Source organism: Lepisma saccharinum, chromosome 1, assembly GCF_977018435.1.
Source record: "Lepisma saccharinum chromosome 1, izLepSacc3.1, whole genome shotgun sequence".
NCBI lineage: Eukaryota > Metazoa > Arthropoda > Insecta > Zygentoma > Lepismatidae > Lepisma > Lepisma saccharinum.
Window position 1 is genome coordinate 80159340 of NC_139229.1, and position 72089 is coordinate 80231428.

A 72089-nucleotide genomic window follows, 5' to 3' on the forward strand; every position below is an offset into this window, starting at 1 on the left:
TAATGCAAAATCTCTTTATATACCCTAAGCATGGATTAAAACATCTGAAACAACAAAGCAATCAGAATATAACACATCATCACATTATGTCATAATTAACCAATCAGAAAACAACACATGCATAATATTGGATAATAATTTGTTGCACAGCATGATGCAATAGAAATAAACCAGAAGCAAGCATGTGTGTGGGTGGGTGGGTGTGTGTGTGTATGTGTGTGTGTGTGGGTGTGTGTTTTATGAGGATTTTGGCTTAATTTCAAGTGTATCCAAAACAATATCAAGAAGGGGCTTATTTTTAACAAGCTTATGGACAACAATCAATCTGAGGGGGCTCATCATTTGTACACTGTAGTTTCGGGAAATTCCCGAGGGCATTTTTACAAAAATCTTGGATTAGACAGGGTGCTACACTTGAGCAAAAAGCTCATATGGGCATGTTGAGCTTGTTTTAAGTGTAGCCAAATCTGCCTGAGGGGGGTTCATCATTTGTTGAGTTTATAATACCACAAATCATACTACTATAAATATATATATATATATATATATATTTAAACAATTCACAACGAAAAAAGATAAGGGCGGTCGATTCCCCCTTTACTACATCTCCCCCCCTTTGCCAGAACTCAACTTAGCGCCTAATGCCATATGCCAAACAAAAAAAATTAAAATGCCTAACGCCTTAAGTAGCTGCTCTACTACCTTAACAAAATAAACGCCTAATATCTCAATTACCACCTCACGTCAAAAATAAAACAATAAAATCTCACAATGAAACACAGTTACATGACACCAAAATACGCCTGACGTAGCCCTTACAAAAACGACATATGCACCTGGACTGAGGGTGCTTTCGACTTAAAATATACCGGTCCCTGTGTTCGCGGCGCCAAAAATGTGAAACGCCCTCCCTTGCCCGGGAAAACAAATGCTACCACTACCTAAATAGAGGCGGCAAAATCTCCCTCGAACAAGCAAAATAGCGTTACGGTCCAGGTTAAGTTCGTGTGTAGGAACCGGTGACCAACAGTGCATAGTAATTAGCCGTATCGAATAAAAAAAACATATATACTTTCAAATTACCACCTCTTTACCTGTAGCCGGGAAGCGGCTAGCTGCATACCTGAAAATCACGGGTAGCGACATGCGTACGAAATGATATAGCTCAAAAATTAACATGAAAATAAAAAGTATATTCTATTCATAACAAAACAAGAATCAATTTACTACATCTCCCCCTCTTTCACGCACTCACATTCATTCACACATTCAGTTCTCATGGGGTCATCGACACAAAGAATGATACATGACATGTACAGGTTTTATGACGATAAGCCCTAATGATTGCATTCATATTTAAATTTACCTCAATTTTTGTCTTTCATTTTAATTTAATTTAATTTTAAACCGTAATTTTGCCTGTAGTATTATATGGATGTGAAACTTGGTCCCTTACATTGAAAGAGGAACATAAATTGAGAGTATTTGAAAATAAGATCCTTAGGAAAATCTTTGGACCTAAAAGGGATGAGGAGGCAGGTGAGTGGAGAAGGTTACATAATTTAGAACTACATAATTTGTATTCATGTCCAGATATTATTAGAATAATTAAATCAAGAAGACTTAGGTGGGCTGGCCATGTGGCACGAATGGGAGAGGAAAGAGGAGTTTACAGGATTCTTGTTGGGAAACCTGATGGTAAGAGACCTGTAGGAAGGCCAAGACGAAGATGGAGGGACAACGTTGAGATGGACCTAAGGGAAATCGGTAGGGATGGAAAAGAGTATATAGATCTTGCTCAAGATAGGGAAAGATGGAAGGCCTGTGTTGCTGCAGCCATGAACCTTCGGGTTTAAGAAGGCTAGGGAGTTAGTTAGTTAGATAGTTAATTTTTGTCTAACCAGGTCATTTGTGATTTTGCTCCAGTGCTACTCAAATCCTAGCCAGCCCTTACTTAAGTTCACCCTTTTTTAAAAAGAAACTAGGTCGGCGCGGTGACCATACATTATGTGTCCAGCATAAACAAAGGCGTCTCAACTGCAATTACATTCACGTGGGCGGACGTTTTCCTTTTTACAAGACCTCGCGTGGTTCCAAACATAACAAATAACTTCCGTTGAGTGACGCAAACATATACTCTCTAGCAGGCGGGACTTAAACACTTCGCCGCGACGAGCAGTTCATATTACCAGGCAAATACTTTAACAAATAATCACACATGCGACCTGACGTAGCTAGCAGCGACACAGCACTGACACATAAAAATGAACAAACCTCAAGTAGATTAAACAACTAAGTGGGCGGCGCTTCACTCTAATAGTAAGCACTTTAAACAAATACAAAGGAGCACAAACAACAATGAATTTAAGATCATAAAAAAAAATATCACAAGGAATAAGAAAAGTTGACCTGAGACAGATAAATTACAAATGACAAGCGCGACGGGAGTTTGGTATGAAGTTTCGAGTTGAGTGGGCGTTTTCAAAATGTTGACGAATTTCAAGGGCGTTTTCTAAATCAAACGGGCCGTCACGTGCTGACAATCACACAGATGAATACATTACCATCTCTCAGCTTTCGAGGTGCATCCTGGCGTCTTTACGGGCGATTGAAAACACATAGTATTCACACGAAAGGTTTCCTTGGTCGCGACGATGAAGATGCGAAGGGCGTTCATACGTCTGGTTCCTCGGCTTCTCTCCCTCTCGGGATCGGTGAACATCTCCGTGGTCTGGGCGTCGGGACGTCTAAGTGGCGGCTGGTAGGCGTCGTCGGAGCATCAACAGGGCGGCGTTCGTCGTCTCTCTCTCTCTCTCTCTCTGTGGCGGCTGGTAGGCGTCGTCGGAGCGTCGACAGGGCGGCGTTCGACGTCTCTCTCTCTCTCTCTCCGTGGCGGCTGGTAGGCATCATCGGCGTAGTCTCGTCTGACATCGGGCGAATCGACGGTAACACCCTCATCTCTCTTCTTCCTCTAGCCCGCCATAGTTTCCGGTGTTCCTCGTTGCTCAAAAATTATAAACGGCGTAAGGTAATCACGGAAACACGGTCTCGCTTCAACTTCCCCCAGCGGTTGAGGTAGGCGCACTCGTGTAGACTTACTGCCTATCACACACTGGTGTTCGCAAAACACAACAAAGTCCACTGTATACGAAGAGGTAGCACGAAGGTGCTCTCGTTACAAGAATCGCGGCAAAACTTTATACGGAGAGGTAGCACGGAGGTGCTCTCGCTACAGGGATCGCGGTAAGACTGTGTATCGAAAAACCATGTCCTTCGTTTTATTTGGATTTTGAAAAAGGACGCTAGGCGATCGTTGAAGTGACGCTTCCGGAGAGGTCATTCCACTTCGCTCTATTGTCTCCCAACTTGGACGGGCCGTGCTCGAAGTTCGGTATGTGCGGATTAAGCTTCCGCCTGGCCGTCGCCCATAGCTCAATTGCAACCGGTGTCCACAAACTGATCAATTAGAACCGATTTGATCTGGCGTCCGTAATTGTTGCTTGATCGCGACGAAACTCCACACATCCGTCCTTGCACACATGCTGCTGCGCTGGTATAAGTTTCACATGAATCTGACCGCTGGAAAACTAGATATTTAAATGTTTGTCATTACGGTCGAATTTCCTAAGCTTTAGACGCATAACGTGACCCTTCAGGTAATCACCCTTAAGACACGCGAACGTCTCGTTCCTCCCGTCGGCTTGGCAAAAATCAAATATGTATTCTTACAAATTAAAACACTCAACACTTTGAATCAACACATCTTTTTACCGCTACAGACATGAATAATAATAATAATAATAATAATAATAATAATAATAATGACGGTAAATCTGACTGTCACAAATTTAAATACGGTACAGAAACCTTTTATCGCGATCAGTTTAAATAGGGTCCAAGCTCTGTATTGGAAAGAAACAATAGGCAAATTGGACCGAATTTAAATTGTGCGAGAAAAACAGTTCCGATCCTGTTACGGAACCCAATAGAATACATTAGAATGTATTGTATAGGTTCCTCGATCTTGAACAATCCCAGGGTTGTTAAAGGTCCAAGAGTTGTAAATCTATTCAATTCCCGTCCGGGAGAGAAAAATCAGCAAGTGTAAATGGGTTGTAGGCCGTAAAGAACCTTTTTATGTTTAAAGTATTTCAATTCGGTCCAGGATTTTTTTTCTGGCCGAATTTAAATACGGTCCAGGCAGGCACGTGTCTAGAAATACATTTCGGGGGGTGGGGTCCGACGAAGAGTCTCAATAATAATAATAATAATATAATTAGAATAATTATATTAAATTAATCTTATTTAAAAATGTAAAATAAATAATATTGGATTATTATTATTATTATTACATGAATGGGATAATAAAAGTAAATAGCTATGTAACAGCATGTACTCATTATCTAGCTTACGTCTAGTTAACATCGACAAAATTTGTACAAAAATAATTGCCCTGGCAAGGAAATTAGTGTCAAATAGAGAAAGAATTGAATATTTATTGAATACCAAAAAAGGAGTTAGAACCATTTGTGATAGGCAAAAATAATTGTACAGTCATCACTTTTAATTGGCTATTACAATTGACGAAAAGTAAATATTACTGATTAATATTTTATGCATATTAGGCGTATCATATGTAGTAGTGTGCATAAATCGTTGGAACTGTCCTTGAAAGCTGTATGATCCCAATTTCTTGCCTTCCAATGAGATCGGTGGAAATAAATATTCATTGATTATGTAACAAATGGTAAACAATTATATTTTGTTTATTTAATTTTAGTACTTGATACTTTCGGGGTGGGTCTGGACCCCCTCCCACCCCTAAATACGTCCTTGGGTCCAGGAACCTTTTTTTTTCGGATGAATTTAAATACGGTCCAGGAACAAAACCACGTGACTTCTGATAAATAGTCCCTTTCCTATATGTTAGTTCTTGTGATATTTTGCTCATGAATATTCGTCGTACAGCTCATAATAGAAGGTCCCACCAGTGTTGCTGTTGAATCCAGCCATTTTCATCCGGGGAGGGGGTATCAAACTTCACGGAGGGGGAATTTAATATGCATCAAATTATAATACGAATAAAAACAATACTAATATTTTTAAATTGCCCCTTACTTACCTCTAATACATAGTCAAATTAAGTGTAAATTTCGATAAGACTACCAGCAAACTGTTGACTGACTAACCGTTAAAACAAGCTGTAAGAAGTTGAAATTTGTTACAACAATAGAAGCGCTGAGTTTCAATTAAATGGAATTTTGTTATATATTACTAGTTAGCAATTGTCAAAAAGGGGCGATAAATTAAATTAATTCATTATTTTGATTTTTAAAGCTGAATGAAACAGTGCTTATTATTACGTAAAAGCCATAAAAAGTAGGTTCTACGTTAAATGAAAGTCAATGAAAGAGAATCAAACTGAACATGGTTGCCAAATTTATTAGTTATTTTCCCAAAGCTCTGCCAGGTTATTGAAATTTTCGGGGAACGTTTCTATTTCCGGGGGTATCCCCCCCGTCCACCCCTTGAATTCATCCCTGCGTCCCACAATTTCAACATAGCAGTTACGTTGCAAAGGCGCAACCACGTTTTTTTGTCGGGGGGAAGGAAGTACCATGATAAATGTGCCAATAATAATAATATTAATAATAATAATAATAATAATAGACCTAATAATAATAATAATAATGACAATAGTATTATTAGTAGTAGTAGTAGTGGTACTGGTGGTGGAGTTGGTGGTAGGTAGTAGTAGTAGTATCAAAGACGTTATTATTCTCGTAAATCACGCAAAGAAGGGGTAGTAGTCGGTTACATAATTCATGTTTTTTTTTCAAATTTGTTTAAAACACATTTTATACTTGATGTTTGATAGTTTGTGGTTATTTGCGTGTTTTGTAACTTTGTATTTTCATTCATTCCTTGTCATTTTGTTTATTATGCACAAAAATCTGTTGAGTGGCTGAAAATATATAATCTGTTAACAAAGAAACATATCGTGATGAGTACCCGTGGGCCACTTAGAACGTCTGGGTATGTTTTTTTTACAATTGTTTAAAAAAAATGGAATACTGTATATATGAAACAGTTTTGTTCCTCACTTAATACACGGCACACAGTTGTTAATGTTAATATTTTGTTGCATTCACGAAAAAATGTATTCCGAAAAACAGAGTAGCTACCACGTGGATAGAGTGGGGCCTGGCAACAGTGCATTACTTGAAGGTTGAAGCTTCTTGAACAGCCTACCCTTTAAGATTAACAAGAATAAGTATTTTAAGAAGTTAGTCAAGCGATTACTTTATAACTAGGAACATGTAGTCCTTCCTTGGATTATTAACAGATTCCTTATTAATCATTATTCTTAGAAAATAAGTGTTCTGGAATCCGCGGTCTATCAAACAAATTAATAGAATCTCATTTATCGAATAGAAAACAGAGCGTTGCAATAACTAGCTTATCCAATAATGGGACACAAACAACATATTAGAGTCAGATTATTTTCGGAACAGCTCTGGCCGACTGCGCGAGTCTAGCTAGTGAGCCTACCGACAGCGAGGAGCGTGAGGAAGAGGGTCCGCGATTGGTGCCGGGTTGGAATGACTTCAGTAGCTCGCTTGTTAATTGGCTCCTTCGGAAGTTGTGACTCGCTCCCAAGCTACAAATGCAGAACAGTCAGGGATGTTATGAAAATAATCTTGCTCTACTCCGAATTGAAAGATATGGTTATTGGAATCCCACAAGGATCGATACTAGGACCCCTATTGTTTTTATTGTTCATAAATGACCTTCCTGCAAATGTTAACGATGCAACTTTAATTCAAGAAACGGAAAAATCTCTTACTGAACTACAAAGCTGGTTTTCAGCAAACAAACTTTCTATGAACAACGAAAAAACTAATATAATAACATTTGGTGTATCTAGAGCCAAAAACTCTTACATTTAGCAAGATAATTTCACAGTAGGTCATGACGTTATAACAGCTACTTGCAATACAAATATAAAATTTCTTGGAATATTTACAGACCAGTGTCTAAACTGGAAAGTTCACATAGATCATTTATGCAAGAGGCTAAACACCGTATGTTATCAATTAAGAACTCTAGAAAATAGTTTCAATACGGTATGTATGATGAATATCTACTTCTCAAACTTTGAAAGTACTTTGAGGTATGGTATCCAATTTTGGGGGAACTCGGCTCAATCGCAAAGGATTTTTAAAATTAAAAAAAGAGCATTGCGTATTTTGGCAAATGCATACAAAACTGATACATGTAAGCCTCTTTTTAAAAGAATTCGTATATTAACACTTCCAAGTTTGTACATACTCGAAACCATTACTTTTATACATGAAACAAAATCGAACTAATCAAAGAACATAGACATTCACAATTACAATATCAGACAAAAAATAACTTCCACATTCCCAAAGTTCCGCTAACTGCATACCAAACAGCACCTTTTTACATAGGCATCCAGTTATACAATATGTTTCTAAAAAGTTACAAAAATTTTGAAAGAACCACGATCTTTAAAAATGAAGTCAAAAAATTGTTATTGGAATATATATTCAGTTAAAGAATTTCAGGAATTGAATAACTTTATAAAATAAATTTAGATTGTATACACTACATAATATTGTACTTTTACAGCACTAGTTCACTTAAAGTAATAATTTTATTTGTCATTGTATGATTTTACTATTATATTATGTTATACTATTATAAATAAATACTGCCCAATTGATGTATAGATATATATTATGTGCGATGTCAACATGTATTTTGTAATGTACATGCATCAATGCCCCTCAGGGGTACTTTCGGTGTGAACATTTCTCAATAACGATTTGCTCTGTCCCGACTGTCCCACTCAGAGAGAAAGCAACAGTATTTCGTGTAACCTTGTTGCATGCATCGTATCCTCTCATACCAATGTACAATTTTAGAGCATTAATTCTTTGTAACACAGGAGAAATACACTTTCGGATATTGTACCATACGTGTACTGTGTAACTTTCAAACTGTTGTGTTTTTGACTAAATGACACGTGATGCTCGGAAACAAATTGCAGATTGGTTTTTGTCATGTACAAATACATTAGAAACACACATTTTCATCTAAAGGACAAATTTCGTGTTGCTACAGTGTTATTTACGTTCCATAGAATAAAATTGGAAACTTAAATGTTTAAAGGGTAATTTTAATATAGTTGATTCCAGCGCCATTATCGGGAAATGGCTGAACTACAGATTATTTAAGTTCCATAGAAGAAGTTTGGAAAATTCCATGTTTAAAGGGTAATTTTAATATAGTTGATTCCAGCGCCATCATCGGGAAATGGCTGAACTACAGATTATTTACGTCCGATATAATAAAATTGGAAATCTACGTGTTTAAAGGGTAATTTTAATATAGTTGATTCCAGCGCCATCATCGGGAAATAGCTTAACTACAGATTATTTACGTCCCATATAATAAGATTGGAAACCTACGTGTTTAAAGGGTAACTTTAATGTAGTTGTTTCGAGCGCCATCATCGGGAAATGGCTGAACTACACATTATTTTAATATAGTTGATTCCAGCGCAATCATCAGGAAATGGTTGAACTACAGATTAGATTATTTACGCCCCATAGAATAACATTGAAAATCTCCATGTTAAAAGGGTAATTTTAATATAGTTGATTTCAGCGCCGTCATCTGGAAGTAGCAGAACTACAAATCTCTTACCTCCCAATGATGGCGCTGAAATCAAATATATTAAAATTACGCTTTAAACTTGTAGATTTCCAATTTTATTCTATGGAACGTAAATATTCTGTAGTTCAGACATTTCCCGATGATGGCGCTGGAATCAACTATATTAAAATTACCCTTTAAACATGGAGGTTTCCAATCTTATTCTATGGGACGTAAATAATCTGTAGTTCAGATAATTCCTGATGATGGAGCTGGGGTCAAATATATTAAAATCGCGCATCCAGTCTTATTTTACAGTACGTATCTGTCTGAAAACTATGCATAGATACCAGAGAAAAAATATTTGTTCCCAACCTCGTGTTTTAACCAAAAGCCATACAATGATTGTCGCCTATTTTTAAGACAGTGCCTTTAGTCCTTTGAACTCCCATGTTATTCCATGGTTATTCTATTCAAAACCGGAAGTGGAGTTCCCACCAGCGCCAAGGAAGTACAGAAATGTAAACATCTGGTGAATAGATTGATTAATTTGGTATTTTAGGTCCACTTTATGCACAGTAAGGCTAATCGGGACTGGACCTACGGTTTAAAGAGGGACCCGAACCACTTGTGCCTACACCGGGTATCGAACCCGGGACCCCCCGGTGAATAGCCCCCATACTAATTTGTAATTTACGTAAAGAATTCCTTAAGTACAAGTGTACAGTACAGGAGACAAAAAATTACTATTTGAATTTGACATTTGTGCGCTGTGCTGTTTTGGGTGTGCTAGGAGCCTAGGAGGCTGGCAACGATGTCCTCAAAGGACAAGACAAGTCTGCGCAATGGGTCGTCTTCTTCGCACAACAGTTTTGCTACGTTGTGTTTTGATGTCAGACGAGGAATGTCTACGAGGTTAGGTTAGATTCCATTAGCATAAATACAATGAAAAATTATTATTTAGGCTAAGAGAACTAGACATAGCTAGCCTAACATGACAACGTAGGCATTTAGCCTAAAATTAAAAACCTTCTCCCGTGACGTCAGAACACCAGGTTGCTCAAGTGTTGTGCGATAAGTGGGACCCTCTGCGCAATGCGCATTTTTCTGTTTCCGAACCAAAACATGGCTGCTGTTCTGGAAGAAGTTGGCAAGTCAGAAGAAAAGCTTGTAGAAAATGGTTCAGTAGATGATCTTCGTGATGATGAAGTAGAAAATACAGCAACTGAAGCTTCCAAAAAGAAGAAGCGCAAAAAGAAAAAGAAGAAAGCTGGTAAGAAACTACAATTTTTATATATATTTATGCGAAGGACGACAAAACTGCACCCGGTGTCGAATCTCACGTGGAGCGTGATCTGCACTTTAGAAACCTGTTACATGAAACAAATAAAATAACAGTTTTCAACGTATTGTAAACTTAAATAATGCGTTTGTAAACAGGCAGATTATTTTCTTGTAGTGTTATGTTTCCAGAACCTTACAACACATTCGTAGTATATTTCGAGCAATATATTTAGAGTATATCTCGAACATGTTTCGGTAACAGTAGTAATCCATGTTTTTCTAAGGTGTAAGGTGAGCTAAGATAAGCCAAGAGATTGATTTTGAACCATTTGGGTCAAGAAGTTAATATGCATTTATTTTGAGTGCGACTGCTGTCGCTAGCTGGTGAGACTAAAACAGAGTAAATTTTTTTCACATTTTTTTAAAAAAAATCAATGTATGCTGTTATATTTCACTCATCGTCAATGTTTGCAAGTTAATCACTCATCCTAAAGCGTAACATGAAAAAAAGAAGCGCATCATGTACATTTTTTTTTTTAACTCTTCAGAACTTTGGTTTTAGAAAGTTATAAGGACACAGGCTGGACGGGACACACCCCCATTATAACAATTTGTTTACATAATACATTTATTTAGGTAGACATTACATTACAATTGCCACATTTTATGAGAAGAAAGTTGTACCAACATGTTAGAGTAAATAATAACAATTAATCCAGAACGTATTCAAAACTTTCAAATTAAGAAATTCATTTTGTCTTTCTCCATATGTCAAGTAATAACTGGGTAAATTTCTCGTATGGGACAAACAGCTGAAATTTGCTAGTTTATTTCATTTGAATATTCGTACTTACGTATTCTGCATTGAGAAACATTGCTGAAGGTGGCATTTCGCTTATTTCACGGAAATAAGCTCTATTTGCGACATATTGAGTAAGTTTTCTTCGTTTCTTTTTGCCTTCGGTAACATGCAAAATGGCGATCACAGTTTCACTACCGTACTCAGCATGCAGTGTTTCCACCCCACTGCACCCAAAAATACCTACGTAGCCCACAAACCATTGACGCATAGCCCCACAAACCATTCATACATAGCCCCACGAACCATTTCCGGTAAGGTTAGGTTAGGTAGGGTCACTATAGGTTACAATAGTTAAAAATTGGTTTCGAAAAAAATATGCGTAGCCCCACACACCATTCTCGCATAGCCCCACGAACCATTGACGCATAGCCCCACGAACCATTGACGCATAGCCCCACGAACCATTGACACATAGCCCCACAAACCATTTGTGGAAACGTATATTCTTCAGTTACAAAAACACGTGTTTGGAAACTGACCAGGATTACGTCATCACACACAGGCTACATCGACCTGGAAGTAAATGGATGCAAGAACTTCCGTGCATCGGTCACACATATATCGAAAAATAGATGATTTACCGTCAAAATTCAATGAACGATGCGAGAAAACACTTCCCCGAACTTCCAGAAGTATAAAGAAACTGCATTCGGTAAGTAATTTTTCCTGTAAATTTGATGAAATCCGTTTGTCCCTTACGAGAAATTTACCAATAACTGTACATAATGAATACAATTATCATAAATTCTGATGTATATATCATGGTTACAGGAAATATTGGTTTAAGAAATGGGTAAGAGTCTAGTTTACGTCATTTTCCTAGGAATACGTGTCATATATCGTTGAAAAGGTTATTGTATAAGGAATTCAACAAAGTAAATCCCAAGGCGAGGAAAAATTTCCTGGAGGAGAAAGTCTGGAAAAACCGATCTTGTCCGGATATGCATGATTGAACATACTGAGGACATTTTTCGATGATGAAGCACATATTTAGGGGTGAAATGAGTGCTAATGGATCCTAACCTAACCTCGTAGGCATACCTCGTTCCTGTGAATGGTTAGTGGGGCTATCATGAACAGAAAGTGTAAAAAGAAAAACTTACCCTAAGAGATGCCGGAGTGCCGACCGTCTGCTACCCTAAGAGGCGCCGGCTGTCTTCTAGCATGGTTTTCAACGATGCACTGAATTATCACTGGGGATAAATGTATTTTGCACTATCTAGAAGTTTTTGGAACCTGTTCTTCTTTAACATGCAGTGTTGCTAACTCCCATCGGTTACCACCAAAAGCCAAGAAGGACGTAAACTAGACTCGGTAAATATGCGATATCGACCGAACGGATTTCTTCAAATTTACAGGAGAAAGTACTTACTGAAATGAGTTTCTTTAGCATTCTGGACGTTATTGGAGGTATTTACTTTCACGGAAAGTAAAAACTTCGTAGTTTAATGCTGCCGAACAAGAAGTAATCACTTTTTACGTAAGAAATTGGCATTCCTGTCACATTATGCCATTGTTTCCATTGTGTGAGTGCAGATGGCGAGAGCGTTGAAAGTCACGCGATCTCTGCAGTGTTTCCAAACGTGCCTTCTTTTTACGAAAATTTCTATTTTCGCCGTGCTTTCTTTTTTCGATGAATGTAGGGGAGAAATGAGTGCTAATGGAACCTAACCTAACAGGTCTAACCTAACCTTGTGTGAATGGTTTGTGGGGCTAGCCGTGGATGGTTTTTGGGGCTAACGTCAATGGTTTTTGGGGCTAACATGCATGGTTTGTGGAGGTAAACGTAAAAAAAAAATCGAAATAGTACGTAATTTTCCGTCATGAATGTTTGAAACACTGCTTGTACACTGAAAATCGACAAAACACAAGCTGGCACGTCATGACGCGCGATGATCCATTACGAGTGCACGCCATATTGTCTATTACAGGAGCGGAACAAGTAAGGCAAATAATCAATCGTAATATGAAAAGTTGACAGTATTTTATGGAAAAAGGCATAACTTCACCTTAAAGAATGTTCCGCAAGGCAAAATAGGTAAGTACCAGTGGTAAAATTAAGGAAATAAATGAGTGAAAGCTGTCCGGTCGTATTCGCATATTTACCCTAGACTCTAGCCAAGAAATGTACATAGTGGCATTTTTAATCGGACTCACTTTTGCCGGTACAATTTCTAAAAAAATGGCATGAGGTGATTCATACACATAATCTCCTTACACTTTTTGCATTCATTCACTTTTGGACTTTGTTTATCTCGTTTTGGTAGAGTTTTAGTACTTTTTGTTAGATATCTGCACTAAATTCTTACTTTATCTCTCAGGCCCCCCTAGTAAGTGTTTGACCTTTGCTCTTTCCTCCATGAATGGCTTGGGAAGTTCTAGGACAAGATATTGTAGGAATGTTTGCCTTACCATGTTGGCTTTGGAATTACTTGCATAAGTTATTACCTGTTTCCGATCGGCCGAACACTTCTCGCTCATTTATTTCGTCACTTTTTACATTCGTACTTACCTATTGTGCATTGCGAAAGATTCTTTAAAGTGTGATTTTGCTTTTCTGACGAAAATAATGTCGATAATAGTAATTATTTTTCGTCCTTTTCTCGCTTGCTTAAGACACAATATGGTGGGTACAGCTTCAGTAACATCGATGATCAGTGGGTATACAGTGTTTCCAACCTTCTTAACCGAAAAATGCCCCACGAAACCATTCCCAGATAGCCCCACAAACCATTCACGGTAAGGTTAGGTTAGGCAAACATAGTTAAAATTTGGGGTCGTAGTAATATCGGGAATGTATATTTTGTTTTTTCATCTTCTTGCAAAACATCACGTCGGAAACACTGACAGGAGGTTACGTCATGAACATCTGGTTCACGTTGAGCAAGCAAGGAACAGCAACGGCAATTGTGCATCGGAGAGATATTTTTCGTGAAGAACGCATGATTTTCTGCTCCAGCAGATTCTACGATAACAGAAAGTACTTCCAAGAAGTAAAAAGAAATAAAACTTTTTTGTGTAAAAATGAAGAAATCCGTTATTCCGATCGGAAACTACCTATAAGTTATCTGAGGGTTAATTCCCCACAAGTCTATTCATTGGGGTAAAAGACAGTGTCAGTGGACAATGCTTACTGTTTCTGGAGACATCATATTTAGAAGATAGAAAGTCTACAACATTGCTTCCTTTTGTGAGGTTGCATAGTATTTTCTCATTTTTGTAAATACCTTGTGCTGGTATCAATTTGTGTATTGTGGAAAGCAACAGCCAACTTGTTCTTGAACCTCTTCTATTTTTTTTGGATTGTTTTGCTGGATTACTTGTTCAGATTCATACGACATCAAGTGAAAAACAAGTTTTATCCTGTACTAATCTTTAGCATACAGGATATGAAGCTTAATTGTGATACAAAATAGAACACGAACTATAATAAAAGTCTAATATAACAGTTGGGCTGAAAAGTTCGTAGGCTAACATAGTAAACATTTTTTTTTTGACAAAATTCTATTTTATTATTCAATATAGTTGCCTTTGAGGGCGATACAACGATTATAGCGGTCATACAATTTTTCGATGCCATTTTTATAGTACGATTTCTCTTTAGCCTCAAAATAGGCCTCAGTTTCGGCGATTACCTCTTTATCAGTGCTAAATTTCTTTCCAGCGAGCATTCTTTTAAGGTCTGCAAACAGGAAAAAGTCACTGGGGGCCAGATCTGGAGAATATGGTGGATGGGGAAGCAATTCGTAGTCTAATTCATATAATTTTGCCATCATTTTCATTGATTTGTGACACGGTGCATTGTCTTGATGAAACAGCACTTTTTTCTTCTTCAAATGGGGCCTTTTTTTCGTGATTTCATCCTTTAAACGCTCCAACAACGCTATGTAATAATCTCAGCTATCTTGATCAACTTCACTCTACGATCATTTAAAATTATTTTGTGGACTTTTTTGATGTTTTCGTCGGTAACAGCCTCTTTGGGGCGTCCATTGCGTGCATCGTCTTCGATGCTCATTTCGCCTCGTTTAAATTTAGCAAACCACTTCTCAACGGTTGATTTTCCTGGTGCAGAGTCCGAATAATGTTTATCAAGCCAAGCCTTGACTTCTCAATTTATTAAGATAATTGTGGATGCATTAGAAGATAATGAGATATCCTGTGCTATTTTCCTGGATCTGTCCAAAGCCTTTGACTGCTTAGACCACTCTATGCTCATGCAAAAACTATACAATCTTGGCATTAGAGGAAATACATACAAACTGTTAAAATCTTTTCTCACAGATAGACCACAGTATACGCAGATACTACATACTGAAAACTCCGTGGTTCACAAAATTAAATCTGACACTGAATTCCAAGGCTCCATACTAGGCCCGCTACTGTTCATACTATATACCAAGGACTTACCCACCCCAGACCATACAAATATTTTGAAATGTGCAGATGACACAAGGCTAGACCCCGGCATGATTTGATTTTTGCATTTTAAAAATATGCAGCCAAGAGTAAAGAGCAAGAACATTTCAGTGCTTTAAAAAAGAACACAGGCAAGGGTGTTATTAGATTGCTTTCTCATAGTGATTGTTGTACAATAAACAAAATAACCCCGACCTCATTCAGCTTTTAAAAAAAAACAGGCCACTGCTCGATGTCGCATTCAGAAAATGAAGTCGTTCGCACAGTAGTTTCTCTTCGTTATAAACGTTAACGTACGTGCGTAATACTACAGTTACGATCCACGCTAGGCATGCATTTTCAAAGACCGTATTAAATCAAATGAACCACTGATAAACTGATATGAGCCGGCACCGACAATCTACAGAGTAAAAATAGTTTGGCATATTTGTTTTAGCTTAATTTTGCTGAGTTGGCACCATTTGTAGTCTCAAGGCCAGACCAGTACGTAGGAGAGTGGTGGAGAGGATGACGTAATAGGAAGTGCTTCGCAGCGATCTGCGCATATCGGACTTAACTTGTCAGGCTATACATGTTTTAACTGGTCCATCGCCGAGAAAATTTTATCAAAATATATTGATGAGAGACTGAACATTCAATCTTCCAAATTATAGGGACCAGCACCAAACCTTTTACAGACTTTATGACAAATATATCTCGTGAGTCCATTGTGCTGATGTTAGTGAAAGTAGTCTCTCAACATTGCATTATGACCTGTAATGGCTAACAAATATTCAGCAATTACCGTAGTTTGAAATGGTATTTTTAGTATAATTACAGGATTTCTACCAAAAGATCAAATCCAAAATTCTTGTCTTTATCGGGACTTTACTTGACCTTTTTTTTTGTTTTGGTTAACCTTTATTTATTCTATCCCTACTTAGGTAAAGTTGGAAATGAGCAAATAACAAAATACATGTCTATGATATTTAATGAAAAACCCCTACCAAATGGGCAGTTAAGATTAAAACTGAAGCTGTATTTTACAAGAGAATTAGACTTGCTTCATCTCTTAATGCATCTCGGACTGCATTTGGCAGACTAGCGAGGTTCTGGCATCTGGATTCACAGCCAGTATAATCTTATGTGGGACTTGTGTTGTCGTCCCTATGTGTACGAGGGTCACTATTTATATTTTGAGCCTTGGCAACACTGATTGAAGTTAGGTGTGATTTGACGTTTGCACGGAATCGTCTGGCATTATTGACCATAACGTACTTCAAATGTTTTGTTAGTAGCTTCATTTGTGTTGTTTATGTTGGCTTGGAGATTGCGCGACAACAATAAAATGGAATTAACTCGTGAACATTTTCGTGCGATGATTTTTTTACGATTTTCGACGTGGATTATCAAGACAAGAGTGCATCGATCAACTTACTTCCACATTTGGCGATGAAGCCCCATCCTTTGCCACTGTGAAACGCTGGTATAACGAATTTAATCGTGGCCGCCATTCGCTCACCGACGAGATTCGCGAAGGTCGTCCAAAATCAGTTGTTGTTCAAGAAAACATTGATGCTGTGCAAAACCTAATACTGCAAGATCGTCATGTGACATACTGTGAGATTCGGGCAACCATAGGCATTAGTTCCACCAGCATATATAAAATATTACATGATCATTTAGCTGTAAGAAAGGTATGTTCTCGTTGGATCCCACACAATTTGACAAAAACTCAAAAAGACGCTCGCGTCAATTGGTGCAAACAAATGCTCAATAAATACAATCGTGGTGCTTCAAAAGACTTATATAAGATTGTAACAGGTGACGAATCATGGATATATGCATATGAGCCAGAACGTAAACAGCAGTCGACTTTATGGGTGTTTCTAGATGAACCCAATCCAACAAAAGTTGTTCGCGCTCGAAGCACATGGAAACAAATGGTCGCCTGTTTTTTTCGGGAAAACTGGTCATGTGGCAACTGTGCCTGTAGAGGAACGTAGAACGGTCAACTCTGAATGGTACACAACAATTTGTTTGCCAGAGGTCTTCGGTCAAATACGGAAAACAAACAAACGCCGTCGGATCATTCTTCATCAAGACAATGCCAGCTGTCACACATCTCGTCTAACAACAGACTTTATGAACAGTCAAAAAATCGAATTGATGGGTCACCTGCCGTACAGTCCTGATTTGGCACCCAATGACTTCTTCTTGTTCCCGAATGTCAAGAATAAATTGCTTTGACAATGATTTTCGTCGGCGGAAGATGCCGTTGATGCGTTCAAAAACCATATTATGGAGGTGTCTCAAGAAGATTGGAAAAACTGCTTTGACAAATGGTTCGAACGAATGCAAAAGTGTATTGACCATAATGGAGAATACTTCGAAAAACAATAGCAGTTTTCAATGCCAAATTCCTGTTTTTTCATTGTTAGGCTCATAATATAAATAGTGACCCTCGTATGTGATTGTTTCTACATCCATCTTATCTCACCACCATTCATCCTGATCATCGCGATTAGCCAAAGGGGCAGAAAAGTGAAATAAAATAAACTAAATCAACCAGTCAGTAATTGTGATAGCAAATATTCTTGACCTACTTGTTGATTTCTTTACTTTTTCTTGACTAGCAGACACCCTGAATAACTCTGTTCTCTATACCCCCTGCTTTACAATCAAAAATATTGAATAAGAATGGGAAACACCTTGTTCCATATGTATAAACCCCAAGGCAAGAAATTCCGCTCAGGCACTGAACAGTAACATCAGAATGTAGACCCAAAACTTTGTTCATTAGTTGTTTCAGTTTTCTTTTGTTCTCTAACAGGATAAATTTTTATTTTCATTTTGGGCAATGTACTTTTTGTAACTTGCATGATTTATTTCCCTTTATGTAACGAAACACATACGTATTTTACTAATTAATATTATGTAACGCCGGACACAAGGCTAAAATGTAGGACATGTCCGGGGAAACCCAGACGTCTGGTAACCCTACACAAGCATAACTTGCAGTGCAAAAACACAAGAACAATTAGAAATACAAACCTACATATCAGTAAATATAACAACTCAGCACTTAATTTCATATACCTTAAATATAAACTATCAAAAAACAATGTATATGGTTTTTAATCCTGGAAATAAAACTCAATTATGAAAATCCAGTAAAATTTTTAGATTTAGTTATTGACTACAAATTAAGATGGGCATATCATATTGACCAGGTATGCAAAAAAGTAGGGGAAAAACTTATATCTCCTAAAACTCCTAACACAATATCATGTGTCTGAAATAATCACAAATCTATACTATGGACTTTTATATCAGTGGCATATACTCGGTTAAGAACCTGGACTATCGCACCATATCATAATGTTCGAATGGTCAAAATTAGCTGTTCGAGGTGTTATTTTTTTTTTAACTCATTTGGGGTGCAGATTGAAGTGATGTGACTCTGTGATTAAAAATACATACCTCATAAATAAAACATGGAAATGTACACTGTCAGTAAGGAAAGGATTTCAAGAATTTGAAAGGGGTCCCAGGTTCGGGTGGTTTAGATACCACTTTAACTATAGGTCCGATCCCCATTAGCTTATATGTTCATAAAGTGGACATACAAGAAAAATCCACAACGATTTGGAGCTTATCGTCATTCGTAAGCCAATAGACAGCTTGTTAATTATGTACCTCATTTCAGTTCACTACACAACACACACATATGATTCAGAAAAATACAATCCACTTACTACTGTATTCACACGCTGCCTCTAAATAAATTCCACGCACCAAGACCACTTGACGCGATCTAGACTAGAACTGGTCCTTGTTATTTCGGTAATTTTTAGATGCACTCATAAACCATTCCCGCTCAGCCAACAATTTTCTACTCCCCACTGTATCTCTAGTTGTTTGAAGGTCAACGACCTCTTTTTCAACTCCTGTGCAAGTGTTCAATGATGTTCTTGTCCCTGCCATATGACACACTTTCCCTTTGCCTGTGATAATTTGGCTTCAAAATTCCCCATTCCTGGGAAAATTACATGTCGGGAAAAATTGGTTTGCAACATTGACCCAGACTGTTGAGGAAGTTCAGGGGTTTCCTCCGCCATATCAAACCCTGTTCTCTCTCCTGTAACAGTTTGGCTCCACAATTCCCCAATCCTGGGGAAATTACATGCTGGGAAAAATTGGTTTGCAACACTGATCAGGTGATCTTTGTGATAGCCCTGTCAAGCTTGCCAGTCACCCCCGTGGAGTTGCCAGCCGTTTCGTGAATTCAAAGAAAGCGGGCAATGTTTCCAACTCCTCTAAGAAATCAGGTTCATCTTCTTATTGCACATTTTCTGATAGATATTTTTTTCTGTATTTTATTCACTGAGTCTGGGCTTCGCAGATAGCCTAGATAGCCCCGAATATACACCCCTGTTGTATATCCATACCTAGAATATTGCATAAAAGCATGGGGAAGAGCTGCACAGGAATACACCCAAAGACTGCGTACTCTACAGAAAAGAGCAATACGGTATGTGTTCAAAATACCAATTAGAAACTCATGTAGAGAATTATTTAGAGAAAATAAAATTATGACCATATATTCCCTATATATTTATAAAGTAATCGAATGTGTACTAAAACACCATAAATTAGATAAAAATTTGACCATCCATCACCACAACACACGTCAAAAGGAGAACTTTCACATGCAAGCACACAGACTTGCTCTTTCAGACAAATCACCTCATGTTGCAGGAATAAAATACCATAACAAACTTCCCACACACATCAAACAAATTACAGAAACTTACAAGACACTGAAAGCAATTAAACAGTATTTAACAGATATACCTCTATGTAATCTCAATGAATTTAAATAGTTAAACTGGATTAGTAAACTGCAGCATCTAAATTGCTTTGATATTGTATGTCTCTTATGTTTGTATTTTCTCCTTTACAAGTTTAGTATGTGACACTTATAACTGTTTAACCCATATGATTTATTTGTATTTTTGTGTTTGCATTTGTTCTTTTCATTGTAATCCTGCTCCATTTGTAATATTTATGACGTTTTCCACACCCTTGGATATGGGTCTACGGAAATAAAGAATTTATTATTATTATTATTATAGATTGCTGTATAACTTACCACTAATATATTTCTGGGTACTTTAGTATTATACAGACTACCTCCAATTAGTACGCTATACGTACCTAACCTAACTCAACCTAACCTAATCTTCATATGTAATTAGTATGCCATATGAACCTAACCTGACTAATTAGGTATGAAGGTGTTAGGTAGGTATAGCGTACTAATTGGAGGTAGTCTGTATAATACTAGAGTACCTATTTTGGATGACTTGGGTGCAGTGTGACACACCCCAAATCCTAATAGAGTTTGATGCAACACAGGTTAATGCTAAAAGCAACTGGCTGGTGGTCCCTTTCTTGTAACTCAACTTGAAGGTACAGTGATGACAAAACAAACGCATGCACACTTTATCAGCAACAACCAAAAATAAAACCTTTGAAATTTATCACACCCCACCCGAGTCCTGAAGAGTTAATAAATAAATACAGAAACTAAACTGCCTAATCTTACAAGTAGCGCAAGAAGAAATCCCCACGCTATTGAATTGACTTCATAGCTGGGCGAGGTTCAGCTGTTGCTGGTCTACCAGTTACCATGAGAGCTGGTGAACATGCACAAAATCTATGTTCACCGCCTAGTGAAGGTTGTCACTCTGATTGATTTTATTTTAGTTTGCATGGTTTCATTGCAACACCATTTGATGTAAGGAAACTTTGAACTTTGTTCTGTTTTTAAAAAAGCTGAAATTTAAAATAATTGTTTTGTTTGTGGCTTTTACTAAGGTGCGGGCGAAGGTTCAGCAGATGTACCTGAAGGGGGTGAAGCAGAAGATGATGTAGAGAATGTTGCTGCTAAACTACAAGGAACAAACCTGAAGAAGGAAGAAGATGGTGCAGAAGGAGGAGAAAATGAGGGTATGTTTTGTATGCGCACATTTTCTATAATTATGAAGTTGTGGAAGCTGCAGGAAACTGCTGGTCTTTCCATCAAAGTGATCATGGGATCAGATTTTTATACCTATTAAGCCATTTTAACAATTTCAATGCTTTTCTGCACTTCGTTCTTATGATTAATTCCTGAAGAAGGATCAAGGCCAATCTGAAAGTAAGATATACATGATGTGACTATCATGGTTATTTTTAATATGTTGGCATCGTGCCATAATATACCCCTGTTTTTAAATACTTTTATTATTAATTATGTGGCTAATGTTCTGATTGTGTAATCATTTTTACAAGTTTCAAAGGAGTGTGATGCCTGTTCGCACCAACGTTGTAGTACCTTGGGAGCAAAAAGATCCGTGGGTCAGGGTAATCCTCGAGTAACGATCATCTTCACCAACGTGTAAGCTGTGATGGACATAGCGAGTCACGAAATTCTGGATTTATCCTAGGAGAGGAGCTAGCCTGAAAGCAACTGCCTAAACGTCATACAGATGGAAGTGCGTGATTGGTTGGTTACTTCTTTCGAGAAGGTGTGGTTGACGGGTTTCTACACGTGATGTGGAAGGAAACAAGGAAAGGATAGATGTAACGGTACCTGGGCACTGGTATCCTAAACAGTGACAACCAACAGGCATGAGGAAATTTCAAGAATTGAATAAAGATGGGGAAAACATATTTATGTGAATAAATGTTGATATATTAGTGCAGCTTGCAATCATAGTAAGTAGTGTTACAGTTATATTTGTAGTAGATTTTTATATATATGCATCTATATCCACGTAGCATTCACGATCATTTTGCTGTTTACATAGCTATGGGTTTCTGGGTGTATGTTTATGCGTGTATTGCACGGGCAATTTTGGAAACTATGTACTGCAGAATATGTACAGTAAACATCTCCCAAAGTATATACATAGTAACATACTATATATTCCTCGCTTTTGAGATGCACAGTTTGAACTATGACTTCCTATTTAACATTTATTTAGTTTTGAAATTCTGAAATGATACATTGCCGGTTGCGGATGGCAGCCATTACTCCGCTGCACGTGGGTTAACTCCGCTTTTACTCACCGATCTCGGCGTTTCTGTTGGTGCAAGAGTTAATCAGCCAATTCGTGGGTTAACTCTCGAGTTTACTCTTACTCATGAGTAAATTGACATTGTTGCAAATGGGCATGAGGAATGCATTTTAGAATACTGGAAATGATTGTGAAAGTAAGTTCAAAGTTCATAAAAAAAAACAATTAGTACATTTCATTTCACATAAATGGAAGGAATCAAACCTGTCATAATATATTTAACACATACAAATAGTATCAATGCATCCATTCAGGAGTGTATTAATGCTAAGGGTACTAAACATGGCTCATCTAACTTACTCATATACGCACAGAGGAGCATAGTTGGAAAAAATTACACAAAAGATGCGGTAATCAAAGAACGTGTGCAGTATTTGCTTGTAGGCATAAATAGAATATGATTCTGAAGAAAACCCATGAGTACCATTATGATATTGAATTTACACAATTGAAACTTGGGCCTATTATATTGGCCATGGATACAGATTATGTAGTTCATGAACCTTGTCTTTATGAAAATAAATCAATTAAGAAGGGATGCAGCTTCAGGGGTGAAGAGAGCATAGATTGCACAGTCCTTGCAAAGAAATCCAATTCACGTTTCACGAAATGAAAAATGTGGTAGGAAATAAATATACTGGAGAGAAGTACTCGCTTATGTGTGAAACTGTTCTTTTAGTCTTATACTGTAACAAAAAGTTCCCAGGAGGATGGTGACATTGGCCAACTAAATCTAGGCAAACAGATCTTGAATATCAAGTCAGTCTGACTATCATATGTTGTATGATTGTACCCGAACAAAAATTATGTGTGTAATTATCATAGCAGCATTGAAATAAAATCCAATCTGCTGATGCCTCCGAACTGTGTCAAAATGTTCTTTCTCCCTATAGTTACCATGCTCATAACTGGCTGGAGGGTTTATATTATGTGTAATAATAATGTTTCAACAAGAAAGCGCTGAAATACATGTAATTTGACAGCCAAACCTAACTGCATTAAAGCTGGATCACATAGCATGTGATAGTTCAAACATGTTGTTAAGCCCTCTGTTTGGCTTTCTTCTAGAGTTTGAATATAGCTCATTAGAGTGAAGCATTGACTATGCATATGCGAACAACAAACTGAGGCGATGCACGGTATTGAGAAACAGCCCAGTTCGAGAGACACGTAAGCGATATGTGACACATGGAGCTTGCCATGTCTCTTCGGTTTGAAAGGTTGCATTGACTACTGAGGATTCGCTTCCAAGCGATACGTGTCTCTTGCAGCGTGTCACATGTCTCTTCGGAGTGAATTCTCCCTTACAGTTGAAGATTGTGTTGATATATTTAATATCTGCACTCTGTAAGGTAGGTGTGTTACTAACCAAATATACTCTTTGAATTTAACCAAAGGAAGAAGTACCATTGATGTCTTTTAAGAAAGAATATATAAAGAAAACTCTTTTTCATTCATAAATCTACAATACGTTCATTTTCCAGCGATGTGTAATTTGTTGACGATTGTATAGGGTCAAGGGTGTAGACTACTGCTGCCATCATGTACAGAACTGGTCTTATGTATTCACTTGTTTATATAAAACTGTGTTGAATCAGTATTTTCTGCAACTTGCAAATGTACAAATTAGTTTTGCCAAATTTTAAAATAGGTTTTCACCCACATTTCCAGTATTCTAAAAAAAAAAATCTTATTCTCCTATACAGTTTGTAAAACAGAACAAAGCCAAGTATGTATGTATATGATAGGGATGGCATATATTAATCTACCCTATTGGTATCAATTGGCATAAACTCATTATGTTAATTAACTTTACTGGTCCATTATCACTGGAAATAACCTGAAAGTTAGTGAATACTTCCATCGTTTTATTACTGTAGTATTTTTATGAAAGTAAAGATATATTCATATGCTTTGTGTTTTGCAAGAAAAATGTCTACATATCTAGTTTATTTTGTGTCATTGCAACAGAAGCCTCAGAAGAAGCGAAGAAAAAGAAGAAGAAAAGGAAACCAAAGGGAAAAGGAGGACCAAGAATACAACAGACAGAGCCACCTTCAATTCCCATTGAAGATTTGTTTCCCGATGGTAATTATTTTCATCATTAATTTCAGGTTTTGTTGGTCATTAAGAATGAGTTTCTACAAATACTATTGAGTTGCAAGTCTGGTTAGCAGATCACTTCAAGCTAAAATTAGGGCACAGTCATTCATGTATATTACTGTGAAACGTTTGCAAATAATTTGAAATGAACACACTTTCAGTCCAAAAATAATGAGTTAAGTGAATCCTTGAGTACATAACTTCCGAAATGTATGTTTTCAAGCATACGTGCAACTGTACAGTAGTTACAACGAATGCATAGTTTATACCATTTGTGAACTGAACCTTTCCGTAATATGACTCAAGTTAACATTGAAAGAATTCTAAAATACAGTTTGTACTTCTTGAACTCTTATTTCGCTTGAAATAATGCTTTATGAATTGTCGACATTTTTAACACAAAACTAATCTTCCTATCAAACAGAATTGAATCGAAATCAAGAACTTTAAAAAAATTTACATTGATAAAGTGTTTTTGAATAACTGGCTAAAGTGTTTTTGAATTAACTGGCTCCCTATTAATTTATGAACATATGTATAAGTGGCTGCGGTGGCTCAGTCGGTAACGCGTCTGACTACCATGCTAAAGGTACTGGGTTCGATCCCCGGCCGCTTCAAATCCGGGAACTTTTCTAACGTTGGAAGCGGCCCCAGCACCCACCCAGCATCAAATAACATGGGTACCTGGGGGGTAAAGGTGGTCAGGTGCGTGATGCTGATCACATCACCCCCACTCACGACCGGATCAAGAAAGTGTGGGGCGTTACCCCCACACCCCCTATACGCCTTCATGGCGTGGTGCTAAGCACAGGGGAACACTTTACTTTTACTTTACTTTACATATGTATAATTTTTTTTTTGTGAGTGCATATGACTTGTCACATACTGTAAGGAACTAGTATTTCTCAAAATTTCAGTTTTGGTAAAAATTGTATTATCATTCTGAAATAGAACCAGGCCGTATACGTTATATAAGGACATTCCTGTGGAGTATCTACTAGGGCAGTGGACCCTTTTTAATTTGAACTCCAATGGAACACGAAAGATGTTTGAATTATCCAAAATTTGAATTAAGAAAAACATCACATCATTAACATATTGACTGCCAAAATAGGGAAAAAAAATCCCTGGGGCTAGGGTGTTTTATTACGAGAATATAATAAAAATGTTGAAAGCAATATGTTTCTTGATGATCAGATGAAAAATTGATATTGTTTGAGGAGCTGGCCAGCTCACTTTAAATAGTTTAAAATAATTGAAGGCAAAACACCTGATCGGAAAAACTTGAAAACAGTTCACGAGTGATTTTTTTTTTGTTTACTTGTCAGATTTAAGTGAATTTTAAAGGCAAGAATAAATGTAAAAGAAATTAATGTGCATCTATTTAGTTGATCCTCACTTTTTAAATTGTTTGTATTAATTGTCACAATAACAGTATCACTAAATAAGATTTCACGAACCATCTGAATTTTTTTTTCCGGGCCACTCTTCACGTAACATGCATGTTATAGCATGGTAGCATGAGTTGCCTGTGCACCACGAGTCTTCCAAGGTAAAAGGGACGTGCACGTGCTTTACGATGCTCTGGGTGTAAAACTAGAGTGAGTTAAATACAACTCACGTGGCAGTTAACATGTTGAAGATGATTTCAAGTGGAATAAAATTCTGTTTTTTGGAATATAAAATAGTCTACTTCACCGTATTTCCCTCGGCAGCTTCATCTCGTTAGTAGATTTTTGCATGCATTCCACTGACAAAGAATTCCTCCTGGATTGCCAATCAGCTAGCTTGCCATCTAAAATGCATTAACTGGTTGACTTTTTATCTTGCCACTGAAGTTCCTGGATTCAAGCTCCAGCTTGTATGTGGATATTATCTGTGATTGTCCCTTCATCGATTTCATCTAATCCTCACTCATTCATTGTTGCAAGTAGTTAAAAGTTACAGAAAAATAATGGTAAATTATGAAAATACAGTAGAAGTCCGTTTATCCTCACACTCAAAAATGCAAGATTCAGTTTTGAACAAATTTAAGCAATTTCTTCAATTGTACGTTGGATCTAGATGTGTTTTAATTTATTTTTTTAAAGGAATTTTTCTGATTATTTTTCTGCATAAATAACACAGTACAGGTACAGTACTGTAATTTAGGCATGTACTGTACATATATTACGAGTGTTTTCTTGTGCTGTATACGTATGTAGTACTGTGTACTGTATGTATAAAATAAAAAAACACGTGCTTGATTATCGGCATAACCTTCGGTCCCAATTAATGCGGATAAACGATGTTATACTGTATAGGTAGTTTGTTGCATGTGCACAAATTCAGGAATGACGACAGATCAAAATGTGAACATAAGTTTTTATGACTTATCTCTATTGTGCATTTTATTTTTCATAGGAGAAAACTCATCTGGATTCAAGCAAATGGCTGCAGTATAGTAGAATCAATTTTTTTTTTTGAATCGAAACAAGTAAAATCAGTACATTGATAGTTCATGTTAATTTAAATACATCTGAATAATTAAAGTTAACTAACTGGAAGTAGGTGGGTGGAATATTGCATTTCTTTAGTTTTGAATCTAGAAAGTGTCTGGTAACTGTAGTGGTAAGACACAAACACACGTGTGGAGATTTGAGTAGTCCAAGGTCTTAAGATATTCATGCAAAACATGCGAATGAGAAGTTATGAATGATTGTATGTACAGTAAAACCTCGTTAATCCAGACCCCGATAAGCCGAACTTTGCTTAATCTGGAGAGGAAAAAAAAAAAAGGCAGAATGCAAGACAAGATTTTAAATGTGACTAGAAGTCAACAATTGCATTTGTTGTACGTACTGCATTGTATGTACAGTATTGCCTTACATTTTAGTGTACTGTATAGTGTATTTAGGACTATGCCATATAAAAAAATGATAGTTTTGTTGATATAAACGAAATTTTAATGCACTTTCTAATGTTCTTTTAGGTTATTTCAGTTAATCTGCGACTTTCGTTAACCGGTCAACTTATCCCCCCCATCAGTCCAGATTAATGACGTTTTACTGTAATTACATTGAAGCTTTCAACATGTTGCAGCAGTACATGGATCTGTTGTTGGAACTGAATGCAGAGTTCTGAAACAGGTTTATATGTAATAGATGCATAAGCTGATAATAACTAAATTTATTCACAAGATATCTATTGTACTGTTTTGTTTCAGGTAAGTTTCCAGTAGGCCAAGAAATGGAATACCCACTTGTGAAGGATGACCGAACTGCCAAGGACCGCTTCACTAGTGAGGAGAAACGTGCTCTTGATAGAATACACAATGATATCTACAATGAAGTTCGGCTAGCAGCCGAGGCTCATAGACAGGTGAATGCCCTTTAAGATACTATAAACTGCACTGACTGATACTATGTATCTACTACGTAAATAGTCCATTGGGTAAAATTTTATTCATGTCTATCCCTTAGGGAGCTTTGAGATAGAAGTCCCGAGCTACAATATGAAAAAAAGAAAGCATTGACTACGTGTCCAACAGTCTGGAAAACCTAGAAAAGTTATGGAATTTATTTGTTCTGGGAAAAGCCAACATTTTTAAAGCAGCATTTTTGAACAAAGAAATGTAGAAAGAACAAGCAAGGAATTTGAAATTTGTCATTCACAAACTATACTTCAGTTTGATACAGTAAAAAAGTGTATATTAATTTTGAACTGTATTCCTGTACAAATCTGTTAGGATAGGTGGTCATTGCAATGTACCACTTTCTTGTTGCAATTTTTGGTGTGTGTTTGGTAGATAGTTATTAGAAACAATATTTATGTTACCAAATTTACTATCAGGGGTAGAAGAATACAGTGTGACTGAATTTCTTTTTTTTTTAATAACGAGTACAGAATGTGTGTGTGTTTTTTTTAATGTTTGTGTGTTTTCTGTTTCACGTGTATCATTAAATCAGAATAATAAACATGGCACTATATTTTTTTTCAGTGTTGCCAACAGACTTTGAAAATCTGTGGTGGTGTGGTAGCATCGAGCTTACATTAGAATATATTGCATAATTATTCATGCTGTTACAAGTTAAACCTTCTTTAGGAAGGCCACTCCGACACAAGAAGTAATTACTTTTAATCCAAACTTGTATTAGTTAATAAATTAAATGTTTAAAGATCATATTTCAAAATTTGTAGCTTTATGTCAGTTTGATTCATGGCTTTCTTAGCCTGTATTTGGGGGGGGGAAGACACTGCTGAAAAAAAGGGGTTGTGCCTGAATTATTTCTAGTTTTGTTGTTTGTTATTTCTACCCCTGTTTACTATAATTATGTATTTATTTATGCAATAATTGATGATTTTTTTAAAAATAATTCTTTGTTAATCATTAGTCAATACAAGTATCGCATAAAAACTCACATCTGATACTTGCTTCCCTTCCCATATCCAACAGTCAATTACTGTTGGTTATCCCCCCTTTACATGTGCATTTAAGTGTGTAACGTTTGTCCCTTTTGCATGTGTCCAAACCTTACGTAATTAAAAATTGCTAGTTCAATTTTAGCCATCGAGGGCGTTACGCCTCTCGATTGCTCTCTCTGGTGCTGCCCCTGGCGGTGAATTTTTGCAGCTTATGCCTGCTCGCAAATCCTGCTGCACCAGGCAATTCAGTTCGCCCTCAGCCTTTCTACATAGCACGCCCACTCCGAACGGCTCGCTTCCGTTGCGATCCATGTCATCTAGTCCACGCCGGCAAGAGTGTACCCGATCCACGACTTGTAAAATTGACGTCTGCCACGCCGACCGCTGAACGGGGAGAAGGTGATGAAACGAGTACAGAGACTCTAGTGGAAGGAAGGCCATGCAACTTTACGTGATTTGAACATTCGTGGGGAGGTATGTACAACAATCTCTAGACCGTGAATATGGCAATGTGAACATATATATACTTTTATTTTCATATTTGCGTCAGTGACTGGCCCTCGTGTATTTGCTTCTTGCATGGTGAACATTTTGTAGCGTTCCAACCTAGTGTACATTTTCGTTGGTGCACGACGGCAAGGGCAAAACAAGCAAAACGAAGCATTGAATATAAAACTAGTGTGGACTCAGCATAAATTACGCGAACCAGGCCTTTTTGTAAATTGGCGTTCATTCGTAATAATTGCAGAAACTGTGCGTGGCCATTGTTTATGAAGAATTGCGAAATGAATAATTGGTTACAAAATAATCCATGATTTAAAATTTGTGACGTGGGAGCAGGATTTGATGAGATTGCACGCGGTAATTAACTGGAAGCGGCTACGCGGCAACTCATCTTCAAAAAAAAAAAGTTTAAGACCCGCTCTTCACGTTACAAGTTGTATACTTCCTTTCTTTGCGTCGTACTTCCGGCACAATGACGCAGGAGTTTACGAGCGACGAGTACAAGAAGCACGAGACAAATAGGGAAGGAGCCCTGAAAACAAAGAAACTCACGTACGTCCCGCAACATGCACAATAAGTTTCAAAAGGGTTCAACAGCGAATAGCAGTACCTGCCTTCTTCGCTGTAAAAAGTAAAATTGCTATAATATTCTTCCAATGTAATTTCCTTTCTCGTTTCTATTATTACTATTATATCTATTATTCAAAAAGACGTGCCAAAAGACTGCAGGCTTATCTCCAATTCTCTCATTTTGTTAAATCATGGATTATTTTGTAACCAATTATTCATTTCGCAATTCTTGCTGTTTAGAATGCAGCAACAGAAATTAAGATTCCACACAATTTAATTAACAAGCTCAATGTATTCTTGATTGCTATTCAGTACATCATTCATTTAATACAAACATACCCAAAGTGTAGCTACTATGAGTAATTTAACAACACACATTCATCATCAACAATTCGAGCGTCCGGCGCTCCATTTAACGTATCGCATAGTTTCCCCATTCAATTTTAACAATCAAGTACAAAGTGCACGTCCACTTAAACAATCTTATATCTTTTGCCAACTGACTCTATAATAATAATAATTCGTACAGAGGTTTTACTTCTCTAAAACAACGCACATTGCGTGCTTGGATAACAACGTACGACTCATCTTTACTCAATCGAACACACAGGCCAAAGCGACCCTTATTTTACTTTACTTTTTGTGTCCCCATTTCCTAAGTGCATCATTAGTGCTACCTCAATGCGGATAGGCCTATTATCGGGATACGAGAAAAGACAAACAAAAAGGAACAGAAGAGATCGTAGTTATTCTATGTCCTTGCGTTATTTTTTTTGGTTCAAGCACGAACGTGCCCACATTTGACGTCGCATGAGAAAAGTCTAATTTGACCTGGAACTATAAGTTTCGTTGCACAATTCAAAAATCCAATTTTTGCCCAAAAGTCGTTTTTACTCAAAAGGTTCATAAACAATGGCCACGCACAGTTTCTGCAATTATTACGAATGAACGCCAATTTACAAAAAGGCCTGGTTCGCGTAATTTATGCTGAGTCCACACTAGTTTTATATTCAATGCTTCGTTTTGCTTGTTTTGCCCTTGCCGTCGTGCACCAACGAAAATGTACACTAGGTTGGAACGCTACAAAATGTTCACCACGCAAGAAGCAAATACACGAGGGCCAGTCACTGACGCAAATATGAAAATAAAAGTATATATATATGTTCACATTGCCATATTCACGGTCTAGAGATTGTTGTACATACCTCCCCACGAATGTTCAAATCACGTAAAGTTGCATGGCCTTCCTTCCACTAGAGTCTCTGTACTCGTTTCATCACCTTCTCCCCGTTCAGCGGTCGGCGTGGCAGACGTCAATTTTACAAGTCGTGGATCGGGTACACTCTTGCCGGCGTGGACTAGATGACATGGATCGCAACGGAAGCGAGCCGTTCGGAGTGGGCGTGCTATGTAGAAAGGCTGAGGGCGAACTGAATTGCCTGGTGCAGCGGGATTTCCGAGCAGGCATAAGCTGCAAAAATTCACCACCAGGGGCAGCACCAGAGAGAGCAATCGAGAGGCGTAACGCCCTCGATGGCTAAAATTGAACTAGCAATTTTTAATTACGTAAGGTTTGGATACATGCAAAAGGGACAAACGTTACAAGTGAGATTCTAAATGTGTGTGTTTAGCTAAAAATATTGTAAATTTCTTCCAGACTTGTTCATTTACACTAATTCCCCTAATGATGTGGTTTCAAAAATGTATCTTCGTAGTGTGTAAAACTTGGAAAAATCAGGGAATTTATTTTTACAAGATTGTAGACACCCTGACGAGGCATGTGTGACCAATAAGACTGAGGCAACATGACTCGCTCCGAGCCCCATGCAAGTGGCAAACAATGTGTGCAGCTTGTCATGTCATTTGGTACATTAGCATTTATTTCTGTAGATTTGTTTCCCAAGTATATTATGTCATTTCAGTGTGAACGCTCCACTGAGAGTCAATGGGATTGTTACAACCCAGAAGTGTCCGTGACTCTGCATACAATGCAATGATAATGTTATTTATTCCAGACCAGGCAGCATATCCAACGCTGGGTAAAGCCGGGGAAGACTATGATTGAAATTTGCGAGCAGTTGGAAGGAGTGGCACGCACACTGATAAAGGAAAACGGTCTGAAGGCAGGGTTGGCATTCCCCACTGGTTGCTCACTAAACCACTGTGCCGCTCACTACACACCAAATGCTGGTGATCCAACTGTCCTGCAGTATGACGATGTTTGCAAAATTGACTTTGGTACTCACATAAATGGTAAGATTTCCTTGATAAAAAAATCTGAATTCCTTTGTATGTCTTACAGTGAGAATAACTTGTACTTTTCTGGCCACAAATGCCATGGCTCCCAGGTTCGAATCCCAGCCTGGGCATGGGTGTTCTTTGTGAGTGTCCCTTCATCAAATTCATCATACCACCACCATTCATGTAACCAGAAACATATTCTGAAGGAAGGAGGAGGGGAGGTTTAAGAACCAAGTTTCAAAACAAGAATAATAATAATTAAAGTCATTATAAATATATTTAATTAAAAATATTCAAATTAATTAATATTGCATGAATACGTAAAAAGACTGTATAAGAATAGTGATATAACAGCACATATTCATTATCTAGCTTACATATAGTTAAGGTTGGCAAAATTTGTAAAAAAATACAACTGCCCTGGAAAGGAAATTAATGTGAAATAGATCAAGAATTGAGTATTAGAGAAGGATGTTAGATCCAGTTGACAAGAAGTAAAGTTCCTGGTAATATTTTATGAATATTATTATAAGTAGTAATAAATCTCGCATAAATCTTCTTTGGTTCTGTCATTCAAAGTTGTATGATCCCAATATAATTCTTGCCGTCCAATAAGTTCGATGGAAATAAATACCCCTTCGATTAAAGAACAAGTATATTTTCATAAATACGGAGAAACTAGTACTCACTTTATCCGCGAAACTGTTTTTTTCACGGATGCAGACGTACAGTTAACAACAGCGCACCTGTCGGCAGCCGGAGAAGTACGAACAATAGAAGCATGCCAAGCAACAGTACAACAAGTTCCAACGAGGATGGTGGCAGTGGCCACTGAAATTAAGAAGAAAAAACAATTTCGCGGATAAAGTGAGTACTAGTTTCCCCATATAAATCTACTACCATGCCTCTCTTCTCCTAATTATGAACAAGTATATTTTCATTATTTAATTTTAGTTATTTTATTATTTCATTATTTAATTGTAATACTTCTTAAGTCTTTTGGGAGGGGGTACAGACCCCCTTAACCCCTTCCCTAAATATGTCCTTGACCATCATTGAACCTTGTCGCAATAGATCAAAGTAACAGAAAACCAATGTAAAATAACAAACGTATAAATGCAAATTACCTGTAGTATAGTTTTTAATGTAGGTAGAGGCAAGGGAAACAAAGAATGTATTTTAAAATATAATGGTTCTTTCATCTAGTTTTAACAGTTACCTTAAAGAAGCAGTAACTAACTAACTAACTAACTCTCTAGCCTTCTTAAACCCGAAGGTTCATGGCTGCAGCAACACAGGCCTTCCATCTGTCCCTATCTTGAGCAAGATCTATATACTCTTTTCCATCCATACCGATTTCCTTTAGGTCCATCTCAACGTTGTCCCTCCATCTTCGTCTTGGCCTTCCTACAGGTCTCTTACCATCAGGTTTCCCAACAAGAATCCTGTAAACTCCTCTTTCCTCTCCCATTCGTGCCACATGGCCTGCCCACCTAAGTCTTCTTGATTTAATTATTCTAATAATATCTGGACATGAGTACAAATTATGTAGTTCTAAATTATGTAACCTTCTCCACTCACCTGTCTCCTCATCCCTTTTAGGTCCAAATATTTTCCTAAGGATCTTATTTTCAAATACTCTCAATTTATGTTCCTCTTTCAATGTAAGGGACCAAGTTTCACACCCATATAGTACTACAGCCAAAATTACTTTTTTGTATATTTTAACTTTTAGTTTCTTAGATATTAAACGAGAAGACAAAAGTTTATGAAGAGAGAAGTGACATGCATTTCCTGAATTAAGTCTACTTTTTATTTCCTCTTTAATATAATTTTCATTTGTTAATATTACTCCTAAGTATTTGAATTTGGAAACTGTTTCAAACGAGTTGTTATCAATAATTAGATTTTGATTATTACCTTACACTTGGTTTCGGCCTGTAAGCATATATTTAGTTTTCTCTTTGTTAACTTCCAAACCTATCTCTTTATTAAAGAAGCAGTAAAGTAATGTAAACATTTTAAAGTTGTAGTCATTGTTACGAAATGTCAAGAAAAGTGAAAATTCATGTTGAGGTGAGCTGAATTGTTATTGCCCTTAAAATGAGTTCATGTGGCTTCCACAAAGTTCTTTCATCTTTTATTTTTCTTTGCAGGACGTATAATAGACTGTGCATTTACACTAGCTTTTAATCCCAAGTTTGATAGACTGATAGAAGCTGTGAGAGATGCAACGAACACTGGAATTAAGGTATTATCAATAATATTATCATTGATATTTGTGAGCTTTCATGTTGATTATCAAAGACGTTATTATCCTCATAAATTACGCATAAAGAGGGTAGAAGTGTGTGCTAAAGCATTTGGTTGGAACAAATGATTTGAAATAATTTTTCAACACCGTCAATTTCACATTGTTGTGCTGTCTAGTATGTTTGTTTTGCGTAGTAGTAATTTGTTTGTGTTTGTCTTGTGTAGTAGTTGTGGTGTGTTTGTGTTTATATTGTGTTATAGTTGAGATGTGTTTGTGTATGTCTTGTGTAGTAGTTGTACTCTCTAATGTGTTTGTGTTTGTCTTCTGTAGTAGTTCCTCCATTCATATTGGGGGTTAGGCGTAGAGCTGACAACTCTGCACTGTAAAAAGCCATGTCAAGAATCAGCAATATAAGGCCATGGATGTTCCCAAGGTAAAATATTCCGGAGGTAAAATAGTCCCCCGTTCGGATCTCCGGGTGGGGACTACTTTGGGAGGTCCCTGGACTAAGGATAAGATCTACGTTAGGAATAAGGATATTAAATTAGGCACCTGGAATGTTCTGAGTCTTTACCGGCCTGGGGCATTTCAGTGTACAGTTAATGAGATAGTTAAGTATAAATTAGATGTAGTAGCTGTCCAGGAAGTTAGGTGGCCAGGAGAAGGGAATTGTAAAACTAAAAATTATACTTTTTTCTATGGTGGTACTGAAAATCATAATTTTGGAACAGGCTTTTTCATAAATAATAGAATTATCTCTGCTCTTAAAACAGTAGAATTTATTAATGATAGGATATCATATGCAGTTTTACAGGGTAGGTGGTGTAAAATTATTTTAATAAACATACATGCACCAACGGAAGATAAAGATGATAATACTAAAGATGATTTTTATACAGAGTTAGAACAGGTCTTTGATAAATTTTCTCAGTATGATATGAAAATTCTGTTAGGTGACTGTAATGCACAGATTGGCAAAGAAGAGACATTTAAACCCACGATTGGTAAAGAAAGTCTTCATGAATTAAGTAATGATAATGGTATAAGATTGATTACTTTTGCAACCTCAAAGAATTTAATTGTGAAAAGTACCACTTTTAAACATAAAGATATCCATAAATATACCTGGTCTTCTCCAGATGGTAAAACTCATAATCAGATAGATCATATTCTCATTGATAAGAGAAGGCATACTAGTATAATTGACGTTCGTACACATAGAGGTGCTGACTGTGCCAGTGACCATAATTTAGTAATTGCTAAATTAAGAGAAAGACTCTCGGTGTTAAATCATAAGCAACAAAATCTAAAAGTTCTAAAATTTGATACAGGAAAGTTTGTTGATGAAAGAATTAAGAAAGATTACCAAATTAAACTGTCAAATAGATTTGATGTTTTGCAGGATTTAAATGATGATGAAAATATAAATGAAACAGACGTAAATAAGAATTGGGAGCACATACGTAATGCAATAGAATCAGCAGCTATAGAAAGTATAGGATACCATAAACCGAGAAAAAGTAAGCCATGGTTTGATAATGAATGTCATAATCTAATAGAAATAAGAAATCAGGCTAGACTTAGGTGGTTAAATAACTCTGATGATACAAATCTAAACAATTATAATAGAATAAAGCGAGAAGTTAACCGCACATTTAGAAGTAAAAAAAGAGATTACTTGAAAAGCAAAATTAACGAAATTGAAACAAACAGCAAAAATAAAAATATCAGAGATTTATATAAAGGTGTAAATGAGTTTAGAAAGGGGTGGCAACCTAAAGTAAACTTGATTAAAGATAAAGACGGTGATTTTCTAGCTGACCCAAGCGATATTCTAAATAGATGGAAGAACTACTTTAATGACCTTTTAAATGTCCATGTAGGAGATAAATCAGAAGTAAATGAAGTCCACACAGCAGAACCTTTAGTTCCAGAACCTAACTTGACTGAAGTTAAAGATGCTATTAAAAGGCTAAAGAATAACAAAGCACCTGGCATTGATTTAATACCAGCTGAGTTAATTAAATATGGTGGAAATTCATTAATATGTCAAATTCATAAATTAATTTGTTTAATATGGAATAAAGAAGAAATCCCTCAACAGTGGAAAGAATCCATAATTGTTCCTGTGTTTAAAAAAGGTGATAAAATGAACTGCAATAATTACCGTGGAATTTCTCTACTCTCAACAACATATAAAATATTATCTAACATTCTTTTAACAAGACTAACCCCATATGCTAATGAAATTATAGGTGATTATCAATGTGGATTTAAACGCAACAGATCAACTACAGATCAAATTTTTCACATCAGACAGACACTTGAAAAAAAGTGGGAATATAATCAAAATGTCCATCAGCTATTCATTGATTTCAAAAAAGCATATGATTCGGTCAAAAGAGATAAATTATATAATATATTAGTAGACTTCATGGTGGTTGCGGTAAACGCGGTTTAAAATTATTTACGTGAAATTTAAAAGATTTCGTAATTCCGCGTTGCACAATTTAATGGTTCAATCCTATTAATTTCGAAGATCCACTGTCTTCATTCACAAAAGGGTAAGGCGTTTGAAGCGGAGATGGTTCTCCGCTTCAAACGCCTTACCCTTTTGTGAATGAAGACAGTGGATCTTCGAAATTAATAGGATTGAACCATTAAATTGTGCAACGCGGAATTACGAAATCTTTTAAATTTCACGTAAATAAATATATTAGTAGAGTTTGGAATACCTAAGAAGCTTGTTAGTATGATAAAAATATGCACCAGTGAAACAGAAAGTAAAATTCGTGTGGGTATTAATATGTCTGACAAATTTACAATTCATGATGGGTTAAAACAAGGAGATGCATTATCTCCATTGCTCTTTAATTTTGCCTTAGAATATGCTGTTAGGAAGGTAAACGAAACTAAAGAAGGACTAAAATTAAATGGTGTGACTCAGTTGTTAGCATATGCAGATGATGTAGACTTACTGGGGGATGATGTGAATACAATTAAGAATAATGCTAAAATATTTTTCAAAACTGCTAAAGAGATAGGTTTGGAAGTTAACAAAGAGAAAACTAAATATATGCTTACAGGCCGAAACCAAGTGTTAGATAATAATCAAAATCTAATTATTGATAACAACTCGTTTGAACCAGTTTCCAAATTCAAATACTTAGGAGTAATATTAACAAATGAAAATTATATTAAAGAGGAAATAAAAAGTAGGCTTAATTCAGGAAATGCATGTTACTTCTCTCTTCATAAACTTTTGTCTTCTCGTTTAATATCTAAGAAACTAAAAGTTAAAATATACAAAACAGTAATTTTGCCTGTAGTATTATATGGGTGTGAAACTTGGTCCCTTACATTGAAAGAGGAACATAAATTGAGAGTATTTGAAAATAAGATCCTTAGGAAAATATTTGGACCTAAAAGGGATGAGGAGACAGGTGAGTGGAGAAGGTTACATAATTTAGAACTACATAATTTATATTCATGTCCAGACATTATTAGAATAATTAAATCAAGAAGACTTAGGTGGGCAGGCCATGTGGCACGAATGGGAGAGGAAAGAGGAGTTTACAGGATTCTTGTTGGGAAACCTGATCGTAAGAGACCAGTAGGAAGAAGATGGAGGGACAACGTCGAAGATGGATTGACAACGTCGAGATGGACCTAAGGGAAATCGGTAGGGATGGAAAAGAGTATATAGATCTTGCACAAGATAGGGACAGATGGAAGGCCTGTGTTGCTGCAGCCATGAACCTTCGGGTTTAAGAAGGCTAGAGAGTTAGTTAGTTAGTTAGAGCTTTCATGTTGGCAGTGACAATGTTTTCTGTCCCATGTTCAATCCCTAGTGAGACACATTGCACAGTGCTCCAAATCCCACTTTTAACTGTAGACCCAGTTCTGATAAGCATAAAGTTGGAAGAAACTGATGTTAGCAAGTAACAGTTGGGCTGAAAAGTTTGTAGGCTGACTCATAGATGGCGTTACTAGAATTAAATCCATGTGATTTTTACTTAGTACTAACCTTCAAAAGATACGTGTATAAATTTCACAGCTGCCGAATAATTAGTTCGTGAGATATAGCATTGTGAGTGAAGCAGCTTTTGTTATTGTGAAAAAAATGGATAAAAAAGAATTTCGTGTGTTAATAAAGCATTGCTTTTTGGCAAAAAAAAATAAAAATAAACATTATTCAGACTCTGCACCAGGAAAATCAACCGTTGAGAAGTGATTTGCTAAATTTAAACGAGTCGAAATGAGCATCGAAGACGATGCACGCAGCCAAAGAGGCTGTTACCGACGAAAACATCAAAATATCCACAAAATAATTTTAAATGATCGTAAAGTGAAGTTGATCGAGATAGCTGAGACTTTAAAAATATCAAAGGAACGTGTTGGACATATTGTGCATGAATATTTGAACATGCGAAAGCTGTGTGCAAAATGGGTGCCGCGCGTGCTCACAATCGATCAAAAGCACCAACGTTTTGATGATTCGGAGCAATGTTTAGCAATATTCAACCGTAATAAAATTGCTTCCCCATCCACCATATTCTCCAGATCTGGCCCCCAGTGACTTTTTCCTGTTTGCAAACCTTAAAAGAATGCTCGCTGGAAAGAAATTTAGCACTGATGAAGAGGTAATCGCCGAAACTGAGGCCTATTTTGAGGCTAAAGAGAAATCGTACTATAAAAATGTCATCGAAAAATTGTATGACCGCTATAATCGTTGTATCGCCCTCGAAGGCAACTATATTAAATAATAAAATCGAATTTTGTCAAAAAAATATTTTTTACTATGTTAGCCTACGAACTTTTCAGCCCAACTGTTAGTCGAGTAGATTGTTAATGTTTCATCTGTATGAAAGCCAGAATAATGTATCTTTTTATCTCTTGCAGTTTTGGTATTGAGTTACGGTTATTGTGTATTCCTTTACTGTGTGTTTAATTCAATAACAATGATTAATCCTTGGTGTTTGTCAATACGTGTGAAAATTCCTGCGAAATTTGCAAAAGTGTAATGTAGTAATTTTGGAGTCTGAATATCATGGAAATAATGCAAAATTCATAAATTTCATTATTTTTATATTGTGGACAGAAATATAGTAGGTGATTCAATGATCATGTCATGTGAAATTATGAATATTTTAAAGCAGTAGTATAGATCCATTGGAATGCTGATATATTGGTGGTTTTAATTCTACTTTATTCACAGTAAGGCTACTTTGGACTGGGCCTACAGTTTACAGTGGGATCCGAACCACTATGTACTTATACCAGGTGCTTAACATATTAAAATTAATAAATATTCTGACTGCTTTGAACTGTTGCTGTTTTCAGGTAGTGGCATCTGTATCGGTGAGAATCTGTTCAAAGTTCAGCCCAAATCCATTCCTTAAGTAGGTTTTGATCACAGGACCCCTAGCTTCATAGTGCATTACGTTTACACACTGCCATATACCACAGTATTTGTAGTACAAGGGAACCTTGATAACTGGAAGCTCAACATCTCTATTTCCTTGATAAGTCAATTTTTTTGTAAATCCCTTGAATTGTCCATAACACTCAATACTAATTTTACCTCAACTCAAATAAAACCTTGATAAGACGAATTTTTGTACAGTTTATGGGAAGCCGTTCGAGCTCAATAACTCGAAGGTAGACTATGAAAAACCTCTGAGAGTCTAAGTTAAATTCTAATCACCTCTATAACTCGAAGTTTTAGTCGCATGGACCTCAATATGTCAAAGTGTAGGGTGCATCCGTACAATGTCAGGAGCTAACAATTGTGTCGGGACTTGAACTCCCGACCCTGGTGTGTATGTAACTGTCATAATATTCTGTGGGCATGTAAATCTCTGTCTAATATTTTATTTTAATTATGTATAATTAATCAATATATAACTAATGTATTACGTGAGATATGTTTCTGACATGTGAAGAGTTCATAGATAATAGTTGGCAAGGTGAAATTTTGTCAAGACAACGGAAGTTGGGGGGGGGAAAGGCTCTGAGTCACGGCGACAATTGTCAGGAAGATTCAATCTTTACTGCCCACCTGAACAAATATAGGCCTTATGGAATATCTTCGTTTCCAGTTGGCAGATTATTCTGACATTTAGACAACCGAAGCAGCATGTTATAAAATACACCTGGATTTAATTTCAAGATGATCAACTGAACATGAAGGACGCAAGATGGAATTGCTTAAAAAGGCAAATCATGGACCATCTATGGAGCTGCAAGCGAGGCGCTGGGGAGATTGAAACTTAATCCTTTTCTACCTGGCTGAAGACACGTGCTGTCCACATTGGAATACAATGGATCCGAGGTTAACAAACCTTGCCGGAGAGGAAAGCGGCGCTTGTCCATTTATACCTCAAATGAGGTATAAAACCATGGAAACCCAAAATGTCTAGACAGTTTGCTGCAATTCTCGTAGTGAGAGCACCTCCGTGCTACACCTCTGTATACTGTGAACTTAGGATTTTTTGTGCAAATATCCGTGAGTGACTGCCAGTGCGTTGATACAGGTGTGCTTACACCAATCACTGGAGGGAGTTGAAGCAAGACTGTGGTTCAGTTATAAACTTATGCAGTTAATTGTTTTGTGAAACAAGGAACTTCAAAAACCATAGCAGGCTAGAGGGATAAGAGAAGAGGGGGACGTTGGTTTCCCAAGTCCCTAGCGATGCCGCCACTACCATCTGCCGTGACGCTACAGCCAAACCAGCTGACCAACATCAAAGATGCACCATGCCATGGAAATCAGCCAACGCCCTGCAGTAACGACGTAGAGGTTGCCCAACGCTTGAGAGGAAGGAACCCGAGCCAACACTTAAGAGATGCCCACCAGATGAAAGGGATGAGCCCGGAGATGCTAGCCGTCGGAGGCTGACGTCAGAGCGAAGGAGAGATACGCACCGCCAAGAGGAAGTGAAAGTGCCAAGTGTCACATCCGCCGACCATCGTCGCAGTTGTTAGCCGAAGAAACATTTTTCGTCACAATGGAACCTTGTGTGATTTCCTGTACCTAGGAAAGAAAGACCACCGATGACGTAGCATTGTCTGGTATAGTATTCATCTATTGTTTCATATCCACGTACGAAGCTATTGTTTTTTTTCCATCGTGTAAAATTGTCTCTCTATCTATATATCTTAGAATCTTACTTTTTTCTATTTTGCATTTTTTCGAACCATTGAGGTATTATAGAAGTGAAGATGAGAGTGACGTTAGCTCTTGAAAAATTGGAATCTTTTCCACAACTCACCTGGTCGATAGCCCAAGAGAATCTTTTCAACACACTGTAATGTTCATTTTTCATGTTTTTGAAAGGTGTGAGGTGAATTTTCCTACCATGATTTTTCACAAAATGATGCGAAATGAACTGCAAAATGCGAAATAAACCCTTGAACGTGAAAGTAAGAATTTATTTACTGCAACAACATGTTTTCAAGTCTGAATTATCCTGGGAGTTATGCAAATCACGGAAAATTTATTAATTCTGTTATAAATATTTGAGAAGCAAAAATGGACTCCTTTATACAGGGATAAACTAAATTATTGTGATAAATACGTAATATTCTATTAGAAGGTAAATATTTCTTTTGTGTAATAAGCTCAGTTTTCAAATCAAATTTATGATTTTATTCACATTTTAACACTGATGTGCTATTTTTTATACCAGTTTTGATATCAAAATGTGCCCAGTTTTTGTACTGAAAATCTTAATTTTTTTATTCACCATAAATATGTGACATTATTGGACTTTTTTATGATTATCTGCTGTGGTGGTTGTTAATACTGCTTTTCTATGATTTAGGAAGCTGGAATCGATGTGTTGCTGTGTGACATTGGTGCTGCAATCCAGGAGGTTATGGAGTCGTATGAGGTTGAAATTGATGGCAAAACTTACCCTGTAAAATCCATCCGCAACTTAAATGGACATTCCATATCTCCATATCGTAAGTGTACAATGATGTAGGCTGTAATTTTTATACAAACACCATCATGATGACACAGGTACACTCAATTTTTTGATCGTGAGTGACTTCTCATTCAGCCTCGTTTGCAGAGCGGTCAGCATAATTATCCATTCTGAAGGTCCCAGGTTGAAACCCTGCTCTGGCATAGATGTATCAATGTAAGTTTATCAAATCATTTATTTCATTAGTTTATTATTAATTCTTGTTGTCATAGTTAACTCAAGAGGTAAGGAAAATGACATAAAATAACGTCTGAGAAGTCACGAAGATCATAAGATATTTCTATTCTTGCTTCATTAAACAATAACACTGACAGTTTTTAAATTTTATTTCACGTGATGTTTTAGCTAACAATTTTTGTTCTTCTGTATTTTAGGAATTCATTCAGGAAAAACAGTGCCAATTGTGAAAGGAGGCGAGTCTATTCCGATGGAAGAGAATGAAATATATGCCATTGAAACTTTTGGATCAACTGGAAGAGGCCAAGTGCACGATGATATGGAAGTGTCGCATTACATGAAGAATTTCGAAGTTGGCTATGTTCCCCTCAGGTATGTTCTCTATTTGTATGTTTTCTATTACATACTAGACACAAACACACATTTTTTAACTACCTATGTAAACAAATAAATTATTTGGTCCTTTTTTTGCATCTTTTTACCCTCAAAAATGGAAATGGCAGTTACATGCCATCAAAGAGTGGCCTTAGATTTGCATCCAAAGTGCCGATGTTGAATTTCCCCACTAAGATTTTTACAAGCGTATACATTTTTATTATTTTTTCAGAAGAAGTATTAAATAATTTTTATCATGAATTCGCATTATTGTAATTATTTTTCTTTCACTTTGCTTTTTTGTGGTGACCACACTGAGCAGCTGAATAAGTTTATAACTTTCTTTATTGGAAACAAATATGGATAATATACACTTGACTGTCATTCAGCACAAAGGTAAAACCAACTTCAGCTCCCTTTCATACTATGGGAATGAGAGACACGGTAATAGATAACACAGGTTCTCCGCAAAGCTGTTTTAATTAATTTTCTATTAATTTCGGTAGCCACCTGCCACCATCCTCGTTGGAATTCGTTGCATCTTTCAGCTCCCTGTGGCAATTAGTTCTCCTGGTATAGGGATGTGCGGGACAGAAATTTTTTGGTCGGGATGGAAATTTTTTTTAAATCCCGATGTTTGGGACGGGAAAATTTGGAATTTCCTAACCAAGTTGGGAATTTTTCGGGATTGGAAATGTTAAAAATTTCCCGATGCTGTTAAAATCTTGAATTGTACACATAATTTTCCCTTGATTGACCACTTTATAAAATGACCATTTGGAATTTTCTGACTGTTCGGGATCCCAAGAAGTCTGGAAATGATTTACCGAAGTCTAGATTGGGATGGGAAATTTTTTGCCTGATTCCCAGTTCTGACATTTTGGCATCCCCCACACCCCTAGATTTGATCATTACATCATGTATGTAGTAATTCTTGAAGTTTTCCTGGCGGCGAATGATGAAGAAGTTCTCTCGGGATATCAGCCAGCTGATTTCTGGATAGGCTTCCGAGCTTTCGAGAGCTAAAGTCGCTCATCTTCTGGTATTAAAGTGCAGAAAAAAGTTGGAGTATGGAGACAGCGACCAACGGCAGCCTTCTGTTCCTGGACATCCTAATCACATGCAAACCGGAGGGGACTTTATGACACAGCATATACAGGAAGCCCACTCACACTGACCTATACCTTAACGCCAAGAGTTTTCACCATCCACCCCAGCTGTCAACCGTACTCTGTACGTTGTTTCACCGGGCAATCTCCATCAGCAAACAGAGCACCTTCAAGATGAAATAAGACACCTGTGCACAGATTTCAGACAGAATGGATACACGGACGGCATCATCAACAAGACACTAGAGCGAGTAATGCACAAGAACAACCAACAGACAAACCCGGGACATGCACACAACCAAGAAGAGAAGATAGCCATCATCCCATACACTGGAAACCTCTCCACATTCTTGCAAAGCACTACATTAAGACGATCCACTAACCACCACAGAAAGTCCAAACCCGACTTCGAAACCCTAAAGACGACCTAGGACAGAAGACACCTGGGGTTTACCGTGTTGTCTGTACCTGTGGTAAAGCCTACATCGGGCAAACGGGGAGGACAATCGAACAACGATGCAAAGAACATGCCAGCTACATACAGAATTTTCACCCAGAAAAATCCAGGTTAGCAGAACATTCCATCCAAGAGGGCCATTGAATCGACTTTACAACCACCAAGATCATCAATAAGTCAACTAATTACTGGGACAGAATCATCAAAGAAGCAATAGCCATCCATGGGGAAAACGAAAAAACCTGAAAAGGGACACGGTTAGCGATAGTCGACTGGGAGGTCGGACATCATAGAGACTGCACCTGATTGGCCCGCCACCTCCACCGTATTCCTCCCACATCAAATACATACAACCATACCCCAACTTTTTTCTGCATTTCAAAATTGAAGATGAGAGTGACGTTAGCTCTCGAAAACCTATCCAGAAATCACCTGGCTGATATCCCGAGAGAACTTCTTCATCATGTATGTAGTTTAAAAAGTAATTTCTAATGAAATACTTCGCATGAACCTTTGGCCTTGCGAACAGAAAACTTAATTTTTATCGTGGGTTGTAAATAAAATGAAATGCTTGTACCGCTGGCAGTACATATGGCAGTCAAAAGCCTTAAAGGGCAATAGTCATTGACACTTATAAGTTTTAGAGGTGATTGTTTAATTTTGGATGTCAAGGAGGTAATGGAGAGATTTTCTTTTCAGAGGTTGAATGGACAGAAAGTCTGCATTGTTCTTATGTTAAGTAATTTCTTAAAAGTACGCATAAGCACAGTTGAGATACAGATTACTTACTTATAAAAGTCTTTCTACAGCCAATGTTTTGGGTCCGTCATCAGGGTTATCCAGTGGTCATATTGAAAAGATAAAAAAGTTAGAAAGGGAAAGTAAAACGGATAAAAGGATAAAAGTAACTTTTTAAACCAAGCTAGAGTGACATTTATCCTTTTAGACATTTCACATTCTATTTTTAACTCTACCTTTTTATTGTGACTTCATTAGATAACCTTGATGACACCCGAAATGTCGACTGTAGAAATACTTTTATGAGCCACTTCTTCTCTTGCACTACAGCCCTTGGTGGGCTCTGGCATCCCAAACAATCTTCCTCCACCTCATTCTGTCTTGAGCTACATTCTTCCAATTACGTACATTGATCCTTTTCAAATCATCCTCAACTGCATTGATCCATCTTCTCCTCGGTCTTCCTTTCAATCTTGTTCCCCATAGTTTCTGGTTTAATACCAAGCGTAGTAACCTGTCCTCCTCCATTCTCATCTGATGTCCTGCCCATATTAAACATTGTGATTTGATGTATCTCACCACATCTTCAATTTGGATCATATTATAAGCCACACTTTAGTAAAGAAATCTGTTATGATTGAATTTTATCTGGGTCACTCCGTACCTCTGTTTACCCTATACACATACTAACAATAATACATCCCAGTAATAATAGGTAGAATATAAAATAGCCATTTATGCATCCATTGTTACTAGGCTGAATTTGTAACATCTGCAGAAGATGAACATTTTTACTTGTATTAAGTAACATTTCCATGGCTTGATCAAATATTGGAAGTATTGTGATTTGGCAGCCAGTTCAAGAAATATAATGGTTAATGTATGTATAATTTTATTGTTTCGAAGTACAGTGCGTTCGTTTTGCCTCTGGAGATAGCATGTGACATGATGCAGATGCTGGCATTTTCATCCCGTAATGCCTCACTTATTTACACACATAACAGTTGGGCTGAAAAGTTCGTAGGGTAACATAGTAAAAAATATTTTTTTGACAAAATTTAATTTCATTATTCAATATAGTTGCCTTCGAGGGCGATACAACGATTATAGCGGTCATACAATTTTTCGATGCCATTTTTATAGTACGATTTCTCTTTAGCCTCAAAATAGGCCTCAGTTTCGGCGATTACCTCTTCATCAGTGCTAAATTTCTTTCCAGCGAGCATTCTTTTAAGGTCTGCAAACAGGAAAAAGTCACTGGGGGGCAGATCTGGAGAATATGGTGGATGGGGAAGCAATTCGTAGTCTAATTCATATAATTTGGCCATCGTTTCATTGATTTGTGACACGGTGCATTGTCTTGATGAAACAGCACTTTTTTCTTCTTCAAATGGGGCCGTTTTTTCGTGATTTCATCCTTTAAACGCTCCAACAACGCTATGTAATAATCTCAGCTATCTCAATCAACTTCACTTTACGATCATTTAAAATTATTTTGTGGACTTTTTTGATGTTTTCGTCGGTAACAGCCTCTTTGGGGCGTCCACTGCGTGCATCGTCTTCGATGCTCATTTCGCCTCGTTTAAATTTAGCAAACCACTTCTCAACGGTTGATTTTCCTGGTGCAGAGTCCGAATAATGTTTATCAAGCCAAGTCTTGGCTTCAACAGTATTTTTTCGCCAAAAAGCAATGCTTTATTAACACACGAAATTCTGTTTTTATCCATTTTTTCACAATAACAAAAGCTGCTTCACTCACAATGCTATATCTCACGAACTAATTATTCGGCAGCTGTGAAATTTATACACGTATCTTTTGAAGGTTAGTACTAAGTAAAAATCACATGGATTTAATTCTAGTAACGCCATCTATAAGTCAGCCTACGAACTTTTCAGCCCAACTGTTATTACCATGTAGACTATTATATTTATGCTGCATAACAAGTACTAACCTGTGTTATAAGAGTGGTTCAAAGTTGTTAACGTGTTATCTTGGCCCAGAACCCAAACAAACACACTGTATAATATGATTTTTATTCTTCTGAGTAACATCATTGAAACATTAGAACATACTGTATGAATTTAATAGAAGTATGCAATATGCTGTGGATATCATAATTATGTGCATAAATTTGTAAGTTGTCATTTTATTATTATTATTTTACAGGCTTCAATCATCCAAGCATCTACTCACGGCCATCAACAAGAATTTCAGTACGCTCGCATTTTGCCGTAGGTGGTTGGACAGAATAGGCCAATCAAGGTACCAGATGGCCCTTAAAGATCTATGTGATAAGAACATAGTGGACCCTTATCCCCCACTTTGCGACATAAAAGGATGTTATACCGCACAGTTTGAACACACCGTTGTTTTGCGCCCTACCTGCAAAGAGGTAGTGAGCCGTGGAGATGATTATTAATTGTTTTTGTACTATCCTGTAGTTTTTGTTCTTACAAATTTGTTTAATAACCCCTTTTTTTCAATCGACAAGTTCTGAAAGAACATTTTTTTTATATTATAAAACTATGACTCTAAGGAAGAGTCTTTGTAAATGTAAAAGAAAAGAAAAGATAATAACCAAATTAAGAGATTTTAAAATCTCCATAGGAGAAAATAAAACGGGTATACTTGCCAAAAGTTTTCATGATGACTTGACTGTAATGTCTCATTCTTCCCAATATAACAAAGGTCAATACATTTCAGGAATATACCAGTGTTGGTTATACGGCAAGACACACACAAAAATGAACTGATGACGGAACTGTAATACTTTAAATTAGAGACTCTTGGAGAGAACTAAATTTGAGGGAGGTGATTATAGAAATAGAAGTGGATGTGTCTTATTCCTCCTCCCCCTACTGTTTCCTTTTGTTTTATTTGGAATGCTACAAACTTGGTATTATGTGATGCAATTGGCTGAGAATTTGTATTTATATTAAATGCAACTTTTTTTTTTTTACACATATCTTGTAGATGAAATATATACTTACAACTGGCAAAAATATATTACTTTATTTAATTTTTGTCTGGCATTGGTACTTCAGAGAAGAGAATTATTATGCTTGAGTATGATTGTAAAAAAAAACAGAAAGTTGAGTTGAAGGAATCTTATTTTTAGAATGAAGTTGATAGTTGATAAGATAATGCTGCTACAGATTTTCTCCATTTTTCAAATTTGATTTGTGTGTACATTATTTTGAAGCAATATTTAAAAATAGATTTGATTTAATCATTTGTTAAGCTATGCTTGCTACTTAATGTGAAGTCAGTGTCGATGATAGGACTTGATTAAATGGAAGCATTTGGACACAACAATCATTTTGTACATGTTGCCTGTTACAAAGTTGGAATGAATAACATATCTCGACGGCTAATATATAAAATGTGTTACAAATTGAAACTTCTATGTCAGGAATGTATGAAGAGCCGCAAGTTTATGTTACTGTATGTTAATATAATGTTTTGAACTGCATATAGATTTTTAATTTGTATAAGAGAACCCAAATCACATTTGTGTAATGTTCATATAGAATGAATTGACATAGGGCAAGTGTACTGATGGTGCTGCTGCAGTACTATACTGTTAGAGAGTAGAACTCAAGCTATAATAACTTCAATATTATGACCACTTGCTATTAGGTACAGGCTGTCCTTAACCCAAACTTCCTTGAAAACAAGCATCAAATGAATATAGTGGAAGTTTTCAAATGGTTACCGTAGAGATCTTAGTAAAATAATTTTAGCAACAATTTTCAAACAGTTGGATGTTTATTGTAACAACCAACCATAAAGACATTAGAATTGGACAACACAAAATATTCCAAACAAAATCTCTCTAAACCGCAAATTCAGAACAATTTAACGACAAATAATAACTTGAAGAACCATAACCAACCAATACCGGCCCCATATTCAGAATTAACCCAGTATCTAATTGCTATCCACTGTACTTCCCTGCTCAGTCCCCAACAGTCAGTTATGAAGTGGCATGCTCTGAAGCCACCACTCTCTCCTCTCTTCTGCTAAACTACCAAATGATAGCATATGGCTATAACATGGAGTGTGAAATGCAGAAATTGCTAAGTGTGTTCTGGTGTGGACTAATCCCAATGGAGTATGCTTTGTTGAGAATTAATTTTCTTAAGTGCAATGAATGTTTTACACTGTACATTCTTTAATAAAGACTGTGATAAAGTACTATGAATTGGTGACCAAAACTTATAATTGATATGTTGTCATTGTGACGTCAATTTTCTACTTTCTGAATTTATACATGCTATGAGTATGGAAAGGCATCTTCAAGAAGTGCTATCAGTATGGGGAAGAAAACACTGGACCACAAAGATACAAATAGAGTGGGACTCCAGTTTTACATCCCTAGATTTTACAGTTTCCCACGATACACATTCAGTTTTTATGGTCCCAATGAAGCCATATGTTATACAATTTTCCTGCATTTGAAGCTTTTACGTCTTGGTTCCACTGTAATTTCACATGGAGAGATGAGTTCGGATAAAGAGGATAAACAGATGGAAACCAGAGTTTTTACATTTCTGAAATCCTAGTGCACGAGTCTTGCATACTAGGGCCTCCCCGATGGAATAGTGGTAACATTGTTGCCTTGTAAGCAAGGGATCATGGGTTTGATACCCTGTGGAGGCACACAGAGTTCAGATCCTAGCCTAAACTGTAGGTCTATTACTGATTAGCCTATCTGTGCATAAAGTGGACTTAAAGAAACAAAAAATTCAAGACACTTTCATTCTAACTAATTAACTCTCTAGCCTTTTTAAACCCGAAGGTTCATCGCTGCAGCAACACAGGCCTTCCATCTGTCCCTATCCTGAGTAAGATCTATATACTCTTTTCCATCCCTACCGATTTCCTTTAGGTCCATCTCAACATTATCCTTCCATTTTCGTCTTGGTCTTCCTACAGGTCTTTTACCATCAGGTTTCCCAACAAGAATCCTGTAAACTCTTCTCTTCTTTCCTTTCCCATTCGTGCCACATGGCCTGCCCACCTAAGTCTTCTTGATTTAATCATTCTAATAATATGTGGACATGAATACAAATTATGTAACCTTTTCCACTCACCTGTCTCCTCATCCCTTTTAGGTCCATATATTTTCCTAAGGATCTTATTTTCAAATACTCAATTTATGTTCCTCTTTCAATGTAAGGGACCAAGTTTCGCATCCATATAATAATACAGCCAAAATTACTGTTTTGTATTTTTTAACTTTTAGTTTCTTTGATATTAAACGAGAAGACAAAAGTTTATGAAGAGAAAAGTAACATGCATTTCCTGAATTAAGCCTGCTTTTAATTTCCTCTTTAATATCATTTTAATTTGTTAGTATTACTCCTAAGTACTTGAATTTGGAATGTGGTTCAAACGAGTTGTTATCAATAATTAGATTTTGATTATTACCTAACACTTGGTTTCGACCTGTAAACATATATTTAGTTTTCTCTTTGCTCACATCCAAACCTATCTCTTCAGCTGCTTTGAAAAATATTTTAGCATTATTCTTAATTGTATTTATATCATCCCCTAATAAGTCTACATCATCTGCATATGCTAACAGTTGAGTCACACTGTTTAATTTTAGTCCTTCGTTAGTTTCTTTTACCTTCCTAACAGTGTATTGTAAGGCAAAATTAAAGAGCAATGGAGATAATGCATCTCCTTGTTTTAACCCATCATGAATTGTAAATTTGTCAGACATATTAATATCCAGACGAATTTTACTTTCTGTTTCACTGGTGCATACTTTTATCATATTAACATACTTCTTAGGTATTCCAAACGCGACTAATATATTGTATAATTTATCTCTTTTGACTGAATCATATGCTTTTTTAAAATCAATGAATAGCTGATGGACATTTTGATTATATTCCCACTTTTTCTCAAGTGTCTGTCTGATGTGAAAAATTTGATCTGTTGTTGATCTGTTTAAATCCAAAGTTTAGACATTTTCATTCACTAGATATAATGACCATAAAGTCGAAGGGAAAATAGTTATGAAACAAAACTGACGGAATTATTGTAAGATGGCTCAATTCCACTCCAATAAGATTTTCACAACTTTTAACACTAGTTTTAAATGTCAAATTGTAGTGTCAGTTCAGGATTGTTGAATTATGTAATGTAAAACCTGTGTTTGTAAGAAGACATTCGATTTTACTAATTACAATTATTGGATATTTCGTAAGTTATGTTAAATCTCAGAAAATATTTGTATCTTTTTTTGTTTTTTGTTTGTTTATTTAAGTTTACTAGAAATGCCTTTGCTAATTGGTTGTTTAAGACGAAGAGTGACAATTTTGCACCATGTATGCAGTTATTTCAATATCATCAGAATGGAAACTACTACTGAAGAAAGCAAAACATATGACAAGAGAGTATGAATTTCTCCTCATGTTGCAAGTGGAAGAGTTTTTAAAATTTGATTATTAAACTAGATACATTCTAAGAAATATGGTGAATAATTATAGACTCCCATGTAATCTTTATGGACAATCAACTTAAACTTCAAGTTATGGCTAATCAAATAGAAGTTTCGACTTTTCGTAACAAAAGCAAAATCTTCAACCTGCCCTGTTCCTGCTGATGTGTTTTTCTGGACCATTGTAATTTTGATATTTCCAAGAGAACAGGTAAGACAATACTCCCATAAGCGTAATTCTAAGTTTTCTTCCCCTGCTACAACCATATGGCGCACAGACACTTCTTTCCCTAGCAGGCGGCAGGGAAGAGCAGTCTCGGGTCTTGCAACTGGCTGGACGTGGAAACTGTTCCTTGTGCCCTTAAAAATATAGTTTTAAAAAAACGATGTCTGAACTACAGAGAAATATAATTCCAATTTTTGCATGTCCCACTTTTTTTTCATCTACGAAAAATATGTATCGGGTTGATACCATCAAAATTTGTCCATTCTAATGGCTGATGTTATTCTTGGACCTTTCAAATGTTTACCTTTTGTGCACGCAGTTTTGGGGGATTGGAAAGGAATGCATTTTTCATGTACTATAGCAGATCAGTAACCTCCCCTCCCCAAAATACTGTGACACTGAGTGATGCATGCTGTTACCGGCAGTGGCGAAGCATAGAGTTCCTAGCAGGGTAGGCACAGAAGTGCGATAATTTCCATTAGTTGCTTAAATCTGTAAAAAGAAAGAGAGGGGGGCTATGTCATGGAGAGTGGTTCAATGTCTCTCCAGGCGGCTTCTTTACTTGCAAGTGGCGTGATGTTTTCAAAAGTGTTGTTACCGGCCATCAGTACGATAATTATGTCTTAGACGTTCTCCTCCCACCCACCAGATGTCATCGATTTAGATTTTTGTTCACTTCTGTTTTTTTATTTGTTTGTATTTTTTCAACCCCTGATTTATGCACACACCTCCAGAAAGAACTACCAATCATGAGACATCGCGAAAATCCAACGAATAGTGCTCGAGCCCTGTTGTCAATTCTTCATCACTTTTTTCTACATTTATTTATTTATTTATTTTGCAATTGAGGTGAAAAGGGCTAGAAGAACCCCATAATTTTCGAGTCAGTCTGACGTTTGTGCCGTGAGCAGACGACAGAATTCCGCACTTTCAGCGACTTTCAGTTTGTTATGTTCTATTGCTGCCAACTTAGTTTCTTTAGCAAGACTTCCTCACACCGAGGAAAACACCATTGTTATCTGTTGTCTAACTAAAGGAATGGTTGTAGTTAAAGTCTTGGCTTTCTAGATAAATGAATTTCTGACACCTGTATGTGCAAGTAAACATAATTTAAATTTTGAATATTTTTGTCTCATTTGTTCTGCTCTATGCTAATCGTGAAGATGAGAATGTATGGAGAATGAATTAAAGATGATCAGGAAACATTGACATGACCACAATTAGGTCACCTGGCTTCGTAACGTGTTAGGATGACGAATACGGGGCTTTCAAGGAAAAAACATAAGTAAAGGTGACCTCTCTCATTCAGTGTGTATAGTTCACATCCTAGTTTGTTCTACCCCTTGTGTTAATAGACACCTTTACGTGATAATAGAACATAGGATCCTTGTTTGGGACCCGGCAACACGACAGGTTACTATGTACCATATAAACAGGTTATAATAAATTTAGTTGCTTGAGAGAATAGAATTTCAATTTTAGGTGCAATTTAGCTCTTTTCTGCCAATCCAATGTGACAACATTGGCATGTTCCGCCAGACCTGAAACAGACATGGCCCGTGCAATAACCCCATAACCCTCTTTGTCCTAAACCCAAAAAAGTCTTCCCTTGCATTGCACTCTCCTTGACCGCCCTCTTCTCTTGTTATCCCTTCAGGGTAAACGAAACTGCGTACCTCTTCGCTTGTGTCGGCTGCATAAAAAATATATGCTTGTAATATTTATTCAACGACAGAGTTAACACATTAAATAACGTTTCTACAACTTTGATTTTTTTTTTAATATTTTGCTGTCACTTGCCACTGCTACTTCCAAAAGAAAATATAGTTGAAAACATTTTAGAAATGATTGTTATAAGAAGGAAACATGAAAGACCAAAAGTGGGTCCTACCTTACTGATGATTACATCTTCACTCAATTAAGAACTCGATTGTTCTTGTTGGTCTTGCATTTCAGTCCAGCACTTTTTGCATCAATCAATCAAAGCTCTACCATCACGAACCTCGCGCGCCAAGCCAAGCTCCCTTCTAGCATCGTGAGCAGGAGGCAAGTTTTCACAGGGGGAACGAGCGAGGAAATCCCCGTTCACGATAAAAATAAATTATTCTATTCCCAGTGAAAGTAAAACTACTTTGTAAATATAAGGCGTAACTATCATTTTAATTTACGTAATTTGGTATGAAGACTTACTTTACAAATATAAGTTCTTTGGACTTTCTGTTTACGCTACGGTGTTGGGTGAATCGACAAGACCATCAGCAACGAAGTCAGAACTACAGTACTCCGTAATTTTCAATTTCACTTACACTTGTCGATGAAAGGAAGGAAAACCTAAGTTTCGTACAAAATATGGAGAATGTGCAATGAAATAGAAGTCTCTCTGCACGAACACAGGCTAATGTTTATTAAAAATGCTGGTACGCTACAAATTTCCAACCCTGGTGGAAATGCAGTGTTGCTGATATTCTGTTCGTCCTAGTGGGTAACACTGCGAGGCCGGCCTCAGGAGCACGTTATAAGCATACGTACAGTACTCGTAAGATTAGACTTCCCGCATATACGACCGTAGGACGGAATGTGAAGAGAAGAGGCCCCAGCAAATGTGCCTCACTCTGTGGAAAGTTCGTATACTGGACAGGGTTAGAATTTTTTTGTAATTATCATAAATGAAAATTCCAAAGTTTTCCATTGCATTACATATGTTTTGACGAAATAAGTAAATACACCTTTAAAAGATTAATGGTGTGGGTAGGCCCGGCCTCCTGGCCTCATAGGATGCTTCGCCACTGGTTACCGGTATTGCATGTTATAGGGATTTAGGTTTTCTACTTCAAGAAACAAGTAGAGTGCAGTTACAGAGTTAGTCTGTTGTAAACATGTAGGAACATATTTGTTAAAAACACTAAAAAACACAAACAGCACAATAAAAAACACTGTAGCAGTTCTGCCGAGCTTTTGATCCAATCTCTCAAGTTTTTTAGTGTTTTTTAAAAAAATATGTTGCTGGCATATGACGTAAGAAGTTTTCTACTGTCATACGTAGGAACATCTACAAATGTGGTCAAACATAGAGGTGTGTGGCATGATTGGTTTCTTGCATGCACTGGAACTAGTGGAGATATATGGATATAGCGTAATATCAAGAAAACAAGAGGAATAATAAAAATAATATCTTTATTTAGTGGGTGAGGTTCAGCATATACTGTTCTCCCACCTAACCCTTGTCAGAATACAGTCTTTAGTTAACATACATTTCCTACAAAAAAAAGGTAAAGTGCTCCCCTGTGCATAGCACCACGCCATGGAGGCTTATAGGGGGTGTGGGGGTAACGCCCCACACTTTCTTGATCCGGTCGTGATTGGGGGTGATGTGATCAGCACCATGCCCCTGACTGCCTTTACCCCCCAGGGTTTCCCCCAGATACCCATGTTATTCGACGCTGGGTAGGCGCCGGGGCCGCTTCCAACGTTTCCTACAGACAGTGTAAATATCCAATAACAAAAGAAAACACAACAGAAAATAAAGAGAGAGGAAAGAACAATGTATGGGTAATTGGAAATCAAAATAGAACTATAAACTGTAAACATACAATTAAGGAGTATATGTATATGTATAAAACTTAAGTACACACATACACATATATATGAATGCATGCTTAATAGTGCAAGCAGAGAAATATTTAACACAAAATAATTTAAAATTCAATAAGTGTTCTGGAATCGATCAACTGTGGGTTGTAATTTTATTCGCGTGTCCATCTAGATTCATACTGTATACGTAGAAGAAAGTGCTTTGGATTTAAGACCATGCGGTGTTGATTGTTTAGTTTTAGTTATTGTTGTGTGCAATTTTTTCCTTGATGTAAGGAATTTGCAAACCACAGAACAGATGTGTGTAGGACTGAACCGATACTGATACTCTCACTGATTTCCACCGATACTAATGCTTGAAAATTGTAACAATTCAAAACAGTGATCGCTCAAAATATATATTAATTATATTGCAAGTATCAATTTACCAAAGTTTTGATTTAAAATATTAAAAAATCACCATAATATACGAATACCTGCTATGTAATTACAGAATAGTTTTTTTTCAGAAGATATTGGTAGGGACGTGAAGTTTATATTTAACGATAACGCTGAAAAGTTGAGGAAAGCAAAATAAAGTGTTTAAAATATATTTGGGTAGGTTAAGGAGGCAAGGTTTCGATGTTTCGGAATCTCGAATTATGCCATTTTTCAGAATAACACCGAATTTTACACTTCAATGTGAAAAATGCCACGAAATATGCAATATAAACTTTGGATAACACTTCTGTTCAAAAAGAACTACCTGAAGTGCTATTAGATCTGTCATTTGTAGTTTAGCTGGTGACAGTTCAGTTCAAAAGAGATTGTCATGCTTCATTTATTCATTTATTACAGCTTGGCACATACATGACTGACAGTGTTTAACCTCATCCTGAAATAGAATTGGGTGGGGGATCTTCCCAGAAGGAAAATTTTCAGGGAGAATCACCTTTTGTGTTATGGGGGAGGGGCTTATATGTGCATGTGTGCACAAAAGGTATTTTGAGGTCAGAGGAATATTTTGGCATTAGGGAAATGTGATTTGTATGATTGTGTTAAAGGATTTGGATGTTATAATTCAATAAACATTTCATATTTAATGGCTGTGATGAAATAGTTTTCAAAATGGAAGAAATTTGGTCATTCCTCACAAAGGTAAGACACAATTTTTTTTTTCGTAATTAAAACTAAAACTTGTCTCAATTTCCCAGAACTAAAACAATGTGACATCTTAAGCATAGAAGGAACAGTAAAAATGCATGTAAAAATAACATCGAATTTTGCCCTAAACTGCGAGAAATAACACCAAATTGCAGTAAAAAATAACATCGAAGTTAAGGGAAAAATAAAACAAACCACGTCCCAAGATATTGATCATTAAAAACTGAATGGAAACTTCGAATTTTGCATAACTTCAAAGATAATTAAACAGAAAGTGTTGCTTGACATTTTTGCAGACCCCCATGAACGATCAAAATCCCAGGAAAGTATCTGTAAATAAAATCGAACAGATACTTTCCGATAACACTGGTATCGGCTCATCCCTAGATGTCTGTCTTCTGAATAGCAAACTGCTTAAAAAAAAAAAGCCATGGATAACACGTACTATTGTCAATGGAACGGATGCAGGAAAATTTGTGCATAATAGCATAGGTAACCAATTTGATTCCTATATGCATGACACATGTGCATGCTCAAATTCTTGAACTGTGGTAAAACAGCCTTTTGAGGACCACCCCTGTAATTTTCTGGTTTTTGAGATCTGTTGCTTTCAAGTGGCGCCCAATTGTCCTCAAAATGCTGGGTGAATCTTGAAATTTTTGAAGCTCCCACTGGAGATGCAAGTCTACAGCTTATTTGTTTCTGAAATGTACATGTTCTTAAAAACCGTTAAAAACTAGTCATAATTTTTTTTTGTTGCATTGTTTGCATAAGGTAATAAAAATTTTATTTTCAAAATTGATAGCCATTTTGTCTCTTCTAAAATGGAATACCTCCTCCCAGACAGCCACACTCGCACACATATTTAATAGAGGCCACATAGCAAGGGGTAGGCTGGCCTGAATGTTAGGGTGCCATTGGAAGCAGCTGTTTTTTTTAAAAAAAAAAATGTATTATTATTAAGAAAAAGGTCATTGCAATGCTGAACTTTACACTTGGCAAAGGTATATTCTGGTAACACATTGTTGCTGGAATTTTCTGTGCCCCAAACTAGTAGTAATAGTACATTTTTAGAGATGTTCTTCAGACACTAAAACATGACTGACATATTCTTAAATATGCTAAGTTTTTTTTAAAAAAAGACAAATAAACAAACTATGAATCTTTAAATATTATTTTTAATGAGCTTTTCCTTGTTTCCTCATTTTAAAATATCGCAAAACGCAAACCTTGGCATAACAAGAAGAAAATATTGAAGGGGGGGACAAAATGTTGATTTGTAGTGCAGGAGATTGGGGAGAGCACCAAAATATCTATCTACAGTGCTCCATATAGCTATGATTTTTTAAAATTAAATTTGCACAACTTTACACCTTCAATCGTTTTCCAGTTATTGTGAACAGTTTTTACTTGTAAAGCCCAGGTTAAGTGAGGTAATGAGCACCATAATGTTGCATAATAGGTTCATCCTGGTTTCGATTCTTTTGCAGATAAAATAAACTTTTTTTTCTTTTTACATTTAGCTACTGAAAATGGGATTCTTTGAACGGCAGTAGCTTGAATTCAAATTATTTAAGGGAGGGGGTGTACGTACGTACAAGTGCTGTAATTTAGATTTATAGACTACTATTTAAAATTTAAAATACAATGCAATTTTAAGGGCTTGACCAAAAATGTATTATTTATGCTAAGAGCACTGGCGTACGCAGAAGTTTTTCTTCGGGAGGGGCTGGAATTGTAAAGGTGGATAGTGCATCTATCTAATAACCTTGATGCAAAGCTTCTTTCTACTGGGGCGGCATACACACTAAAAAATGACATCAACCGGCCTCATTTTAAGACAAGTTTGCATTTGTTTCTTCCACAGCTCTTTACTGCTTTTATCTGAAAATGTTGATTTTCCTCTAAATTTAGGAGCGGCTTTAACCCCTTCAGCCAACTCTGCCTACGCCAGTGGCTGGACAATTATTTTGACGTCACGTCAAGTAAAAAAGCAAAGAGCTCCCCTGTGCTTAGCACCACGCCATGAAGGCGTAAAGGGGGTGTGGGGGTAACGCCCCACACTTTCTTGATCCGGTCGTGAGTGGAGTTGATGTGATCAGCATCACGCCCATGACCGCCTTTATCCCCCAGGTACCCATGTTATTCGACGCTGGGTGGGTGCCGGGGCCGCTTCCATCATTAGAAAAGTTCCCGGATTTGAACCGGCCGGGGATCGAACCCGGGACCTTTAGCATGGTAAGCCGCGTTACCGACTTTTTTTTTTTTTTTTTTTTATAAAGGAAATACCCCCTACACGGAGGTATCCCCCACCATTCACTCTTTTTCTCACTTTTACACTTTTCAATTCTTACATTTTCTTTGTTTCTTATCAACTGGACGAACACAAATACCCATGCCTTACCCGGGACTCGAACCCAGAACCCCTGGCGTTGTAGCGCGCTCTGCTAACCACTTCGCCACGGAGGTCGACTCCGACTGAGCCACCGCGTAAGTAGACGAACGTCCTCAATACAGTGTACGTACGATAAGTGAGACCAATAAATTGGTCAACCATTGAACTATTAGTAAAACGTCGAGTTTTATACAGTGTTTATTCATACACTTATTTTTCACTCTTTGTATACATACTGTTAGGAGCTTTTTCTTCATTAATAAGAATGAAACTTGTTCACTTTTTCAAATACGTTGTATAAAGAAACAAACTTCCGGAGTGAAGCGACTGTACCATGTCAATGTAAGCAGACCCTCTAGCACTGATCGTGAGATTATTCTTTTGAATAGACGTACATATTTATGCATTTATGTAGAATTATTCTCCAATATATATGAATTTGTAGATGATGCGTTTTGCGTAGGCACATGATGAAATCCAAATTGAAATTTAGTATTTTAAGTTCAACACAAATGAAATCACTATGCATGTAAATTATTGGTGTATCTGGCAACATTAAAGTAGATGGCGTTACTTGAAAAATAAGATGGCACTGGAATGTAGTGGTGGTGAGCAATAGAAGTTTATTATATGTGAATTACAAGATCGTATTAGAGGATAAGAATTTGAATTTAGGAAGGTAGCTGAAGTCAATTTTAACAATAATAACTTTATGGAAGGTTTTGTGAAATTTGGAGGAATAGTGTATGAAATTACTTTTATTGTGTGTGTGCAGTGAGTATTAAAGCACGTTGAAGTTTAGCGCAGAGTCCGTAAGAATTATTTGTTTGATACTAAAGTGTTTTTCATATAATAATGAAAAGTGAATACTCTTGCGAAGGTTCTGATGTTATTGAACGCATTATACGATAGTTTACCACGATATTAAAAACTCGTTTGCTTTGGTGGTATACTCCCAACATTTCCAAATTACATTTTTTATATTCAACGCTAGGGATTGTTTTTGTTTACTTTTTGCACCTTGCAATAGTTACAACAGTTACATTTCTAAAGGTAAAAGAAACACTATTGAAAAGGACACGGGTAATACTTGTGGAGAACTGCCTTAGAAAAGGGATAATCTTGTCACCTTCAACTATTAAGCAGCTTTGCACTGCATTCGATTGCAGCTTCCTGCTTCACACCATGGAATTATAGCACCAACACAATGCTTCTTTGATTTCCTGCCTAATGTGTATTTGTATTTTAATGTTAAATTAATTGTTATTTTTGCAGATGTGGACAGTCACAATGGATGCTAGAGAAGCATGAGTGGCCGTGGTAGAGGTCGAGCAAGAGGAAGGGGAAGAGGTCGTGGGAGAGGGAGAGGCCGTGGTAGAGGAAAGAAAGCTGTAAAAGTAAGTGCATGGACCAGATTGGATAGTAATGGTTCTAATTGTGTAATGATTTTCAGAAGTTTTACAGGTCGAAAAGTGCTAAGAATACTGGGAATAAATGAAAATATGTTTGGAGAAAATAATTCCCATGTTTGAAGGCATTCCATTTGTGCGAAATAGTGCCATCCCAAGTGGACTGTGTAAGTGACAATTCTCGTTAAGTTGCAGCTGTGAGATATTTTTGTGTGTAATAAATGCTGTCTAAATGTGCAGAAGAGAAGAGGAGGTGTGGAAGTACTGAAGCAATCAAATCTAACGTTCTAACCTACTCAAAACATGTAAATAGTAACAATACAAACATACCATCTAAATATATTGAAATGGGAATACCATTGGGGGTAACTTTTCGTAAAGGGAAAAGTACATTAGAGTCTAATTTAATCAACCTAATAATAAATAATGTAGAAGTGGCACATCTGTCAATATGCTTGGAAATTACCTAGTCGTATCATATATACTGACAGAAAGTTTGAGGCAGTGTGTACAACCGGTTTTCAAGGTCGCGGCCAACCTTCCTGTGCAAGAGGCTGGAGTGGGCCATTGTGAGTTGAGCTGTCATAGAGGAAGTGTGTTCGTAAAAGTGTAGCTATGGAGTGGGGCGATTACGAAAATCGTGTGGCAGTAATAGCGCTTCATAAAGTGGGTCAAACAGCCCCCATGATATTCAGAACACTTAAAAAGTTGAATATCAGCAAATCTTTCGTGTATCGGACCATCAAGCGATTCACAGAGACTGGGACAATTGATGATCGCCCAAGGCAAGGCCGCCCACGCAGCGTACGAACCAAAAAGTTAGTGCAAGCAGTGGCAGCCCGTATTCGGAGAAATCCTGTACGAAAACAGGCAGTGCTTGCTCGTGAGCTGAACATTCCCAAAATGTCAGTGTCTCGTGTGTTAAGAAGTGACTTGGGGTTGAAGGCTTACCGGCGAAGTACAGGTTACTTCCTCAATGCACGTCTGAAAGAGCAGAGGGTGATAAAAGCAAAACGCCTCCTGCAGCGTTAGGCCAACAATGGCCACAACAATTCTTTTCACAGATGAAAAGATATTCAACATTGAGGAAAGTTTAAATCGCCAAAATGACCAGGTGTATGCGTCAACATCCCACGAAGCTTGGGAGAAAGCCCCGAAGATCCAGAGGGTTCATCATCCGGCCTCAGTCATGGTTTGGTGGCGCGTGGCGTATTATGGCACCACCAAGCTGCATTTTTGTGAAAAAGGGGTGAAAACGTCAGCCAAAGTGTACGAAATTACTGTGTTGAACTCTGTTGTGAAACCTTTGAGTGACACTTTGTTCAGGAACCAACATTGGACCTTCCAACAGGATTCCGCACCAGCCCATAAGGCACACACTACCCAGGAGTGGCTCAAGAGCAATGTCCCGGACTTCATTGCTCCAGCTGATTGGTCTGCTAGCAGCCCTGACCTCAACCCGTTAGACTACAAATTGTGGCCAGTGCTTGAGGGCATGGTCTGTACTATTCTGTTTCCAGCTTTAAAACGAAGTAGGTGTGGCCAATAAGTTACCGAAATTTGTATTAATGCACGCGGTGCCCACTTTCTATTCGCCAGCACTTGCCCCTCCCACCCAACGCACGTGTTAGCTTCAGTGTCAGTATTTTCCACAACGTTTCGAAACTAGAGTGACTTTTAAAAATGTGCAAATATTCGTTTTTAAAATGAACACTGTTGTAAATACGAGAGATGAAGAAAATATAATAAAATAGAGGTAGAAACTTACCAACGATGTCAGTTCTCGTCAGTGGTAATATACCATGTAAGAAGAATTCACACAGCTGTCCGTTGTAGCGGAGTGGTTATCACTGTGCGCTACGACGCCAGGTGTCCTGAGTTTGAATCTTGGCCTGGGCATGGATGTTCTTCGTGAGTGTTATTTCATCAATTTCACCATATCATCACTCATCCTCGCAATTAACCAAGTGTGGCAGAAATGCGAAGTAAAATAAACCAAATGAATCATGCAATAATTTAACCAGCGTAGACAAACTCATATCCATGACAAAAAAAAAAACAACATCCACTTTCCTGCTGACGGCAGCAAGTCCAAAATCGGCTAAAATGTGCCATCCGCATTTTTGTTCGGCTGAATTTCCTTGCGAACTGCATAAATGCTTGTTTTTAAGACACCTGTTCAGAAGTTAACGATTCAACACAATACTCTGGATCCACGGCAATTTTGGTATCGCCACTTGTTCAAGGTTTCAAATGTAGATGTTTTGTAACACTTGCTGTTGAAGCCACATCAACATTCAATGATATTTACAACCTATAAACACTACGCAAAATCTCGAGAACCACCACACGGCAAGGGAGAGGAGGGCATGTTTTGCAGGGTCGAGGGGAGGAAAGCTATAAATAGCCGTGTGCTTGAGGGTAACAGTGTTTCGGAAGGTTCTTGACCACGAGAAGTAGTGTCTCCAACTTGTTATTTTTTTCCTTACGAATTAGATACAAGAAATGTGAAGGTCTTATTACGTACACCCGTGTTGGAACATTAATAAAACTTTGTAGTTGCAAAATTAGCTATATAGCAATTAGATACGATAACATCTTTGGAATATTACCGAATTGTAACGATGTTTCTATAAAGGTCGGGTAGCAACACTGAATGGCACAGTTTGCCCATCTGTAAATCCAAAAGCTTGTGTCCCCGCCCTCTACAAATTCCTTCTTGGAAGCAGTTGCCAGTGTATGCATCTGGCATTTTTCTTTGACAAGCTGAGGGAATTCAGGTTCCTGAAATCTGAGCATGTTTTATGTGGGAAGTAAAGGAAAGGAAGGGTAGGTGGATCATTTAATAAATGCTAAAGTAACATTCCGTACGATTTTAAGCATCACTGGTTGTATTTGCACCAACCACTTTGGCTTTACTCAAAGGTTTCCCTACAATCTTTTGCAGTGTGTTGATTTTACCATTCTAGATAAAACGCATGAAGTTGAAAGTAGTGTGTGCGTGTTTGTGGTATATACATCAACACGTGTGTAATCTAGAGATTCCCATGTCAGTCACTGTCAGTCTAAATCATGTTTTCTCATTCTGTCTAGTCCGGTGTTTCAAGATTATAGACTTTACTTAATATTACGAATTTGCAACACTGCACAACACAGAGTGACGGACAAGTAGCGGGAATTTCGTTAATTTGAATGAGTGAATGTCACCGTAGGTGCTTTACTAAAGAATGATTATGAATTCATAAGCGAGGATAAGGCTAGTAAATGCTTTGAACAGCATACAATGCTGTATTACTCTAGTTTCAAGACAGCATTGAATGGACTATCTATCAGGATGCAAAAGGTCTGCGGAGGGACTACTGCCAGAATCCACCAATAGGGCTGCACTGGCTTTCTCTAGAACACGTGCTTTTGTTTACATCCACTTCGTAGTGGAAAAAAATGGACTTTAGGAGGCATGCCAATATTAACAGTCTGAAACGGTCCCTGGTGAAGGCAGTGGCGACTTTCCCTACGGAGACAGTGCGTAATGCTGTAGATGAGTGGCCGCAGAGGCTTCAGGCCTGTGTGAAGGCCAAAGGAGGCCATTTTGAAAAATGATTGGTGTTATGTGTTCGTTAGACCTGTAAGTAACCTATACAATCAGGACATTAAAGTATCTTTAACACTTTCAATGTTGTGTCAGTATTTATGATATGACTAGGTATACATAAAAAACTGTTCTCTACTTGATGTGTAAAATGTGTAAAAAATACGGCTCGGATACCCTTTTCTACACCCTCGATTTTTCGCACATTTCAAATATTCTCGTTACAAAAATTAGTTCTTCATAATAAACGATGTTTCTAAAGAGCACGGAAAGTAATTTTTTAGATCTACGTCCTACGAAACTTACGTTTTTTATGAAATTAAAATTCCTTGCGTAACGTCATAAAGGTTTTTCACAACTTTATGATGGCGAATGATGCATTCATGTCACAGGCGCAAGTCTGAAGATTTCGGTTCATCGATTTATGTCACAGGCGCACGTCTGATTTTTTTCCTTTTCTTCTTATGATTGACTTGTGCAATAGGAACATTTGCGATTGCGATATGTTCTTTGTGTGATATATTTGCGGATTGGACATTTCAGACATTCAATTTCATTTATGCGACTTCAGAAATTGGAAATAATAATTTTTTTTTTGGCAATTGCATGCCGTAAATGGGAGGGTTGTTTTTTCTAAATGACTTGTGGGATGAAATAATTTGCAACTTCTAATTATTATGATGGAAAGGGAGTGGAGGTGGTATTCTGTGGAAAAGGACAACAAGGATTTTCAATGTAGGAGTTACTTCATTTTTGGACTTACAAATTGAATTTCGACCCACAATTCAATACCTGGCCATGGTAAAAAGAGGTAAGTTACCTTCTTTGGTTTAATTTTAGCCTTCATTTTTTGTATCTTCATGTGTCAATGTGGAAAACAGTGAGAAATAGTGTTGGGGGCAGGTGACTTCGGCCAATTTCTAACATTCCTTTAAAAGGGACTCTATAGATACAGGCGGGGCCGCGGTAGCATTAGGGGGCGGTGAGTCAATTACCCCAGGGGCGGAGCCCGGAACCGGTGGGAAATTTTGACTCAACAATTTGAAACGACAAAATCACAACTTTAAACGGCTGTACAGTCCTAAATACTTCTTTCCGCGCTCCAATTTTTTTTTATTCACAAGTAGGATCACATAACCTTCATAATGAAAAAAAATATTTCAAAATTCGAGGGTGTAGAATAGGGTACCCGACCCAAAAATACCATACTTATCATACATACATGCATACCATATCTGGATTTGGTACAACTTTCCTATACCGGAGACACCTATCAATGATTTATTTCACAATTTTTTACATTGCTAACATACTATTCTGCATAGCGGAACATTTCTTTAGGTGAAATAATGAATTTCTAACGAAAATAATGTCGATTTCTTACATTAACGAGTACTTACTGTTGTTCCTTATTTCGCACAAACTATCCACGGGTAGCCCCTAAAACTATTGATGTTAGCCCAAAAATTCACCTTAGCCCCACGAACCATCATGGGAACGAGGTATGCCTACTAGGTTAGGTTAGGTTCCATTAGCACTCCTTCCATTCAATTTAGCATTTACGGACAATACGAGAGCGTATTGTGCTCTCGTGCAGAAAACAAATGCCGGCAGCAGCAATAGCACATTGGAAAGAGATTTTCGTAGAAAACCACATTCATTCTCATTAAAATGGATCAAAACTACATTCCCGAACATCAACAACGCTACAGAAAATGATTTGCGTAAGTACTTTCTCCTGTAAATTTAAAGAAATCCGTCTCTGGTATAGTAAAGTGTTACCCACCCACCCTCGAGTTCCAGCACATTTCAAATAGTTTCGTCAAAAACTAAGTTTCTTCTAAGAAACGGTTATTTCAAAATAGCGCGGAAAGTAATTTTTGGAGATCTATGTGCTACGAAACTTACATTTTTTTTAATATTTAAATTCCTTACCTACGTAGCGTCAATACGGTTTTTAGGGCTTCCATCATGGATTCATGTCGCAGGTGCACGTCTACACATTTTCTTTTTCTTATGATTTGCTTATGGAATGGGTTAATTTGCGATACGTTATTTGTGTGATGTATTGGCAGGTTGGAGATTTCAGATGTTGGAATTGATTTGTGTGACTTCAGACATTGGAATTTATTGATCCGGTAACAGGAGTTTGCACGAACAGGATTGAGGGACATTGGTCTGTTGCGAAGAGGCATTTATTGGTCTGTTGCGAAGAGGCATTTGAGGAAAAGGAGTGCTATGTGGTCACATTTTTTGGAGGAGTATCTGGATGAGTTCATGTGGCTCCGGGCAGTTTTTAACAAGCCTTCCAAAGGGACTCTATAGAGAAAGGCGGGGTAGGGGTAGGTTAATCACCCCAGGGGCGGAGCCCGGAAGTGGCGGGAAATTTCAAAAACAAACTTTTACATACATCCATCGGTACGGGTACTACGAAACTAACATGTCTGCAAGTAGGGTACGGGTGCTATGAAGTAGACTTCCACCTCAGAACTTTAAAAGGCTCTACAATCTTAAATACTTCTTTCCGTGCTCCAGAATTTTTTCTTCACAATTTGCAACACATAATCTTTATATATATAAAAAAAATTCCATTGCGGAATCAAGGGTGGGTGATTTTAAAACATGAGAGTATAAACAAGGCGAACACCAGTCAGATTTTTTATCCATACATTCTCTTAACCTTTATTTTTCTGATCGTGGGAGAAATTTCTAACCAATTTAGTGTTTGAAAAAAAAATAATAAAAGGTGAAGTGGACCACTTACCTTGCCATAGTATTTTTTTTTTTACATGTAATAATCCTAGATTTATTTATTTGAGAACATTTTGTATACAGCACATAGCCATTTTACACTGAAAAGAACAAAATATTAATATAAATAAGTCAGGATAGCACAATTAAATATTATTTAGCAACATATGTTCTGATAGTTGACCGAAAGGCATACTCTGTGGAAAATACATGAGCACTTGATGGGAGGTCGTTATATTGAGTGGGAAGTCTGTGGAAGAGTGATCTTCTTTGTGTAAAATAGATTTGTGTTGCATGTTGTGCGCATAGGCACTCGAAAGTGGAATTCCTGGAGGAGCGTGTTGCAATGGATTTTGCCATTGACAATTTTGTAGAGATACTTAAAATCATTCAGTAAACGGCGCTGATAGGGAGTCTGTAAGTTTAGAAAGGACAGGAGATGTGGTGTTGAAAAATTGTTAATGAGGGAACCCTGTAACGAATTATAGCAAAAAAAAAGTTAAGAATAGAATCAATTCTGGAGAGCTGAGTGTGATATGCCGTGGACCAGACGGGAGAGCAGTATTCTATTATTGGGGAAATGAATGATTTGAAGTACAAGCTGAGGGCTGAGATGTCACTATTTTCGGTGAAACGATACAGTAAGCCTTAAGAGACGCATAGCCTTTTTTGTCGTGCCTGTAATTTGTTCTTAAAATGTGAGTTTTTGGTTGAAAACAATGCCTAGGTCTTTATGAGAGGATACTGCTTTGATGTTATTGCCAAAGATGAAGTAAGATGACTTTAACAGGTTCTTTTTGAGAGAGATGGTGAGAGTAGTACATTTTTCTGGATTTAATGTAAGTTTCCATGTCAGGCACCATGAAAAAAACGTTGTTATATCATTCTGGAGAAGATGAGTATCATTGGAAGTGGAGATTTCTCTTAAAATCTTAGTCATCTGCGAAAAGAAGGTAATTACTAGAGGCGGCTACGAGATGGTCGGTAAGGTCATTGACGAATAATATGAACAAGAGGGGTCCTAGAACACTGCCCTGTGGTACTCCAGAAAGGACAGGAAGAAAGTTAGATAGAGTTCCTGGAAGGACTACACGATGTTGGTGATCGCTAAGGTAATCTGTGAACAAAATAAGAAAGTTACCATGAATGTTGAATCTATTGCATAATTTGTGAATCAAAAGACGATGACTGACAGTATCGAAAGCTTTGGCTAGATCGAAATATTTAACGTCCAGTTGTGAATTGTTTGAAATACATTTCGTAGCATGTGAGAGAAAAACAGACAGGTTCGTAAGACAGGAACTAACAGATAGAAAACCATGTTGATTTAAGCTTAGGTACGGAGAAACAAATTTATATAGCCTGTCTTGGATAATTTTTTCACAAATGATGGACAGAGGAGAGAGTAACGAGATTGGCCTATAGGAAGAAGCAATGTTTTTGTTGCAATTTTTGTGAATGGGAGTGATGTTAGCTTGCTTCCAAGCATGAGGAAAGACGCCCTCCGAGAATCATGTATTCAGAAGAATGCAGATGGGATAAGAAAGGGATTCCCCAGTTTTCTTCAGAAACATGGTGTTGATCTTGTCTGGTGCTAGGGCAGGGTGAGCTGGGAGAGAGGGTAATAGACTTTTCACTTCATTGGTTGTAGTGGCAAGCTTTGTTAGAGAGGAAGAACAGACTGATCTTACGTTTGGCAACGTTACAAGGGGGCCAGGCGGACAGAAGTTACTGTGGAAATAAGCATTTAAGAGTTCAGCCCTTTGGTAACCTGTGTGCTGTCTAAAATTATATATTCTCACATTTCAGTAAAAAAGCACCAAAATGCCTGGAATGTTTCTTATTCAGCAAATTTTTCTAGCATGCAAGTCGAACGAAAGCTAACGCTGATTTAATCTGGCTGGTAACCAAAGAACACTTGATTGATTTGGTTTATTTTACTTCGCCTTTCTGCTACTTTTGTCTAATTGCGAAGATGGGGATGAGGGTTGATATAATGAAACTGATCAATGGACACTCACATGCCCAGGTCTGGAATCGAACCCGAGACCCCTAGTGTCGTTGTGCAATGTGCTAACCACTCTGCCACGGAGGCTGACCCCAAGAACACTTGTTCAAATGTTTCATTTTGTAGTTGTAAATGGTTCAAATGTTAAATACACGTCATTTGACATGTAGTAGATAGTCCCAAATGATTGAAACAATAAAAAAATATCTTTTTTACCAGTTATGCTACCTTTAAACTCATAACAATAAGTTTATATATGATTAAATGCTACATATGCCAAATGGAGAACAAGCAAAAAAGGTGAAAGCAACAATTGTTTAAAATGAAGAATGGGCTAATGGGCATTTTATATGTATTTCTTATATGCTTACGTAAGTAGGTTAGGGATTATAATTATGCACCTACATGCTTTCAATGTTACCAGGGACGTCGTTAGAGGGGGGCACGGGGGGGCACTGGCCCCCGCAAACACCCACGTGGCCCCGGCAAATGTTTCTGTATTTTACTGGAAATTTTAATTTGATGGCAAATATTGCAAAATTGTTCAGTAAATTTTCCTTACAGTTTGAAACACTGCTCCCAAATTTCCCGCGGCATGAACGCAAAAGCAAGACTTTTACTATTTTTTCTACTTCTTACATGTCGAAAACAGATGCAACGCACGAGCTGCCGCTAATGATTTTATAGCCGGTCGCGTTAAGGGAATTCGGAGGTCTTTTGAAAATGTACTTTTCATCCCTGCCAGGTCAAAATTTGGCCGATTGACTGGTAAGCGGTAACAAATGTCCCTCGTGATCGACGTTACTCCTTCCGGAGCTCTTTGGAAACCATTTTTTTTCCTGTCTCAGATTACGGAGACAGTCAAAGTGCGGTGCGTGATAGATGTTGCAAGATAAAACATCATGGGGGGGGAGGGGATTGCCGCTAACACATGGCTATAATGAAGAATATACCAACCCTCATTTATGGAAGATAACGAGGTATGTACTAAATTATTAACAATGATCTACACGCTTTAGATGCATTAGCTTTTCAAATTCTAAAGCGGTTTCTGTTATCATTTGTATAATTACTCAAGGAAGATGATCGAGTGTTTAGCACATCGCGCTACAACGCCAGGGGTCCTGCGTTCGAATCCTGACCTGAGCATGGATGTTTGTGAGTGTTCATTCATCAATTTCATCATATCATCACTCATCCTCATCTTCGCAAATTAGCCAAAAGTGGCACAAAAAGCGAAGTAAAATAAAGCAAGTCAATCAATCATTACTCATAGAAGCGGAAATCTTCTTCCCATGGGGTAGTGTACTCAACTTGTGCAATTTCGAGAGAACGTTTTCTAATTCCATTTTTAGGTTGGTTATTTTTCGTTGCTTTTCGTTAATCGCGGCGGTGAGGATGAATGATGAACTGAAGAAATGGTGATGGGACAAGCATAGTACACCCATGCCTGACCAGAGTTAGAACCTGGGGCATCTTGTTTCATAGCATATTACGCTTACATGTCAGAAGCGAAATTTTGTAAAAACTGTAGAAGTAGGCTGAATGAAAGTAGCATCCTTGGGTGCATAAAAAAAACACGTTCGGCCTGCTCGCGCATGAAAATAAAATTAGCCAATAACTGTGCGAAATATGTTATATCCAGTGCCATCAAATATTTAGTTCTGCAGTCACAAACAAGATTATTTTTTAAGAAATTATACCATAAACGTATGTAAAATTTATTATCCAGCGTCATCATTCTTGAAGTTTACAACCAGTTGGAAAACAGACAGGGACCTCCCCGAAAGTAGTGGGTAACACGATCACCTCGAAATTAAAGGTTCTAGGTGCGATTCTGGTATAAACTATATATGAGTACATGAGATGTCAAGCTGAGGATTTATTGGAGTTATGTTCCCATATTACAGTTCCATCACTGCGTTTGAAACCCTATCATACAAGTGTCAGGGTGAAAGAAAGAGGAAGGGAAGTCTGTAGTTCCGATGTTTCAGTTCTCTTGGCGCAAGTATACACCGCTCAAGGCTTATGTCGGCGTCTATGTTACATTATGAAAACTGAACTAACAGACAAGACAACATCCACTTCTATAAAATTCTACTCTCAAAACCAACATGGTTATTAATATTGCGTAATGATTATTTTTTGTATCCCAGTAATCACCAATATTATTTATAATAGGGAGTGATGTTTACGGAGGGCACTCAAGTATCAACCTTTCTTCCACGTAGCATTCCGTGGACTGCATTGCTGCAGATTAATGAGGCTCTGGTATGTGGACTCACAGCCAGTGTAATCCTATGACGGGTTCTGTTTTGTCTTGTCAATGTTCCTTCGAGATTGTTCTTTCATCTTATCATCATTCGTCCTCAACGCCGCGATTAAAGCCAGTTTTGAGAACTAGATATTATCGTAGGAATAAAAAGGGGAGGATAACAATGAAGCAAAGAAGTAAATGTATCCCCAATTTCCAAGTCCTTCCCTCCAATGTGCTCAAATTCACTTTTCTTCTTCTTCTTATTATTATTTCCTTTGAATAAAGCATTTTCCCTATCATCAGTTTCATCTAGCTACTATTCATCATATTCGTTGCGATTAACCGACTGTAAATAAAGTGTCGCAAATATAAGAAAAATACAAAAAAATACCAAAACAATCAAGTCAACACTTGTGCCATTCATTAAGTGCGTACGTGTATTTTCATCATGTTGGGTTCCTATTTGCCTGCCGTTTTAAAAATTTTTAGCGTCTATAAATCTACACCCCTGCTCATTTCTCTAAGAAACAACAGCACTACGTGCTTTGTAGTACTGAAGTATGAGATACTCGGAAGGCAGATTCATCTTGACGTCAGAGAAACCCTCCCGCGGTTGTAAACACAAGAGAGTGGAAAAGAGCCCAGTGGACCTTCTGGCTTCTGGCCCTGAATGCCGACGACAAAGAGAATTCTCTTTGGCCGACAGTCTGTCCGTTCCTTTTCATCCTTCCTCAATTTGGTCACACCCTAAATGCAAGTCCGCAGGGCGGTACACCCTCAAATTTGACTCTGTCAGCTTGAACACAATAGAATCACGAATGTACTCCTTCCAGAAATAGTTTATGACGGGAAATCGGTAGAAACTTTGTTTCACAAATAAAATAAATATGCTTCTGTTCGGTGTCTGTCTGTCAGAAAATTTGGACTGGTAACCTAAGAAAGAAAGAAAAAGTGGGAAATGCAAAAACTCTCATTAGCCACGCGAT

The 72089-nt window shown here is 37.3% G+C and overlaps 2 protein-coding genes across 6 annotated transcripts in view; both read left to right on the top strand.

Annotated features, from left to right (window-relative positions):
• Positions 1-9778: 9778 nt before the first annotated feature.
• LOC145996857 (methionine aminopeptidase 2-like) lies at positions 9779-48752 on the top strand. The gene is made up of 9 exons (XM_083133393.1): positions 9779-9958; positions 21113-21244; positions 24328-24444; positions 27665-27819; positions 31953-32190; positions 34335-34429; positions 42259-42400; positions 42798-42972; positions 47447-48752. Exons 1-9 carry the CDS (start codon positions 9781-9783, stop codon positions 47697-47699), a joined length of 1485 nt encoding a protein of 494 aa, XP_082989519.1. The 5' UTR covers positions 9779-9780; the 3' UTR covers positions 47700-48752.
• Positions 48753-59657: 10905 nt separating this feature from the next.
• Hakai (E3 ubiquitin-protein ligase Hakai) overlaps positions 59658-72089 on the top strand; it is a 26401-nt gene continuing 13969 nt past the window's right edge. For 2 of the 5 annotated variants that reach the window (XM_083133416.1, XM_083133439.1), the window contains exons 1-2: positions 59658-59697; positions 60365-60486. In XM_083133416.1, the coding sequence (XP_082989542.1) occupies positions 60397-60486 (90 nt within the window). In that variant the 5' untranslated portion in view covers positions 59658-59697; positions 60365-60396. Of the gene's footprint in view, positions 59769-59843; positions 59864-60364; positions 60487-72089 lie in introns of those variants that run through there. The other 3 variants (XM_083133407.1, XM_083133432.1, XM_083133424.1) reach the window with 2 other exon arrangements.

Coding starts and splice junctions, on each gene's coding strand:
- LOC145996857 (XM_083133393.1), top strand. CDS start 9,781: ATGCGCATTTTTCTGTTTCCGAACCAAAACATGGCTGCTGTTCTGGAA. Junction 32,191..34,334: donor CTTTGGTACTCACATAAATG/GTAAGATTTCCT, acceptor TTTTCTTTGCAG/GACGTATAATAGACTGTGCA. Junction 42,401..42,797: donor ACATTCCATATCTCCATATC/GTAAGTGTACAA, acceptor TCTGTATTTTAG/GAATTCATTCAGGAAAAACA.